The sequence below is a fragment of the Camellia sinensis genome, chromosome 9, assembly GCF_055761805.1.
Source record: "Camellia sinensis isolate YWXY chromosome 9, ASM5576180v1, whole genome shotgun sequence".
Lineage (NCBI taxonomy): Eukaryota > Viridiplantae > Streptophyta > Magnoliopsida > Ericales > Theaceae > Camellia > Camellia sinensis.
In genome coordinates, this window is record NC_138969.1 from 164,899,349 (window position 1) to 164,971,437 (window position 72,089).

The following is a 72,089-nucleotide window of genomic DNA, read 5'->3' on the forward strand; positions in this document are numbered from 1 at the left end:
AATTTATTATTTTGTTTTAATTTGGTCCAATTGATTATAACTCTTAGCATTTTTTATGAAAAATATGCATATAATTGACATGTGTCATTTAGACAAAAATTATAAATTTAGAAACCTTAGTGAGTTAACCTCAACGAATTTAGTGATTAACAATTGGGCTAAATTGACACAAAATTTAAAATTAAGGATCAAAATTGTGCCAATTAAAAGTGTAGGAACCAAAATAATATAAAGGGTAAAATGCGGAGATCACTAATGTAATTTACCCTAGTTTTTTTTAAGGTAATTAGCTCATTTTAATACTTGAAGAGCGTGGAAATAATATTTTATGAGGTTGGCAAAAGAATGATCTAACTTGGGATATAGAACTACCTGCCCTAGCTGCACATTTGAAAAAATGAAGTTGACTTTGTCACATTGAATCAACCAAATTACATTTCTTCCATTAACATGTCAAAATTAATTTCGGCATGCCATTTTAATAATTAAGCTAGCTTTGGAGATGCTACTATAGGAAGTATTATATGTAACTGGTATACCATGTTGTTGAGTTAACGTAATATACTTTTTATTTATTATTTGCTATATAATAAAAAGAAAGGCTATATAATTTGATGTGACTAAACACTCTCTATCTTAGACCGAGTACAAATGACTTCTTAAATCTCACTTTTATCACATAATAAACAATAAATGAAAGAGTACCGCACGTCAAATCTTCTATGTGGTGTACTCATTATCCATTTCATGACTATGCTTCCTCAATTAATTTAGGATAAATTACATTGACACCTCTAGAGGTTTGGTCTAATTACTACCCATCCCTTGACATTTTGGAAATGACATTTACACCCTTGTGGTTAATAGTTTTATTTCACAAACTCCTCTGCTTATATAAAATGTAACAACTCTTAGTAGAAAAATAGAAGAAATTACATTAAAAAATAAATAAAGGAAAGGGGAAAAAAAAAGAGAAAGTAAAGCAAAGCAAAGCAAAACAAAACAAAAAAATAGAAAGTGCATGAGTTCAATGTCTTCATCCCGTCTAAATAATAACAATGATAGGGGGTTAGTGCAATTTTCTAAACGTCAGGGGGGTGATATGTATTAAACCCAAACCTCAGAGGGTGTAAGTGTAATTTACCCATTAATTTAATGGCGTAAGCCTTATTTCAATAATTCCAAGAGGTAGACTAAGCGATAAAAATTTGAGAATAATGATTTCAGTACCTGCGAGATTATTAACAGTTGTTTTTTTAGAGAATGTTAATAAATTACAAAATCCATTTTGTCGTCCAGTAGCGACATGCATGATCTCCAGTTTGAATCTCCCAAAGAATCAATAGGGATTTGGTTGGTTGTTAACTTCAAGCCTCTAGGGATTAGTTCTTGATCCTCTAGATACAAGATAGTTGGGATTCAAATGAGCTAGGCAAAATGAGAGATATCTTGAATTAAAAATAAAATAAAATAAAACTTATTTTCAATTTGGTCAAGTGATTCGTACCCATTTAAAAATGTAATTCAAATATATATTTATCTCCATTAATCTTAATTTTTTGTATGAATATTTTACTCAATGAGTCATAAAAAATGAACGATCAGGATCATCATCTCCCAAATCATAAATCCATTGATTATGTGGACGGGTGGAAATTGATAGATTATAGTTGGAGAAACTACATCCCAATGGGGTAGGAAAAAAAATAGACAGATTGCACTAGTAGTCCCTATACTTTGGTCATTGTATCATTTTGGTCTTTATAATTTTAATTGGCTTGATTTTGATCATGAATTTATGATTTTGTTTGAGTTTGGTCCAATTGATAACATCTCTTAATAATTTTTAATTTTTTTTATCAAAAATATGCATATAAATGACATGTGTCATATTTTTTAGAATAAAACTACAAATTTTCTAAACTTGGTGAGTTTAATATCAACCAATTCAGTAATTGTTTGCAATCAAAAACACTAACGACATTATCAATTGAACCAAATTGACACAAGACTTAAAATTAAGGGTAAAAATTGAGCCAATTGAAAGTAGAGGGACCAAAATGACACAAGAGACAAAATGTAAAGATCACCGGTATAATTTGCCCTAAAAAAATTTACAAAAACATAGAGGGGTTGCACCCCCACAGTTTTCCCTTTGTACCCCATTAAATGACATGCTCCCCATATGTTTTTGTAATTTTTTTCTTTGTCCCATTGCACTGTAATTCTCCCATTATAATTTCAGCTTGACTATGAGGACTTATTCAAAGAGGAAGCTCACTTTCCATTTAACATCAACACTTATGCTAATCAAGTGGACTAGTCCCCCTTCAAGTACCCTCAAGTTGAACACTGATGGCTGCTACAGAATGGCTAGACCTGAAGGATTCAGAGGCTTGATCAGAGGTGAAACAGGAGAATGGATTTGTGGCTTCTATGGCAAACTTGCGACTTGTACCAGCCTCAAGGCAGAGTTATGGGCTGTATACAAAGGCCTCACCATCATCATCCAATAAGGTTTCAACAAAGTGATAATTAAAACAGATGCGGCTGAAGTAGTGAAGCTACTTCAAGAAGGTCCTGGCGACAAACACCTCGTCTGAGGCCTAGTGGAAGACGCAAGGATAATCTTCAATGGTTGTCAATGCACTATACAACACATTTACAGAGAAGGAAATCTACGTGGAGATAAAATGGCTAAACTTGGAGTTGACCAACCTGAGGACATCCTTGTTGTAAATGACCCACCTACTGAAATTAGAGAGCTCTTGGTCTCTGATATGGTTAGGTTAGCTAGGGAAAGGGCTTAGTCCCTGTTTGTATGTTTTTCATTCTGATGTTGTTGGTTGTATAATTTGTAAATGCCAATCACAATTTAACACGTGGCACGAAGAGGGAAATTTGGGGAATTAATACAAGTTATCAACCAAAATCAGACATGTGGCAGTGCGTATTGTAATAATGGATCTGCGTAGTACTGGAATAATCGAGAGATACAAGATGATGTGGACTAACGGTTATTCATGAAATTTAAATTCAAAATCAGGAGAGAAGCCTAACTGCAAGAGTGGCGTAATGGGATTAACTATGAAAGAGCATGTTCAGCAATCATGGAAGGACATTTTGACAGTTAGAAGCCCACTTCGACGGTTATCATTGAAGAGTATAAATATCAAAGAAAGCCCCAGAATGGGACCCAGACTCAAATAAAAAAAAACCAGTTTATTTACTTTATTTTTCCTTCCAGTTTTTCCAGTTCTTTGCATTTCTGCATTTCCTCAATTCCTATACTGTACTTCATTTCCTAGGAGTAGTTTCAAATAGTTTGTTACTATAAACCCCTACGAGGATGGGTCAGATCATTCTAAGTTTTCATTTACTTAATGAAATTCAGATTCTAAAATTGTTCTTCACTTGTTGTTATTTACTAAATTCTCCTAAACAAGCCACCAGTAAAAGTCCTCTTCATTGAGGCTGAGAGAACTAAAACACAATCGTCTGATAATTGGTTGGCGATTAATATTCTGTAAGGACTAATTGATCCTTGCTGTCACGCTTAAAATTACATTATTAACCTTCAAAAGCCAAAAAGCCAACATATATTTTTGGCACGCCTAGTGGGACCCTAAAATGGCTAGACGTAGGAGACATGGAGAAAATGAAAGCCTGAAAGAATGTGTGGAGGGAGAGGTAGAAGTAACTGATCCAGAGGATAATGTGATAACACATCCTGTGGAAGCACCTATCTCATCAGAACCTATGGTCGAACAGACCAGCACCTCAGAACATGCACCACATGTTCAAAATATTAGACGAGGCCATGGAATTGGACTATCCACTATTCCGTCTACCCAGCTAATGAATTCGTGGAGGGATTTGGTATGGGACAGCAATTAATGTATACAATGGAAAGATGGGCAACATCCTTTATGGATCGAATGAATTCCCATCAACCAACTAGCATATGGAGGAAAATTCAAATGTTCCTCAGCAAAGATTGGCTAGAGATAAATAACCTACACTACAACAAAAAAGGATTTTTACGACGTGCAATGCACGCTGTAAAAAGCCTTCTACGACGTGCAGCGCGCGTCATATTATGACTGTAGACTTCCCCGAATGTCCCGAGAAAATCCTGTTTTGTTCATTGGGCTCACTACAGTTCGGACTCAATGTCACGGTTCTAAATCTAATCTCGCAAAGTGCAATACAAGATCGATAAATCCCCAAAGAGTCCAAATTTGGCAAATCGTTTTGAAAAACTAATTTTTAGAAAGAAGTGCCAAACATGGACTGCTTTGCCAGATACAAAGTCGCCACATAAATATTTTATTTTGGGAGAATTTAGGAAACCCTGACTCGTGCCTAAGGCCACGTGTCCGTCATCACCAAAGTTGCCTCGGCTCGGGAACTTGGGTACGATTTGGGAAGGTCATTTCATGAGCACCCCCGCTTGCCCGATCAAAGATCGGCCACTACTAAGCATAATATCTTATTTTTGAAAACACATGTGCTTTTATTCCGGTTATTAACCTAGGATTACTATGTGATGCCCACAGCATACAAGTATAGACTAGATTGCCTAAATTGGAACAAAGCATCGCATATCCGTTTGTTTTGAAAATGGATTGAAATTTGCTACTCACAAGTAGGCTAAAATACGGGTTTCGACGAATTATTCCAATTCAAGCAACCCAACCTTCACCCACAGGCATTCAGGTGATTATATCACATAAGCACATAGCCTCATGGTAAGCACGCTATCATGGCAGTCACTCACACGCATGCAAAGATATTAAAGCATAAACACTTATTGAGTACTCCGAGCCAAAGAAAGAAGCTAATTAGAAAACATGCATGAATCCTAACTATGCTGAGGTGCCTAATGCAACACATGCAAGAATGCAACTAAGATAGGCTCGGCTATTCTAAGATGGCATATGAGATGCTACAGGTAACATGTATTCAACTTGAAATTAAAATACAATGCAGTTAGTATGATGCGCTGAGCCTGGTGCATGCAAAACAGATGAATGGATGCAAACATACGAGCATAAGGATGTTAATTGAAACATGCCCTAAAACTAACCATCATAAGCTGGTAAATAAAAGGAAGAAAGACGTGGGGTTGGAAGACATGCATCACACACACGCACACTTATTACAAAATTGCCCTCTCTTGGAGGGTCCAAATAAATAATACAGAATCGAATTAACTAATTATTACACAACACTAGCTAATTAACAAATTAACTAAACTAGCAAATAAATTAGCATGCAAGCTACATGAAATGGACTGCCTCAGCTCTACCTTGAATGATAAAGGATGCATGCATGCTCGAGTCGCCTTGTCGGGAAATCCATCGCGATGCCTCGACTCGCCTTTGTTTGCAATTAATTTCAGAAAGTTGCACGAGGCTCCAGAGAGATGAAACTCCACACAGGAAAGCTGTGGAAAGGATGCCGACCAACTATGGGCAAAGGGAGACCACCTACCGACCACCCTTGGTGGTGAAGACCAGAAAAGGTGGTCGGCCTGCCAGAAAACCTGGTCGGCCTGCCAGAAAACCTGGTCGGCCGACCATTTCATTCTTCTGGTTTCTGCTTTTTCTGCAACAAAGGCAAGAGAGAGAGAAGGCAAGGTATTTTCAACATATGTGTGCCCAACCATTCTCCCCATCATTGCATAAGCTCTAGGGAGTGTAGTTCTCGATCCTCGGGCCACCAATCACGCATCCCGATGCATGATGGCCGAGGAGTCGAATTGCACGACTCAATAGGACATGAATGCACATATAAACACCTAAAGCCAACAACTCTATCATGGAAAGTCAAGAGTGTCGACGACCGAGAATTGAGGCACGTTTCGTCACTTTGAGTACGAAACGTCCCTCGTTTCCCTTGTTTGGACTAACTCCTATTCCAAACAGAATGCAACAAGTAAAGTGGCATGGCATGTATAAATGCAACTCTAGTATGCAACCCTAAATGTTATGCGACTAAGTGATGCAAACATGTAAAAGAAGGCATGCAAGCATGCGACTAGCATACACAATGCTATGGACTAATCAAGGGCATGCTCAATGCACGTGGATTATATGGCATGCACACACAATGCACTAACATACGCAATGTTATGAACGAGGCATGTGCAATGCAATGATCAAACATGAGATAACATGGACTATAGGGCATACACAATGCAAGATGGACTTAAACCAAGATGGATGGACTTCAGCCGCACCCAAATCAGTGGCCAAACATGATGAAAACAAGACAATGACACACACACAAGCATGCACAATGCAAGGGATCAAAGCCTAAGGTACGAGATACAACTCTACAAAAGCATTGAAAGGATGAAATATGGCATACAATGGCACAAGTTCCGGCTCTGAAATAACATGCAACATGGTCCCGAATCACGCAAACAACTCACACAATGCATGTTGAAAGGCTCAAATAACAAAACTAGTGAAGCGCATTACACTAGAGGTATGCAAAGCAATACTCAAATGACCAAACCAACCCCAAACAGTCCCTATGCAAGCCCAAAACAGTAGCAAAATAGACTAAGATGATGGTTTGAAAGGTACAAAAATGAACCTCAAGCAATGGTCCATAAATGAGGCATACAAGCACAAATCTCAAACGCTTTTAAAGAGTGATAAACATAGGAATATGGCAACCTTATACGCTCTGAAATAACATGCTCAATGATGCCGAAACATAGAAACACCTCAAGTTAAGCATGCAAGGGAGTTCAAAACTCAAGGCTAGACGAGGGTATTATACTACAACCATGCATAGAAAGCATCATTCGACCATGGGACCTCAAAACAGAGCTAAGGCAGCCCAAATCATGAATAAAATCAGTTTAGAACATGGCCAAAATATACTAGAATTAAGGGTCAAAACAACATGCAATGTGAACTAGTGAACATAGATTACACTACAAGCATATGAAGCGTTCAAGAGGCCACTAAACCAGAAAAAGTCAGAGACATGACATGCCAAATAAAGCCCAAAAATCCACTGAAACATGATCAATGCATGTAAGAATGTCATGCTCCTTTGATAGGCTATAAGAGGGGTTATTCTACACATGCAAAAGACACACCCAAGGAGACAAAACCAACTCTGGAAAGAGCCTAGGCAGGCCCTAAAAGGCACTGAAAAGGGGCAGAAACAAGGCTTGGAGGTGTGCAAATAAAGGCTCCTTTGTAAGGCCAAAAATGCTAGTGAACAAGACAAGGAGGGAGAGGGTCACCCCTCTCTGATTTTGGCTCTCAAAAACACATTTTAACCACTGAAAATCCGCTGGATTTCAATGGTTAAAAGGCCAAGCAAAGGTCAACACAAAGGCCTTAGAGCATGGCTCAAAACAAAGCAAAATGAAACATGCAAGGGGTAGATGACCCCCAACAATAAAATGACCTTAAACAAACATCAAAAGGACCTCAAAACAAGACTTTCTTCAGTTGACAACAAAGCTCATATATGCATGCAAATAAGGCTAACAGGTGGATCAAAATAAAGCTTAAAAGAAGGAAAAGTGATTACCCTTGAAGCTCAACAAAAACCAATAACTTCTGAACCAAAAAACTCAACCTTTGAAACCTCTCAAGACCCTCCAAGAACTTAGTAACAATGGTAGAGGTGTTAGGCTATTAGATTGTGGTACAATAGGCCAAGAACCATGCACACTTGGAGCCAAAATAGAGAGATATAGAGGGAGATATATGTTTTGCCTTCCAAGAAGTTCTGAACCTTCACAAAGAAGGGGGAGGCTCTCCTTTATAGCCAAAAGGGACCAAAGCTTCTCAAAGAAGTTAAAAACCAAGGTTGAAGATCCTCCATACACGTGTATGGAGGATCCAGTCTGTGCTTTCCAGCTGACAACAACTCACAGAGACAAGACTGGGGAAGGCAGGCCGACTAGTTCTGGTGGTCGGCCAACCACTTCCCCTAATCGGCCGACCAGTTCAAAAGGTTCAACCCAATAAAAGGTGGTCGGCAGCCCCATTTGGTGGTCTCCACATTGAATGCAAGCTAGTGGTATGGTGGGAGACCAGTAAATGTGGCTCAAAAACCAAGGAAACCAGCTTCCTGATAAGAAAACCAGCTGGCGGGAGAAAAGTAGTCTCCAAGGAGAAAATGTAGTCTCCCACCCTTGTACCACCTCCCAAACAATGAAAACAAGGTTCAAGTCAAAAATGAACCAAGACGGATGCAAAACGAGGGTTCGGGGGTCGAAACGCGCAGCCGGGTGCCTTGAAAATAGGCTGTTAAGCAACGAAAGTGGCGTGCGACCACAAAGGTGGTCTCCCGGGCCACAGTGTCCCTCTAGAGAGAGGAAGCAAGGTGTGTGCCAAAAACCGTGCCAAACAAAGAAAGTTAAGCGGTCCCAAACTGAGGCGCACGACCGACGGCTCCGAAAACTGAAAACTGGTCTCCAAACAGGAAAAGTGGCCTACGACCACGAAAAGTAGTCTACAGCCACTGAGAGATGGTCTACGAGACCTCTCCCTCCCTTCGGGAAGAGAAAACAAGACCTGGTTCGCAAACCGAGGCAAAGCACAAAAAGGTCCCGAGAACCGGGGATAAGGCTCTCAGCCGAAACTCCAAAACCTCAGAACGAGCACAACATACACAATCACCGAACGCTCAATCGATGACGTCTGAGTCTTAAGGTCGGTCAAAAATAAAGTGTCTGTAATGACCAATCATGGAAAGTCGTTCACTTTCAATGACATGCTTCGTACGCCATTAAAAACTATTTAACGACAAATTTTGTGTGTCGTCGTTACTTTTTCTACGACATACTAGAATATGCCGTTAAAAACTATTTAACGACAGATTTTGTGAGTCATCGTTATTTTTTCTACGACTATTTTTACACGCCATTAATTGATGAGACAAATAACGACGCTAATTGTGCGCCGTAAAATATGTAATACGACGACTTATTATACCTGCCGTAGAATATGCAATTTTTTTTTTATATATTTACTTTTAAATTCAACAGGTTTTATTTGACCAATTTTGTACAATCTAACAATATTACAAACAAGTATCACAAAACATTAATCAACCACCAAAATATTGTTTGAAACATCGAAAAGAAACTATATCCATAAATTATAAGCATTCAACAATTGTCTATATATTCCAAACATTCGAAAACGATCTCCTTAAGTTCTAAACTGTACAAAAAGTTTAAACCATCCAAAACTATGCATATCTAACTTTCTAAACATATCGACAACTATTAAGAGATTATCTAAAACTATCGACAACAGTTCCTATAGTAGTTGCAGCTGCAGCTATAGCAAATCCACTTGCTCCTATCACAGGAACGAGAGTGCCCGATGTATGTGTTAAGACACCTAAACCCGTTGCAATAGCTGGAGCAACTAACCCTGTTGCATTTCTTGTCTGCATGACAAAAGAAACTTCACATAAATACAAAAACCAACGACTTAGGAACAAAAATATTTCTTGAGGTATTAAGAAATGATCAAAAAATTTTAAAACATCAACAAAACATTTCCAAAATTAATAAAATAATTCAATGGCCCCCATAAAAGCAATGTCATAATGAAAAATTAGCAAAAACTCAAAATCTCAATAGTTTGCTACTAAATCCAGACCATAAGAAGCTCAAGAGAAAAATCAAATTTAAAAAGCGGAAGAGGTGAAATTAATCTACTTCAATGAAAACAAAAAAAAAAAACTGAAAATTTGTGATTATTAGTAATATTCGGGCATGCCTAATATTTTAGCAACATCCCATGAAAGGATTTTCCAAAATGTCTGACATTACATTTATTCAGGTTATGATCAACCAAGTTCAAATGGGTCATGTCATTGTGCTAATGACCTTTTGTGGAATTTGGAAAGGTCCAAATGTTTACTATTAAGCACAAACTAAATACCACATGTTTACAACAAGAAATATCCTAAAATAAATAATGTTTACTATATGAATTTTTCCATCTAAAATATCAAAGAAATAACTTAATTCAGTAATTTGAAACTTTATTCGTCTAGTCTAATCAAAATAGTTCCATCGACTTCTCATATCAACAGCTACTACATTTTTACAATCCGAACGCAATTTTAAAAAGCAAATACACAAAACAACATTAAAAGCAGGTCATTTCAAGAACTGATATAGCAAGATTCTCGTCAAATCTGACACACTAAAGAGGATGCCTAAAATGCAAGTTTCTTTAGACACCGTTTTCCATCTTATGATAATCATAGACATGTTCTTTATTTTTCGAGTATCAATCACAGATGAAACCTTATACCTTTTTTGGGTCACATCAGAGAGGCAAGATATGGTAATAACTTACAAGACAGATGCAACAGGTTTTTTCTTCATGGTTTCGATCTGAATAGATCTTTGTTTTTGTCAAACACTTTGAAATCATATCTTCAGACAAGACAGTGTTGACATTCCCTATCCTTTCTTCTAGAGCAAGAAGTTCCTGTCCAATGCCAACTTCACATTAGTAATAGTTGGGGAAGACTACAAAAATGAATTTTTTAACAACTAAATTTAACCACCTCATAACTCATGTCGTCGATGTCTAGCCTCATGTCTCCATATTGATCCGAAAAATTCCTGGAACTGGCGTACAATAACGAGGGATCCATCATTATGAAATCCTGCAAAGATAAAAATGAATTCAAGTCACTAGCTGATCACAACTTAGTAACTGTTGCCCATATCAAAGGACGTTCCAAGAATTCATTCCTGTACATGTACCTACCTACATCCTTGTCCAAGAATCCAAAAATTTACTTATTTTATTTTTAATTATAGCTTAATTACTATCTTATCAATATTTAATTTCTTATTTTTAGGGAGCAGTTTCCTATTTTGTATTAGGAATTTATTTGGTAGATTTGAATATACTCCATATACTCTGTTATTTGTCCTCTTATCTCTCAAAATTCAACATAAAAGTACCAAGGCTTCATGTTTCAATCAATAACAAGTTGGTTATCTCTCAAAACTCAACATAAAAATACCAAGGCTTCATGTTTCAAGCAATAACAAGTTGGGATTACCACATGACCTTGCCCAGAAATACTAGTTAAATACGTAGTCAAAATTAAAAGTCAACTTCTAATGGAACTTGTCCTTGTACACAATAATGTACTCAATGGGGGAGCGAGTACAAATCTTTGTACAAACTATCAGTCTATTTTGACTAAAAATATGGAAGTGTAGTTCTTTATGTCCAAAAAAAAAAAAAAGCATGGTGTGGTCATATGGATTAGAATTCAATTGATGAGAGACAAAAGTACACTACAACTTCATCATAACATTATCTCAGCACCTCACAAACGTATGAAAAGAATATGGATTTCTGCTGACAACACAAATTAAAACTATCAAAACTGGTACAAGTCTACTTAATATGAAAGGAAAAGAACATATAATGATGTACCTGAATTTAATTTGACTTTGCCGAAAAGAATTGCTTTGATTTACTATTTGCACTTTATGCTTTATACAATAGAATAGTGTGGTGCAAATGTTGTAGTCATTACCTCTCTCAAAACACAAAACCCACCTAGGATTAACAGAGAATTATGCAATTAAGGCAATTAACAAAAAAAAATAAAAATAAAAATAAGGCCTTACTTCATCCCCTCCGATTCTGCCATGTCACTTAGTTACAAAAGGCGCAATCATAGAAAGACAAAATGTGGGTTGTTACTCACTGTCACATTCTCATAAAGCATGTTTTACACTAAAAATATGAATGGTAGAGACCTCTAACAATTTTTCTTCCTCGTCTTCTTCTTCTTCTTCTTTTAATGTTGAAACCTAACAATTATCAGGTGGGAATTCAATTCAAATCACCAACAGTTAAGAGGATACATTTTCTTTAAGTAACTAGTTATCTACACAACTAAACACCCCCTAACTCTGCCCAAAAACCACTTCCAGATGAATTTTGAGTGGTTTTGTTGTTCTCTTATTTGGATAGAAAACTTCCCTTTCTTTCCTCTTCGTTAGTTCATCCCTTCGATGATTTTGGCTTTGTAAACAATGCCCCACCTAGCTGAATAAGCGTAAGAAAGTTACCTGGAAAAAAAGAGAAAAAGGCAAGGTGCACATTCAAGTGAAATCAACGATCACAAACAAAGATATCAACTTATGATCAAGGAAAATAAATAATAACAATATTCCAAAACACTAATAATGTAGAAAAAATAGCATCCTAAGAGAATATTTGAGTAGAGTTGAGTTGACAAAATAAAGAACAATTCATGCATCAAGGCCGCTGTTGAAAATTCACATCACAATGTTATAGTCAAACAAGACAATCACTTGAAAGAAAAAATCTCCACAGATGAAAATTTGTAAATCAATATGTTTCTAAGCAAAATGAAGCTATAATATTACAAGGATGTCTTCCAACAATGGCCTACACAGGGGAATAAGACATCTTTTTTGAAGGAGTTCAGCATAGAGAGCAATGGAAAATTCAAAAAAGAGGCAGAGCAATGATGGGGAGGCAAAGAATGATATGCTCAGTAAGTGTGGGCCAATCAGAATAAAGAACCATAAATGGAGTTCAATCTCAAATTTTAAAATGGGTAGCTTGGATGTAATACCTTGGACTAATCCTCCAAGCGACAAGACAGACAACTATGAAAAGGTGATCAGTCGGCACGCGGTAACAAGAAACTGAATCCTGAATTTTCACGAATAAGCGGTGGTGGTTCTACGTCCGAAATGTCAATCTGCTCCATTGATTTTGAGATGTCATCAACTGAAAATGGAATGTTGTACCATGAATGATGGGCAAAATATCAGTGGCCAACAACACAAAAATATGGCCTTCAGTGAAGTGATGAAAATGCTACAAATTTTAAAGATAACAAAAAGAAAAGTGCACACACACACACTCATATGATTTAGTCTGTCTTTAACCTTGAATCGTCATCCAGCAAAAAAGAACTGCTGACAGCATTGTTTGAATCTTCAGTCATCAGCACCCTCATGTTGGATATTACCTGTCAATCAAAATATCACATAGCAGAAGTCACCCTAGTCAGTAACACTTTTAAGGATCTTTTTGATCCATCAACAACATTTAAAATGAAAGAAGTCTATGCCAAATTATAGTGGTAGAAATGTTGACCCTTTTTATCCAAGCAAATCACCAACATATAAAATGAAATGAATATGCTTTGTTGGAAATAAAAGGCTATAACAAACACCTTAAAACAACTTGGAAGAAAATTGGGTAAGAACTTTCACTCATATTTCTCTCATTACATTCTCATTCCACCAATAGATAGATTACATGGTTGTATATAATATCCTAAAACTAACTCTTGACAATCTACCATTAAGACAATACTAAGACCTACTTACTCCAATAATTTGTAACAACCACATCACTGATGCCCATTAACGTATCACTAATGTCTTAACACATTGACTCTAGTGGGAGCCACATTGACTCTTTGACCTATAGCCCCATTCCCATTATTTCTGATAGTTGAAATAATTATCACGTCCTTCTCACCACCTTGAAACCCATCAACTGAGCGAACACTCACAAAGAAGTCACTCTCTGCATCTGTACTGTATGTTGTTCCAAGTTTCTCTTGAATTGCAATAACCTGGGCATTGTATGGTGATATCACACCAATGCTAACCCTCTGTTTTAAGGCAATGGATTTTATAATGGGATAAATAAATAGTCAGTTCTGCAATTCAATGGTCAAAAAGCAGAACAGTTAGGAAAAATGTCTTTGTTTTCTATTTCTTTGATTTTTCCCCAAAATCAAACTAAACTAACGCAACCCAAAAAACAAAAGGCAGACTCGTTTTAATTGAACCCATATAATGAAACACCAATACTCAAAATTTCTATAGTTTGATTAATTTTTCTTGCATTTTCTTGGCACCCAAACAGAAATAACAATCAATATAAAATGAGGAAATCTTCTTACCTTCATCTTGGCAACTTTGAGTCGAAAAATCTCAATGACCATAAGCATCAACAATCGATGATTTAACAAAAAAGCATATGAATGTGGATATATATAAATATATATATATATATATATATATATACGGTACCTTTTCGATGAGAGTAACAATGATGGTTCAGGTAATGGCCTTTTCGGTGTTATCAGAGTAACCTTGAGCACAAGCCTCTCGTCTGGTGAGATCTTCACCGATGGTTAGTTTCTGTGGAGCCTGGATCTGAAGCCGCCATGGTTGAGATCGCTTCGTGTTGCAGATATCTGCGTGACAGTGGCCTTCGCACCCTGGATGAGATGAAGAGGAAGACGAAACGCGATAGAGGTGGCGGGGGAGGGAGATTGAGGACGACGGTGGTGACGATGGAGGGTGCACAACGCACAACTATCGTCCATTCTCTCTCTCTATCTCTCTCTCTTTGTGTGTCTGTTCTCTGTCTAATCTGAAAGATTAAAACACTAATCGAATCAAAATCAAACCTAAGGTTGAATTGAAGAAGACGGAGACATGACCTAGGGCTTTTACACAGCTATACAAATACACGATTATTATAAATAAATAAATAAATAAAGAGGAGGTGAGAGAAGAGGTAAGGTGGTCGGTAGTTCGTCGAGAGAGAATGACGGCGAGAGGAGAGATGGTCGGTGGTCGGCGGCGTCCCGATGGCGGTGGTTGCAAGAGGAGAGAGACGAAAGAGAAGGGGTAGATGAAAGGCAGAGGACACTGAGAGAGAGTAGCGTGTATATACTTATTTTTTTGGCGAAATGGCGCCACAAAATTTTATTTTGGCGTCTTTATTTTTTTAACATACAATTCACGACATGGATTGTGTGTCATAAAAAGATAATATTTTTAACGACCAGTGATATGTAAGTCGTAAAAAGTATAATATTTTTAATGACAGGCATTATGTGTGTTGTGAAAAATATTTACTTTTCACGGCTGGCGTATGTGCATTGTGTATAATTGATGTATTAACGGCGTGCATTACAAGCTGTAAAAAAATTATCGGTATTATCATTCACGGCCTACGCAATAGACACGTCGTAATTGGAAAAGTATTTACGACGTGCAAAAAGAGCAAGTCGTAAAAGTGAGAAACTACGGCGTGCATTTATTGTATGTCGTTGATGTGGTGTCGTAAAAAAATCAGTTTTGTTGTAATGCTATGCAAAGTAGTGGACATACTAATGGTCAGACTAGTAGTCACAATTATGAAAGACCATCACCTATACCTCAGTCATGGTATGAGCCTTTTTTTAGGCCTGTGGTAAATCAAAATATCTCATTACCTAACAAGGAAGCCATACAAATTGGTGGATCTAGACCAACATAAGAAAATGGCATGAGAATGTTTTCAAATCCCATGTTTGAAACTATGCCTAGCACGAGGGGGTTCACTAACCCTCTGTTTGAATTCACACCCGGGGGGTTGGAAGGATTTTCTATGGCTGGGAGAGAAACAACATTTGTTTCTCCTTTTGCAGCACCTTTCACAGGTCCATTCGCAGGACAGGTTCAAAGAGGTCAACCATACCCTCAACAGCAACCAATACCACAGGGACAACCAGTCCCAACTATACCCCCTATGGACCAAAAGGACCTCAAGCACATGGGATTCCACCAAACCTTGTGTTTGCTCCTTCAGTAGTAGTCCAACAGGTACAAAATATAGTTCCTATGGACCAAATTGTTGATATTGTCAGAGAGATGTGTGGAACTATGGTTCGGGGGGTTCAGACTCCTGTAAATGAAAAGCCATACCTAGAATGGGTAAATAGGGTGCATTGTAAAACCCAAGTTTTGAATATTATTATTTTTGGATAGATTGGTAATTACATTAATTTATATGGGTCACTTAGTAATATCAAGAATTAGTTATGAGATGGCATGATAATTTCTATTACTGAGATGGGTAATTTTGTAATTTTAAGAAATTAGGTTAATAACCCTAAAATATATATATATATATATATATATATAAATAAAAAGAGGGAAAAATGGGGTTTCATATTTCTTTTTATCACGACTGCGCAGTGCATCCTTAGGAGGAACGACAGTTGGAAATTGAAGCCACTGAATGTTCTTGATTGCCCATTGACTGAGATATTTTTGCCCCATTGTTTACGTTATGTAAAGGGATCAATTGTTTATTATATTATGTACATGGGTCAATAGGTAGTCAGATGGTTTTGGGAAGGAAATTTGTGTGGATACCTAAATATTGAGAGTTTGGATGCATGGAGCAACGTGTATGTGCAATCGTATGGGTTATTGGAAACAGTGCAAATTATTATGTAGGTGTAGTTTTGCAATAGAATTTGGTATATTAGATAAGTTGTGTTTAACTATTAAATTAAGGGAATTGATTTGATATTTCTTGTATATTAAAGCATCTCATATATGCAGTGGGTTCTTGTGGATATGTGAAAGACACAAAAATATTAATTTGTTTGAGGTTATATTTATTAGGTTCGTGCGATTGAAGTGGTGGAGTTGAGTATTTGAGATTAGTTTGGGAAATATTAATTTAGCTGTTTGAGGTAAGTAACCCTCTATCACTGTTGGTACATTTTTTATTCCTATTGAATCGTTTAAAATTATAAGTATTTATTCATAGCCTCTATGTTCTCTTAAAATAAAATATGAGTCAAGTATAAAATAGCATCGAATATTATTATGAAAATTATTTGAATATTTGGTGAAACTATTCTGAAAATTGTACTAAACGTTTATTTTAAAAATATCGAATATTTTATTTAAAGGTTGTGTATTGTTTGAATTTTGAACATCACTCTAGTCTGACTGTGATTTGGACCCTAGCCAATAGGGGTTATTTATTGGCACAGAAACTAATTTCTTTTGGGGTTTTACCACCGACCTATGTGTGGTTCTGGGCCTTGTCACGGGCTAAGTGACCGTAGTCATTCAGATTTGGGTTTTGTGAATCAAATCATTGAACTATCTGAATATTGAACCATCGATTTGAACAATGAATTACTTTGAATTATCTTGTTAGCTTTTCATTTAAAATGTATTGTACATTGTTTATTTTTAGCTATGAAACCATCTTACAAATAATTGTTCATTTATTGAACTGTAGAAAAATTTATATTTATTGGTTATCGATTTATTTATTAAATTTTTTTATACTTGATCCAGCTGGCAGTGATGGTTGGTTATTTACTGGGCTTTCTAGCTTACCCTTTTTTTTTTCTTCAGATTCTGAAGAGTAGAGCTGCGCGGGATTTTTACATGTGGGAGTGCTGAGAGTAGGACTTTGAATTAAGTACTTGGATTATTGTTTTGTTAATGGATTTTATTAGTGGACTTGGTGGATAATTTCATATGATAAGAATAATCAATTTTTATGGATTTTAGCATTATGATAATTAAGGATTTAATTGGACTATTTTACATTGTTGGTTATGTGTTGGACTCTTAGCCTTGCATGCTCACTTAAATGAGTGTGCGGCGTTGTCACGGAACTTGGGGCTTGACAATTTTGTGGTATCAGAACCAGGTTGTAATTTTAAAGGCTGGTATAGAATAGTGGTGAGATTGGGTAGATGTAGGATTGGGAACGCTTATAATTTGATATAATGTTAATTTTATTTATTTTTTATTTTTTTTATGTTATAGGAGCTTGAGAATAGAATAAGATGAGGTTTTATTATTGATGCATTTAGGTTGCGATGGAACATGAGGAGACATTGGCAAATATGGCTAGGAATACACGTCAGGGTTAAATGAATCAACGAACTGGTAGTAACAATCGGCGAGGGAACGTAACTAATAATGGTAGTGGTTCTCAAGCAGTTGGAGGAAATCAGGGGCAAGAGTTGGGACAACAAGAACAAGCTGCAATCCCCAATCCAATTGAAATGGTTCAAGTGCTTCAGACGTTGGCCGGGGTGGTGCAACAACAAACCACCATAGGGAATAACTTGACTAAACTTATGAAGCAACAACAGTGGATGCATCCAGGTGTTGGGCCACAACCAAGGCCACGTTGTAACATTACTGAGTTTAAGAAGATAGCCTTGGCATTTGACGGAGCCACAGACCCTTTGGAGGCTGAAAAATGGTTGACAGAAATGGAAAAGTTATTTCCCGTTTTTGAGTGTACGGATGATCAGAAGGTGACCTATGCTACGTTTATGCTACAAGGGATAGCTAATGATTGGTGGCAGATGGAGAAGCGCATACACGAGCATGATGCCAACCCCTATACATGGGAAAGGTTTAAGAATGCATTTAATGAGAAATACTTCCCTAGAAGTGTTCATCTACAAAAACAGAGGGAATTTTTGAAGTTAAAGCAAGGGAATAAGACGGTTGCAGAATATGAAGCTGAGTTTACAAAGTTGCAAATTTTCTGTCACTAACCTATTCCCAAAGAAAGTTATGGGGATTGACACTAACCTATTCCTAGAGATTAGGGAAGTTTCAGCAAATGTTGGTGCGCCAGATTTTCGAAACCTATCCTTGATTGAATTGGAGGAGGTTAATGTGCAGATGCACGCTGCCAAGTAGATTGCTTTCAAGAAAGATACCAGAAGTTCACCAGTAAATGAACAGAGCTTTGTGGACCAAAAAGATGACTCTAGTGAGGAGACACTGGATGATGACTCTCTAGAGGCAATTGTCATGCAAAGGATGTGTCCCAAATGCAGGTTAAGTTACAAAAGGGCTCCCAATTGATGGGAAATAGTATTACAAAGATGTATAGAGACGCCTTAAGCCAACCAATAGCTACAACAAGAGGCCATACCCAACTGGTCCCAGACAGCAGCCATTTTTGGCTGGACCACAAGCCACTAGAATGCATTCCAAGGGTAAAAGATCTCTGCATGAGTTCGGACCACCTAATTATTATGGGATAGAAGGAAATTATCCTGAGAGAATGCCTGAATTGGGCCCAAGTCAAGGAATCAGAGCCAGTAATTGGCCTCCAAGGTCAACTTCGAATAAGATGCAAGGTAATTACCCTAAAACAAGGCCTGAATTGGGCTCAAGACAGGGTGCCAGAGCCAATGAATGGCCTCAAAAGTTAGCTTGAAGGTGGTTTCAAAGACTAGGAAAGCAAGTTCAGCAACTGAACCAATGAGTTCATGGGTATCCGGGGTGCTAAACTGGTTTGTCATGCATAACAAGCCTAAGAAGATACCTGCACAAAAGAGTATCCTTGGAGACAAGGACAAAATGTATGAGAGCCGAATAATTGGCAGAGTCAGAAGCGTACGCTTCGAAGGATGGACATTTGTTCGGCTCTAACCTGCACGATTAGGAGGCCGACTACAATTAACAGGCCGAGTAACTATGGGGCCGAATAAATGAGCAGTTTGAGAGCGGAAAGTGAACCAGGCCCCGAGGCCCTGGAAACGAGTATAAATAGAGGAATAACAGCCAAAGAAAGGTATGTGAGAATTATTTTGCTTAACTTAGAATACAAGTAACCCTGAGTGCAGAAACTAACTTGCCCGTCGGAGTGCTAATTCCGGCATCCCCAACCGGAGTGTTTATTCCTTTTCAGGTGACTATAAGAGAATCACTAACGTCCTCCAGGGTCAGAAGGGTATTTCCAAACCACTTCTCCACAATTGGCGCCGTCTGTGGGAATACTCAAACACATCTATGGCGGGCGTAACGGAAGACCCTCCGATAATCACTGATGAAAACACGCAAAGAGACGACCTCACTCCAACAAACATGCTTGGACCGGAGACTATCCCTGCAAGACGCGCTTTGAACTTCACCTCACCCTCGACTCTAGAGCATGAGGCAATACAGGCGATCATAGAACAAGCAAAGCAAAACGAACAGAGGTTGGAGAACATGATCGCAGAGAACGAACGTCTCCGTCAGGATTTGTCCTTAGAAGTGGCAAAGTCCAAACAAGCTGTACACCAAGATCCGGAACGACCGGTGAGGGCAGGTGGTTGATGATCTCGAGCCCGACAATAAGACATTGATAGCGACTCCGACTCATTATCCCCGGAGCCCAAGAAGAAGGGACGATCTGAAACTTTCAGTTCTTCTGAAGAGAGTCCCCGTATAAGGCATAAGCGAAGAAGAAACAGTTCGGATGAAGATCAACACGATCCTTTTGTCCGACAGATTGCATAGGCAGTGCTACCCAAGAAATTCAAAGCGCCGTCATTCACCCTGTACAACGGTAAATCAAACCCCACCGATCACATCCGTCATTACAAGCAAGCCATGACACTGCATGCAGATGACGAGGCTTTGATGTGCAGAATATTTCCGAGTAGTTTGGGACCACTAGCTGTCAGGTGGTATTACAAACTGGAGCTGGCTTCGATTAAAAGCTTCCATCAACTTCAAAAATCCTTCAGGGCAAAGTTTATCACTAATGAGGTCCAGCCAAAGCAAGCCGATTCCTTCTGGGCAATGCAGATTCAACCGGGGGAAATCCTTCGTGCCTACTCGACGCGATATTGGGAATGTTTCAATCTGGTAAACAATGCTTGCAATGACTCCATGGCCATCACCGCCTTCAAGATGGGGCTGCATCCTGACAGTGCCCTCCGCAGCTCTTTGACCAGACGGCCCCCTAAAACAGTTTGGTCGTTGATAAAAAAAAGTCGAAGAATACTATAAAGTGGAAGATGATGCCTTGAGGGTTAAAGCCGGCAATGTGACCAACAAGACAGCTCCTACTGAAATTGCTTAGCCGTTAAACTCTGTAGCACCTCAAAGCCCTGAACCACGGCATCGGGCAAAACGAGATAAGAGACGGGATTCCCGCCGATCAAGCGACCACTGCTCCCACCGAGAAAGTGAACAATTGCAAGTTGATAGTAGGCGCACGAGGCGCGTCGACAAGAAATATACGGAGTTGACAGAGCCGATCAGTGTGGTTATGTCCAAAACCTAACACCTTCCATTCTTCAAGTGGCCGTCGAAAAAGGTTGGACCTCCTGACACGAGAAGACAGGATAGACGGTGTGAGTATCACAAGGACCATGGCCATGATACTAAAGGATCACCTGGAGGAATTGGTACAAGATGGCCGCCTACAACAGTGCGTCCGAAAAAGTAACCCAACCCAAGCAATAGCCTTAAGACAGGATTCACCTCTGCTCGGCGTGATCCACATCATATACAGCCTGCCAATGTCATCGGCGGTGCATACGATTCAGTCGAAGCTCGACCCTTAAAGTCAACTCACTTCGGCTAAACGGCCCCATGAAGCTGCAAGCATTTCTTTTGATGATTCAGATCTGGCCAGAGTGACACTTCCTCACATCGATCCCTTGGTAATTGAGTTACGTGTAAACCGATTCACCGTTGAACGCATACTCATTGATCCGGGGAGCACATCAGAGGTTATGTATTACAAGACATTCACCAAACTCGGCTTCTCAGAATCAGATCTCTCTCCGGCTCCTTATCCATTATTCGGCTTCAATGCCAATCCAGAATACCCATTGGGGAAAATCACATTACCAGAGCCGGTTCCCGAACAGTAGACGTAGAATTCTTGGTCGTCAAGCTGTCATTGCCATACAATCTCATTATGGGGTGAACTTGGTTGCACACCATGCAAGCCTTGTCGAATACATATCATCGGCTGCTACGCTTCCCGACGGAGCGGGGCATTGAGCAAATCTGTGGCTTCCAGAAATCGGCACAAGCATGTTATCTCCTTGTTGAAAAAACACCAAAGGAGCTGCAGGTGAATTCTATTGAGGTGCTAGATCAAGAGAGCATCGACGATGTTGGGTGGCTCCCAAATGAAAAGGCCACGGAAGGCTTAGACCGAGTTGAAATCGATGGCAGCCCAGACAAATTCTTCATGGTCAGCGCATCCCTGAATCAGGCCGACAGACAGCAGCTAATCTCTTTCCTGCTCAGCAACATCGATATCTTTGCGTGGACTCCATATGAGATGCCGGGTATAGATCCGTCCATTTCACAGTACCATTTGAATGTTGATCCTAAGTGCAAGCCGACCATTCAGAAAAGCCGACGGTCAACCGCAGAGCACACTGCCGCCGTTGTTGAGGAAGTTGACAGGCTGCTTGAAGCGGGGGCAATCAGGGAAGTGACCTACCCTACATGGCTCTCTAATACAGTGGTGGCGAAGAAGAAAAATGGGACTTGGCGAGTGTGCGTCGATTTCACAGACCTGAGCAAAGCCTGCCCCAAGGATTGTTTTCCCCTACCCAGAATTGACCAACTTGTAGATGCGACGACACGCCATCAGCGTACGAGCTTCCTTGATGCTTACAGAGGCTACCATCAGATCGCCATGCATCTTGAGGACCAAGAAAAACTACATTCCTCACCCCAAGAGGAACCTACCGCTATAAGGTTATGCCTTTTGGGCTGAAGAATGCAGGGCCAACTTACCAAAGGCTGGTCACGGCTATGTTCAAGGAGCAACTCGGCTGCACTATGGAAGTGTACATTGATGACATGGTGGTCAAGTCCAGAGAAGAGCAAACCCATCTAGCCGATCTAGAAGAGACGTTCGGCATCTTACGTAAATAAAAAATGAAGCTGAATGCTTCCAAATGTGCGTTTGGGATCGGCTATGGCAAATTCTTGGGGTACATTGTCAACCACCGAGGAATCGAAGCCAACCCAAGGCAAATCACAACAATCTTAGAACTCGGCTCTCCTCGATCGGTCAAGGAAGTTCAGAAGTTAATGGGGATGGCTGCCGCACTCAACAGGTTCATCAGTCGGTCCACAGATCGCTACCGACAATTCTTTCATACACTACGGCAGGGTAAGGCTTTTGAATGGACCGTCAAATACGAAGCCGCTTTCAACGGCCTCAAGACCTACCTCCGCTCAGTACCACTCTTGACAACACCTACTACTGGTAACCCGCTCATTTTGTATCTGGCAGTTTTCGACAGGGTCGTCAGCGCAGTACTGATAAAGGAAGAGCTGAGGGAGCAGCGACCAGTGTATTATGTGAGCAAGGCAATAGTGGACGCCGAAACACGCTACCTTTCGCTGGAAAAACTCATCCTAGCCCTAGTCATGGCGGCAAGAAAACTGATGCATTACTTCCAGGGATATAGCATTGGGGTGCTAACAGATTATCCTCTTCGATCAGTACTTTGAAGTGCAGAAACATCAGGACATGTTTCAAAATGGGCACTTGAACTCGGCCAATACAACATTCAATTTCTACCTAGAACCTCAATCAAGGGACAGGTGCTTGTCGACTTCGTTGCCGAATTCACTGGGGGTCTTGCCGATTTCAAGTTCGATGAGATTCGACCGAAGCCGAATTAGAGAATTTATGTTGGGGACATTTGGCAGTTGTACTGTGATGGATCATCCAATCAGCGGGGCAGTGGAGCCGAAGTTGTAATCATGGCTCCCGACGGCGTAATAATTGAGCAGGCCGTCAAGCTCGGCTTCGAAGCATCAAATAATGAGGCCGAATACGAAGCCCTTCTAGCCGTTTTGCGGAATGCACATCTTCTGGGTGCTCGGTGTTTGCTTGTATTTTGCGATTCAAAACTGGTGATCAATTAGCTCAAAGGGGAGTACGTGGCAATAAACGACCATATGGCGCTTACATGAAAACGGCCAACTCCTTGCTGGAAAAATTTGACCATAATGAATTGAACCAGATAACGCGTGATCAGAACACATATGCAGATGCCCTTGCTTGCCTAGCCTCCGCCATTAATTCAGAGATTAAACGGTCCATCGAAGTAGGTTTCATCCTGGAACCGAGCATCGGCCCTTTGGAGGAAGTTCAGGTCAATGTTATAGAATCTGAACCGAGTTGGATGGATCCCATTGCTGCATTTCTGACTTCCGAACAGCTCCCAGAGGACAAGAAAGAAGCGCATAAGCTGTGAAACAAAGCCCTGCAATACTACTTGGATCCGCAAGGAAGGCTTTATAAAAAATCCCTCTCTGGTCCATATTTGGAATGTGTGCACCCTGACAAAATCGAAGAGCCTCTTGTTGAAATACATGAGGGTAGTTGTGGTGCCCATTCTGGCGGGCGCTCTTTGGCCCATAGAGCTATAACACGGGTATTATTGGCCGACAATGAGATCTGATGCCGAATGCTATGTGAAAAAATGTGAACAGTGCCAGAAGTTCTCCCCGTTAACCCATCTTCCTGCTGAAGAGTTGAGCTCTATCACCAGTCCCTGGCCGTTTGCCTAGTGGGGGCTTGATGTCATAGGACCGTTGCTGAGGGCCCTAGGGAACAAGCGATATTTGATCGCCGCCACAAACTACTTCACAAAATGGGTCGAAGCGAAGGCATCAACGCACATTCGAGATTCTGATGTCAAGCGCTTTGTGTGGAGAAATATCATAACACGATTCGGCATTCCAAGAGCCCTTATCTCAGACAACGGCACCCAGCTTGATTGTGGCGTCTACCGAGAGCTGTGCAGCAAATATGGTATCCGGCCTTACTTTTCTACGCCGGCTTACCCATAAAGCAATGGTCAAGCCAAAGCCTCTAATAAATCCATCTTGGACGGCATCAAGAAGAGGCTGGAGAAAGCTAAACGCAAATGGGTCGAAGAATTGTCGAGTGTATTGTGGGCTCATCGAACTACGCCGAGGCGATCTACTAGAGAAACGCCGTTCGCTTTGTGCTTTGAAACCCAGGCGATCATACTCTTAGAGATCGACCACCCAATCCTAAAATCTCAAGTTTTTGATATGGGCCGAAACGACATGATGCTGGCACTGGATTTGATTCTAATCGAAGAACGAAGAGACCGTGCCCTTGCGTTGATGGCGCGGTACCAGCAGCAGCTTGCCAAGTCATATAATCAACGTGTTCAATTGTGCCGCTACACACCAGGAGAGTTGGTCCTGAAGAAGGTACTTCCAGTTGCCAAGAAACCGACTGATGGAAAATTGGGTCCTAACTGGGACGGCCCCTATCAGATTGATTCGATTGCAGGAGTAGGGGCATATCGGCTCAAAGACATGTCAGGGAGGAGTCTGCCACGGCCTTGGAATTCCACATTTACGCAAATTTTATCATTGACCGTACTTTGTGGGCCATGACACTTGTTCTGAACGGTTTGCCATGTACATCTCATTTTCTGTAATACAAAGATTGCTACTTACTCACTTCAAAATCAAGTTCAAGGGTGTTCTAATAAAAGCCTCCGAATTTGGAGCGCCCTTCGTGGATATCACAATTGGCCAAAATAAGTCTCCGGATTCGGAGCCCATCAGCGCACGACGTCTTTGGGCCGATAAAAGCCTCCGGATTCGGAGCACCCTTCGTGGATATCATGATTGGCCAAAAGTCTCCGGATTCGGAGCCCCATCGGCGCACGACGTCTTTGGGCTGATAAAAGCCTCCGGATTCGGAGCGTCTGTTGACGTTCCTAGAGAACTCTCGAGAAAATTTCGTTTTGTTCTCTAGCTACTACAGTTCGGACTCAATGTCACGGTTCTCAATCTGATCTCATAATGTGCGATGTGAGACTGATAAATCACCAAAGAGTCGAAATCCGGCAAATCGTTTTGGAAAACTAATTTTTAAGAAAGAAGTGCCAAACATGGACTGCTTTGCCAGATACAGAGTCGCCACCTAAATATTTTATCTTAGGAAATCTAGGAAACCCTGACTTGTGCCTAAGGTCACGTGTCCGTCATCACCAAAGTTGCCTCGGCTAGGGAACTTGGGTACGAGAGGGGAATGTCATGTAATGAGCACCCCCACTCGCCCGATCAAAGATCGGCCTATACTAAGCATGATATCTTGTTTTTGAAAACACATGCGTTCTAATTCCGGTTAATTAGCTAGAATTACTATGTGATGCGTACAACACACAAGTATAGACTAGATCGCCTAATTTGGAACAAAGCATCGCATATCCGTTTGTTTGGAAATGGTTTGAAGTTTGCTACTTGCAAGTAGGCTAAAACACGGATTTCAATGAATTGTTCCAATTCAAGCAATCCAACCTTCACCCACAGGCATTCAGGCAGTTATATCACATAAGCAGTTAGCCTCATGACAAGCATGCTGTCATGTTAACACTCACACACATGCAAGATGCTAAAGCATAAACACTTACGGTGTACTTCGAGCCAAAATAAAGAACTAGTTAGTAATCAATGTATGATCCTAGCCCATGTTAAGACGGCTAATGCAACACATGCAAAATGTAACTAGAATAGGCTCGGCTATCCTAAGAATGGCATATGAGATGCAGCTTGATACATGTATTCAACTTGGAATTGAAATACGATGCAATTAGTATGATGCGCCGAGCCCGGTGCATGCAATACAGATGAATGAGTGCAAACATGCATAGCATAAGGTATGCTAATTGAAATATGCCCTAAGACTAACCATCGTAAGCGGTTAAGTAAAAGAGAGAAAGAAATGGGGTTGGAAGACATGTGTCACACACACGCACGCTTATTACAACAATTGGCTCTCTCGGGAGAGAGACCGAAAGAATAATACAAACTATCTAATTAACTAACTAACAAGCTAATTAATTATTACACAATCAAATGAATAATTAGCTACAACTAATTATTAACAACACTTAAATAATTAGAGCTTTATCTTTATAGCATTAATGGCTTGTAACTGTTGGAGAGAGGAGATTTGAATCTCCTACCCGTTGGAGCAAATCAAGGAGGAAATCTTCCAACTGTGTTTGATCAGAGTATCGAGAAAGCAGACTGTATACAGGTCTTGGAAAGAAAAGGATCATTTAATGATCTCCTTCATAGGTCAACTTCTTGGACAAGATATGGTGCTAGAAGATCTGCTCATGGATCAGAAAAGATGACATACTCTGCACACAAATCTGAAAAAGTGACTAAGAAAGGGGCTGTGTCAGTACAGATCTGATTTGGTAGCTGTATTTTTGAAACCCAGATTTTACGGGTGTCGGCCCCTGCAACTTGGGTGTCGACCCTTTTCTTTTCTTTTCTTCTTTAAGTTTTTTTCAGGTGTTCCTGGTGTCGAGCCTTGTGATTCTTGGTGACGACCCTCGCTGCTGGATTGCATTCTAAAATTTAGGCCAAGTTTGGGAAGACTAAAAAAGTGCACTTTTTGTCTTTTTGGACTAAAAAATTGAGGTTGAAAATATGGATGTTTGGGTTAACTTTTTGACTTTTTATTGAAAAATGTGTAATAAAAAATTGTAAAAATTGATTTGTAGGGAAAAATTTGAATTGGGAGTTGTGCAGCCGTAATTGTTGACTTTTGATGAATAGTGTTAACTTTTTAACTTTTTGAGTAACTTTTTGACTTTTTGGTTTTTTTGGAAGTACCCAAACTTGGCCTTAGTATTGACCCTTGCTGTTCTTGGTGTCGACCCTTGCCTCTAGAATGCATTCTGAAATTTTGTGTCGACCCTTGCTTCTGGAATGCATTCTGAAATTTGGTGTCGACCCTTGCTGTCAATCCTTGCTTATGGAACACTTAGGCATTTTGAGCTACACTCTGGTATAGACCCTTGCTATTTTGGTGTCGTCCCTTAAACTTGTTTTAAGCATAAATAAAATTTTGCAAACAAGTGCTAATCTCATTTTTTGAGGGGTTAAAAACTATTGAAAAATAGCACTCTAGAATCATAAATCTTCTAGAAACATTAAAGCACAATTTGTATATTATTATTTTGAAAATGTGAATAATAAAATGAATTTTAAATATTTGTTAATAATCAAAATCAATAAGAATTTAAAGTTAAATAATCTTGGGGCTAACAAAACTGCTAGGAGGTGTTGAAGTGTACACTAAGGCCCCGTTTGGGAACATGCTAATTTAGTAACTTTTTGGCTATTTGGCTAAAATATGAGCTAAAAAAAACTAGTATGTTTGGGATGACTTTGACGAAAAGATGTACAAAAAGTAAAGAGAAAAGAGAATCTTTGACTTTTTGATATAAATTATTGACTTTTTGACTAATTTTAATAACTTTTTAAATTTTTGGTTAAAATGATAAATTTCCAAACAAGGCCTAAGATGGTCAGCTATTAGTGTAGACTATAACTACAGTGGTGATAGATCCCACTAAAAATGAACCACTAAACCAGATCTAATGAGCTGGCAGTCCAGAAAAAAAAAAAAAAAGAACAAAACATCAAATCAATTAAGAGTACAGTATTTTTAGAGCTATTAGAGCTCATTATTTTAATAGTCTCAAACAATTTTCCTATAACTATGGCTGGCTAGATAAAAAGTAAGTCTTATTGTACTTTATTTATTTATATATATTTTAATACATTATTTGTATTTAACACGTTTTAACATACAGCTTAACATTTTTATTGCAACACCAGACACGTTCACTAAACTAACAAACTTTAACATACAAATGAATTCTACTTTTGTTATTTTTTATTATATAACATAATATAACATACATATTTAGCTATTCCAGGGTAGATGTTTTAAGGGTCAAAATATCAAAATTATTAATATAATTTATCTAAAATAATTCGAACACGTGTGATTTTTAAAATAGATTTTATTTTTTAAAGATAAATATAATAAAATCTTATTACTATAATCATCAAGTCAATACCATACACAAAGACCTGCAATATATAATTTTACGGTAAACCAATATAAAATTGCCACGTAATCAAATAATTGATTTCCTATCCCTTCCCCTCATGTTCGGCAGCAAGGATCTCCTCCATGAATTTCTTACTTGACTTTTTATTTGATGGATCATTTGGTTTATTTTTAGGCTTAATTTTAATAATTCAAACTATTTAGTTTTCAGAATTTTTTATATATATAAAAGATTAAATTGATCGGATATTAAAAATTACGTGAACTAAAAATTTTATTAAATAATAAAATTATTTATTAAATTTTTTTTAATAGATGGGTTTTACTTCTTCTAATATTCGATCAATTTGATTTTTTATAGATATGATATACATTACAAATTTTAAATTATGAATAATTTAAATCATCAAAATTAGACTAAAAAATAAACCCAACAACCCATCAAGTAAGGAGTTAAGTGGAGAATTCAAGGAGGGAATCGTTGCTCCATGTTCGGTACCGCAAAACTCAAAACCAGTCAAATTCTTCTTCCACCATTCACCACGACCACAAGGCAACATTGCAATTTCGTCTCTTTCGACTGTGTAAAAATCAAAACAGCCTCTCAAACCCTAAATTTAATCTTGGTAGCAGGATGAGGGAGATGGGTTTTACAGAGGAAAGGGTTGGAGAAGGGGAGGGGAGCTGTTAGAAGAGGTGGTGGGTTCCACAGTTGAGATGAGGAGGAAGAGAAGGTAACTGCGAGGAATGGGGCAAAGAGAGAACAAAGGAATTTTCTAGGTAGTCACTGAATGAATTAGCTCACGTGTCACTGTTTTATTTGCTGATCGTAAACGAGAGATCTACGGCACTGCCGTAAATAACTAAAACTCTATGAACAAAGTCTCTCTTTTGAATGTTGATGAAGTCATCCACACACCTTCTACCTAGAATTTTTTCTCTTGCTGAACAGTATGAAGAATGAAAAGAGATTGAAATGCGAAGAGTCCACACATTGTATCCAATCTCATACCCAACCCCCCAAGAAGAACTTGAACAAGTTATGAGACTCATCATCTGCAAAGATGCAATTCAATATCTTGAGCTTCTCTTTCTCTTCTTTTCTTGTATTTGTTTCAAGTTTAGCATTTCCATAGACACCATTACTGTCACCCAACCCATCAATGACCCGGAAAGTATAATCTCAAGCAACAAAGTTTTTCAATTGGGATTTTTCAGCCCTGTCAATACTACCAATCGCTATGTTGGTATCTGGTACAACAACATCCCTGTGAGGACTGTGGTATGGGTAGCTAATAGAGAAAGGCCTTTAATAGATTCTTCCGGGAATTTGATGATATCCGAAGATGGCAATCTAGTGGTTTTGAATGGGCAAAAAGAGGATATTTGGTCATCTAATGTTTCAAATTCTGTGGCAAATTCAAGTGCCCGCCTGTTAGACTCTGGGAACTTTGTTTTGGTAGATAACTCAACTGGAAGGACAATATGGGAGAGTTTTCGAAACCCTTCAGACTCATTCTTGGAGAAGATGATGCTTACTAGTGATGGAAGTACAGGTGAAAAGATACTGTTGAAATCATGGGAAAGTCTTTCTGATCCATCCGTTGGAAGCTTCTCTGCCGGTATTAATCTTTTAACCATTCCAGAATTTTTTGTATGGAATGGAAGCCATCCTTATTGGCGCACTGGTCCTTGGAATGGTCAGATCTTTATTGGAGTACAATACATGACTTCACTGTATGGTGATGGTTTTAATGTGGTAGATAACAAAGAAGGAACTGTATCTGTGTCTTTCGCTTCTGCAAATGAGTCTATGTTAACATACATTTTCTTGAATCACGTTGGAGCTCTAATGCAGATGGGTTGGACTCAAGGGAAGGAAGAACCAGAGGTTGACTGGTTAGCTCCAGAAAACGACTGTGCTGTTTATGGCAAGTGTGGGCCATTTGGAAGCTGCAATTCAAAGGATTCACCATTTTGTTCTTGTTTGAGAGGGTTTGAGCCAAAGCACGTAGATGAATGGAATGGAGGAAATTTTATTAGTGGGTGTGTGAGGAGAAGTTATTTGCAGTGTGAGAGAAACAGTAGCAATAGTAGCCAAGAAAGCAAGAAAGATGGGTTTTTGAAGCTGACAACAATGAAAGTACCTGTGTTTGCAGTGTGGTCACCAGCTCTATCAAATGAGTGCGAAAACCAGTGTTTGAAGAATTGTTCATGCACGGCTTATGCATATTATGATGGCATTGGTTGCATGTTATGGAGTGGAAGCTTAATTGACATACAGAAATTCTCCAGTGATGGGGCAGATCTTTACATTCGCGTGGCATATTCAGAGCTCGGTAATATATTGCCTGTCCATATCCTTGTGCAACTTAAAACTCAACCCTTTGTAGTCAGATCTCAAGAAACTTTAGTACTTATTTAGCAAACTTGGAGATCTAATAAAGAAAAAAAGAAAGATCAATAATTGTGTGGTCCATTTTACTTGAACTATTTTGATATTTGTTCTGTTTTACAGATAAAAAGAGGGACTTCAAACTAGTCATTGCAATTTCAGTGATTGTAGGGTCAATAATCATATCCGTCTGCTCATACTTCATATGGATGGTGATGGTTAAACAAAGAGGTACAACAAATTTAATCAATCTGACTCAGAAATTAAGAAAACATTTTCTTCTATCATGTAGTACCTAACCTAGAACTAGTTTTTTAATCAGGATTCAAAAAGAAGAGCAATGACATGCTACCATTTAAGAAACGGTCTCCAGAATACTCAACTGAAGTGCCGTTTGAAGATAATTTAAACCAAGTTAAACTTGAAGAACTACCACTCTTCAAGTTTGAGAAACTTGCAATTGCAACAGACGAATTTAACTGGACCAACAAGCTTGGACAAGGTGGTTTTGGCCCGGTGTACAAGGTAATAATGATTGTTCACGCTGATCTTGAATTTGTTTTGTCAACAAGTGAAATAATTTGGTGTTTGTTTTAGGGGAAATTTCCGGATGGAGAAGAAATAGCGGTGAAAAGGCTTTCAAGGTCCTCTAAACAAGGGCTCGAGGAGTTCATGAATGAAGTTGTGATGATTTCTAAACTCCAGCACCGTAATCTAGTTAGACTCCTTGGCTGCTGTGTCGACGCAAAAGAAAAGATGCTGGTCTATGAATACATGCCAAATAAAAGCTTGGATGCATTTCTCTTTGGTTAGTACAAGTAAAAGCTCTTAACAAGTTGTTGCTTTCGTTGGATAACTCGTTATCTTTACTCTTTGGACTCACCATTTTACCAAAATTAGAACTTTTGTCTTGAAATCAATTTCTTTTGCCTTTTTCTCCCACTTATACTTTCTTTTGAATGACATTCTTTTAGGTCCACAAAAACAAAAGCTCCTAGATTGGAGTAAACGCTTCGACATCATTGAAGGGATAGGCAAAGGCCTCCTCTACCTTCATAGGGATTCTAGATTAAGGATCATTCATCGAGATTTAAAGGCAAGTAATATTTTGTTGGATGAAGCGCTAAACCCTAAAATTTCAGATTTTGGAATGGCAAGGATTTTTTGTGGCGATGAACACCAAGCCAATACGAGAAGGGTTGTTGGAACATAGTAAGTACCTGTCTCTTTCTCCCAAATCTTCATTCTTTCAATGTGGAACCTCCTAATTTAATGCAATATAATGAATTTTGACTTGATGTAGCGGCTATATGGCTCCGGAATATGCAATGCAAGGAAGCTTTTCGGAGAAATCAGATGTATTCAGTTTTGGTGTTTTGTTAATAGAGATTATAAGTGGAAGACGGAACACAAGTTTTTATAATGATGAGCAATCTTTGAGCCTTTTAGGATATGTAAGTCCACTCGATTCATTTGCATTTCCTAGTTCAATACTCAGAGGTTTATTCACTGTCAAAACCTAACTTTTACATGCCATATTGTTGTTAAAATTTCAGGCTTGGAAATTGTGGAATGAAGATAACATTGCGTTGCTGATAGATCCAATGATATCTTATCAAGACTTCAGATCAGAGATTTTAAGATGTGTATATGTTGGACTGCTCTGTGTACAAGAATTTGCAATAGATAGGCCTACCATATCCATGGTTCTTTCTATGTTAAATAGTGAAATTTCATATCTTCCAACGCCAAAGCAACCTGCATTTACTCAAACACCAAAGAATCTGTCTTCACAACAAAGCCAGAGTAAATGTTCTAGGAATGAACTTACTGTTACAATTGTTGATGGCCGGTAACATCTCAGATGTCGAGATGATTATTTTTATTTTTTTCCAATTTCATGTATATAAGGACATGCCATTGTAAACAACTTGCATCAAGTGGATAGACCTATCCACAACTATTTTTGGTGTTCTGTTAGCGCTTATCGGACAAACAATTACAAATCAAATCTTTGTGTGAACACTTAAATTTTAAGATTTGTTTTTTCTTAATCTGGAATTTACTTGGTGTTGAACGAGGCCGGTTCCTAAACATGTTGGAAAAAAATCATTAATCTTATTAGTTGAATGATTTCAGCACCAACACACCCTTCCAACTCAGGTTCATATAGTATTTATTTAATTAACATGAGGTATACACACAGACAAAAGAATTAGTGCAAACATTAATTATATATTTAGTTGTGTTCACTTAATAATTTTTCATTTTTCATTTTTAAAGCCAACCAGAAATTAGGTAATTGATTTGATGCAGAAGTTGGGTTAATTAAAAAAAAACAATGTGAACTGTCGTCTGCATTGACATTGCCTTGTGCTGCAACTAATCCACATTCCAAACACAGATCTAGACTGTCAAAAATTAAAAAACTACGATGGATTTAAAATACAAGTGCATGAGAAATTTGTTTTTTATGGTCAATTGTTCATGTTCATAACTAATGACAGCTAACTTCAGTATGAATTCAACTCATGCCTTCGGTGACAACTGATAAAATTGTGAAGAAGCAGAGAACTTGAGTCTAAACTAACATAGTTTTTTAAGTTTATGAATTAGATTGCAAGATAACAGTAAAATGACATCTCATTTTAAGACCTTAATTTAAACAGAAAATGTATATAATCACATGTTGAATTATCTGTATTGATGTCTCAGATATCAGTTGACTTACTATTATTATTATTTTTAGGTAATCACCTCACCTATTATTATTATTATTTTTTTTTAGGTAATCAGCTCATTTTAATACTCCCCCCCAAAAAAAAAAACTATACCCTACTGATTAATTTCACTCCCCAACTTTGGGAACTATATATAGGGATGTAATTGGTTCGGTATGGTCAGTATTTAGGTAAAAAATTACGTCGAACTGTTAGCGCTTATTGGACAAACACATTACAATTCAAATCTTTGTGTGAACACTTCTATTTTAAGATTTGTTTTTTTCTTAATCTGGAATTTACTTGGTGTTGGATGAGGCCGGTTCGTAAACACGTGGGAAAAAATCATTTATCTTATTAGTTGAAATGACTTTCAGCACCACCACACCCCCCCAACTCAGGTTCATATAGTATTTATCCAATTAACATGAGGTATACACAAGACAAAAGAATTATTGCAAACATTAATTATATATTTAGTTGTGTTCATTTAATAAATTTTCATTTTTAAATTTTGAAGTCAACAACAAATTAGGTAATTGAGTTGATACAAAAGTGATATATTTTTATAGTTAAGGGGGTCAAAATATTTGGATTCACAAATGAAGGGTTAAAATGATATTCGTTAATAGTTGAAAGGATCTTGGTGTAAATTTACATGCATCTAATCTAATCTAGATACACCTAAAAGTAAAACATTTATGAAAAAAAACCTTAAAAGAATTCACTAGGAACCAAAAAAAAAAAAGTCATTTTTTTTTTTTTTCCAGATTTCTTCACAAATGTTTTATTTTTTAAGTATCAGAAAAAAAAAAAAAACAGTAATATGAAAAAGGTTTGATATTAGTGCAAGTTTGGAAATTTGGCAATTGCCATAACTAGTGTCAAATTTGACACAAAGTTTGCATTTGAGATGCTCTTAAAACAAATCTCTCTCATTTTACAGCCCAACAGGGTAATCTAGCCCAAACCAGACACATGTTTCCACAGGCTGCTCATGACACCTTGTTGGGGGTCTATTTGGTAAAAATATGGAAAACAAATAGTCCATTATTGTTATAGACATTCGGCTAAACATCTGGACCGTAAGCAGGGGCGGAGCCATGTAGGGGCAAGGGGAGTGCCCCCCTGACTTTTCATTTTTTTTTTTTTTTTTTTTTTTTTGGGTCTGTGGTGTGTGGAGTATGTTAAAGATTTGGAAAATTTGCTATTCGGTGACTTGTGTGGAGTGTGTGTTAAAAGATTCGGAAAATTTGCTACTTGGTGACGCAATCACCAATGTCTCTGCCATTTTGTTTTTAATGGATATATATATAGAGAGAGAAATTAGTATTTAATAGGATTCTCCTCTTTGTAGGCTAATTACAACACAAATAGGTTAAAAATTAAATTTTAAATTTTTTACAAAAAAATAGAGAAATAATATGATTAAAAAAAATAAAAAAATAAAAAAAATTAACTTTTAATTAATTTTCTAAAATAAACCTATATAGTGGTATATGTACCCTCGATGGATCTGTTGTTAAATTTTATTCCTTTTCATTTTAAAATATTAATTTCTTATTTTATTTTTTATTATCTTAAAATATTAATTATTTTAAAAAAAATTAAAAATTAAAATAACATGAATTTTTTTATTTTGCTCTTATTTTAAATTTATTAATATTAATATACATAAAAGCATGAAATTGATGTTCTCCAAATGAATGATATGTTTATAGCTCGAGGGAAAAAAAAGGCACAATGCTCAACAAATTACAAACCCACATCACTATCGAGCTGAATTATTCTACACTATTTTGGATATGCAAATTTAAGAACTAAATGCTCATTTCACTTAATCAAACACTGAGTTGTTATTGATTGGGAAAGAACTCTGTTTGGTTGTGTTTTGGAAACGTGATTCCACACTTACATGTGAATATGATGTTTGGTAGGAGTTTTGGAATCACATTCCAAAACTCTACAGAGAGCTCTGTCTCAGGTGGCTTTTCAGAATTTTTTTTTTTTGCAAATTTTGCCTAATGGGTCGTCCGGCCAGTTGACCGGAATAGTAGTTTTTTTTTTTTTTTCAATTGATATGTTAATTTTTTTATATAATTGAAAAAAACATTTTCTGAAATTTTTAAATTTTTTTATGTACTTTAAAATAATTTTGAGTTGTATGTTTAGTTATGAGTTATAAATTTTTGTATCAAATATCAAATGTCACATCAATAATTCTCCACTCAAATCAAAAACTCTTTTCAAAACTCTTTACCAAACAAATTTTTCACACTCAAATCATAATTCCAAACCTCACCAACTCAAAATACAACTTATATTCTAAAATCATAATTACAAAATTCTACCAAACGCAACTAAAAATTTTGAGATTATAATTACTAGGTGCCCTCCTATATCAAATTTCTGGCTCCGCCATTCACCGTCAGCTCACCAAAAATCATCTTCTAATATACTTTCATAATTGAAGTTCTGCATATATATATATATATACATATATATTAAATTATCTCAAAGTATCCAAAAATGAAATGTGTAGAGTAGATTTATACATATTGTAGTGTGGGTCTCACACACACAATAAATGTAATCAAAACATTTTAATACTGATATATTATTTTGAAATTTCTTTTTCCGCTCATGAGCACAATATGTCACAAACTAATAATAAAATGTCATCCCATATTACTTGCAATCACTAATACAAACTGATGAACCCCATAATATTCACTAATGGCAACCATCTTGTGGCTTCACCTGACTATGACCCATAAACACTGAATAATTTATCTTTTTTTTTTTTTTTTTTTTTAATGTAACTTTTAGATATGTAGTATTATGAAAAAAAAAAAAATGAAAATGTGCTAAGTGATTTTATATGGATTTTTACAATTATTTAAGCTTATGTTCAACGTTCTTCTTTTGCATATAGATGCTAGCAAATGTCCCATGATCAAAGTTTTGAATTAACTGAGTTCACTAGCAGTGGCTGCTTCAAGAAATTTTATAGATGCGGTCACTCAAAAATTTTAAATTTCACAAATTTTATTAAAAAAATTTAAATTAATTAGCATTTGAAGTTCTCCACCTTTAAGTAAAATACATTTTTAATAAAATACAATCATTTTTACCAATATATATATATATAAACTTTTATAATCATATTCGATGAGCTACATTTTTAAAAATATTACACGATAACTTCATTGTCAATAGGGTCAAATGTAATATTTTTTTTAGTGAATTGTAGTCCTTTCCATTGTATATTTATAATGGATATATTCCATTATATTATCCAATGAGTGTAATATACTTTTTTAATTTTAAATAATTATAAATTTATATTTTTATATTTTTATTTAATAGTTATTGGATATGTCCTTTTTTTTTATATGTGATCAAGCAACTATTCAAGTATTGATCTCACATTTAGTTTGAGTGCTGACAAGAGAAATGTAATAAAGAATGACTAGGTTCCTTATGGATTTTGATTTTTAATAGATGGGGTCCTTTGTTTTTTTATTCATTTTATTTTTTAATAGGATTAATTAGTTATCGAATAAAATTTTTACCATTAAAAAAAATAATTCAAGGGTTTTCGGTAGGGTGATGGGTGGATGGGACCTCATCACTCCTTTGGTAGAGTCATCCTTATTGACTAGAAATCTGAAATTCGTTACACGTCCTCTTTTCTAAGTTACACCCTCCAATGTAAATATATATATATATATATATATATATGAAACTTGAGATTCAAAGCTAAAACGTTGAAAGAGAATGCATCTACATAACAAAACTAGTATGCATTGAAGAATCATCATTTCATAGACAACTAGAAAAACATATACAAAATAGTTGAGAAACAAAAAAAGGTCAGAAACAAAAAAAGGTGGCCTAAGAAGTACAGAGAGACAGGGAGTCCTATAACTAATTCAACACAACTTTTTGTTGGGATTTAGGATCCCACCTACGACTTTTCAGAAATTATACTAAGCTGAAAAACAACTACACACATAAACAGACACACAATATTTAACATTGTTCGGTCTCAATGCCTACGTCCACGAGAGAGTAACCATTTTTAACATAAAATGAAGATTACAAAGAGATTTCAATGAAGAAGAAGACCGCACTCACTTAACATCTACTGAACTCCCCCTCTTACATAGAGGGAGCTCCCCTCTCTCACACAAAGGGACTCTCTGTCTCATTCTCACATCTTCCTTCGTCACTCATATCTTAGCTCACTCCTGAGCCTCTCTATTTATACTCCACTACGGAAGGAGGTTGGCAGACACTCTTCCACAAATCACTCTAGTACGAAATCCAGTGCCTCTGACAGCTACCTGCATGCGCCACACTCTGCCGAATTTGGTGCCGTCTTCCTTGACTTCTTCACCCAAGCTGTAGCTTAGTTTCATACAAGCATTATAGAAAAAAGATCACCCCTCACATGGGGTGATATCCGATACTTCCTCAATTCACCTTCTTGAACCTTTCATCAATTAGGGCTAAGCAAGGTTTTAAATAACGGTGGTGGTTATCGTGACGGTAGAGGTAACACTGACACAAATGCGGGGTGTAACGGTCGTAGCGTAATGGTGGCAGCAATCAGAGCTGTGAATTCTCTAATTCTTTGCACAACTTTAAGAAAACATATTGATACACGTTTTTATTTCAAATTCACATTCAGTGATGTTCAAAATGATTTTTAGTATTTTAGTGTAGTTTTAAAATAAGATCCAATATATATACTAATTTTTATATCAATTTTAAGTTGCTATGGAGAATTTTTCTATTGTTTCAATTTGAAATAGTGAATACCAATCCCAATCAAATAATCAATAACAAATCGACACAACCATTTAACGTGAAAAAAATTACAATTGGAGCGCCTCCAATTGTGATAAAAAACCACGGGCTAAAGCCATAAAACCATATAGTAAGAAGACAAAAAAGAATTACACAAGTGTACTCTCAATTACCTAGCGAATCCACGCCCAAATTGAATCGATCCCGACGTGCCTCTTCCACTACCGTCTTCACCTCAGAATTGTTTTGCCCAGCATTGAATCTACAACGCTGACATCGAATCCACGATAATGAGCCACTCCAGAATCCACAAAGCTTCAGGCCTAAGTTGTGAGCACTCGAATATAAAAATAGAGTAAATAATTAAATAATAATAATTTTACAATCTTAAATATTTTGATGGGGAATCCTAAAGTGCAAATTAAAATTTTTGAGGGTCTTTTAATTAACTTTAAACCTACAATAAATTTAAAGTGAAAGTCTTTAATTTAGAGGTAAGATTTATTATTAAAAAAAAAAATAGAGAAGAGAGTGTGACTTGAACTCTAGACCACAAAATTATTAAATAAGGCTCTTATCATTTGATTTGCATATAACTCATATATATATATATATATTGTATATTTATCTATTTATTTGACCTGCACACGCATTATGTGTGTCCACCACTAGTATGTCCTATTCATAGTAGTTGTGACCCTTAAGAGTGAGGCAGGAGGGGAGAGACGGAGAGAGAGAAGGAGCAGCCGCTTAACTTAGTCGAAGTGGACTAGTAGGTACTCCACCTTTGTTCATTTTACTTCCAGTATCATGCTGAAACTTTATCTGCGTGGTTTAATTTGAAGATTTCATGATTAGTGTGGTGGGTTTTGGGTTTGGCTGTGAGGTATTATGACGATGAATAAGTGGGTTTGGTTTTGATTAAGGATTTGTTTATATATTATAAGAGCAGGTTCACATAAGTCTATAATATTGAGTTAGCACTGTTTCAATTATTGATATTTTAAAGTTATGATTAATATTTTATTTGAAGTTGATGAGGAATGAACATTTAATTGATTTAATTAGTTACTCATATAATACCATTACTATTATTATAATATATACAGTTTGTAGTGCGTGCGCGAGAGATTGTGTAGCAGTGGTGTGAATAAGGAAAATGTATATATATATATATTTGATGCCCTGGTCTTAGTAATGGGTTGCTAGAGTCAACTAATTGAAGGGTTGCAGGAAAGTAATAGGCTTGTGCGGGTTGTGATCATGTGAGGTTGGGTTCTAAGATTTTAGTACACGTTAGTGATTTATGGATTTAATGGATGAGTTTTTAATTTCGAGAAATACATACCTAAGATTTTTTGAGGTGTAGATTTCATTTTTGGGGTTATTTATTTGTTTATTTATTTAGATTCTGATTCTATAATATAATTTAAGTATAGGTCGTTCTTAATACTATTATTATTATTATTATTTTATTCAGGATAGAAGTGATTACTTCTTCACATTATGTCTAAAGGTTACACATTTTGGAATTTAGGTGAGTAGTTGCATGTCACATATTTTTCTAAATGTTTTTCTACCTTGAACTGTTGGAAAATTAAATTGTTGTTTCAGAACTAAACTGTTTTGATAAATTATTATATTATCAATGGAATTAAATTATTTTGAAAACATGTGTAAAATTAGCATATTATAAACTATTTGTTATGGTCTCATGTTTATAATGGTGAACTACCATGTTTTGCGAAACTGAATTGTATTGATGATCGGGACCATCTGTGTATTTTAGCCTAGGGAAATTATTCCATTGTGTGTGGTGACTCTGGCCACTGGGGAGCAGATCCGGGTTGGGTCGTGATGACTCTAGTGCTCAACGATTGTAAAAAAAGACCTAGGCTAGGCTAGGCTAGGTGACATTCAATCAGATCGTCTTAAAGAAAAGGCCCGGGTTGACACTTCAAGGATGGCTCTTGGTTCGATATTGGATCCAATGGGCTTATTGCCTTGAGAACTGTGTGGCATGTTACTTGTTATTCTTGGTACCCAGAAAATTATTGGTGTTCATGTTGTAATCTGTTTTATGTGGAAAATGTCATTTATCATGTTCTTGATAGACATGAGTATTTTAACTGTTGAATTGTGAAACCTTCTTTTTGAAACTGATTATCTTTATCGAAAGTGTATGCCAATCTAGTTTCTGTGATATATATCTTATTTTGGAATTGAACCCTGTTTTCAAACCTGTATTTACTATCCATGTTGCTATTCACTGAGCTATCAGCTGACTTGTTTGTTTATCGCTTCCAGGTGTTAGAAAGACTTAGAGTGAACTCAAGACGTAGCGTGGACTCAACTGCATGGACCTCTAGGACATTAATTTATTTTGTTTTAGATTGTTACGTCAAGTTTGTGCATATTTATTTTTATTTTTATTGAGGTTCATTTAGGATTATTTTGATATGTGGGCTGTTTATATCCCATAAGTTTGGATGGTATTGATTACGGATGGTTTTACCGTTTATACTTGTGGCATTTCATTGGATTGAGTTTGGTTATTTATTACTGGACTATTGTATAGTTGTTCATTGTGATTATGGATTCGTGTTTAGGCTTACATGTGCCTTGGGCTAAGGCCTTGTGGGCCACGGCCGGTCATACCCGAGTTTGAGGTGTGACAATTGTGGTATCAGAGCTATGGTTTATGAAGTTACATATCTTGTATTTCATCATTTAGACGAGGTCCGAGTCCTTATAATCCTTAGTAGTGTATGGTTAAGTTAGTTTTCTTTAAGCTTGTGTTGAGCTTTTCTTGATTTCATATTGAAGGTTAAGAGATGGCACCTAGGAGAAGAAGTGTGAATGCTCTTGAAACTGGTCAGCCAGCCGCTAATCGTAGAGTTCTCCTTGTTCCTATTTCTCCTTCAGTAGCGCCAACTACTGCTCCAGTTGTGGGCATTATTCCCTCTATTGCACCATTTGTGACTCCAGTGGTCCCTGAAGCACCAGAAGTTGTTCCTGCTGCACCAGCCACATAGGTTTTACAGTCATTGCTGAGATTATTGAACAATCATGTAGCCCCATAACTAGCAGTTCCACTAACTTTAAGTTTGGATAGAGGTTCCTTATTTAAGAGGTTTACGAAGGCAAAACCTTAAGAATTTCACTAAACAGTGGACCCTATGGATGCAGAGGCATGGGTACTAGAGATGGAGAAAATATTTGATGTTCTAGGTTGTTCAATAGACCAGAAGGTGGCCTTTGTAGTTTTTAGGTTCAAGGGTCAAGCAGAGCATTGGTGGCGCATGGTGAAGCATCAATATGAGGGTAGAGAAACAAAGCTAATGTGGAGCAAGTTTCCAGAACTGTTTAATGAGAAATACTTCCCTGAAGCAGTGCGAAGGCAGAAACAAGTGGATTTTCTCAATCTGAAGCAAAATGACATGATAGTGGCTCAGTATGAAGCCAAGTTTGCGGAGTTGTCGAGTTATGCCCCGCATCAGGTGGCCATAGAGGAAGATAGAGTGATGTTGTTTGAGAATGGCTAATGGTTAGAGATCTATGCAAAAGTAGTTATTTTGGAGATGAAGACATATTCTGCATTGGTAGGCAAGGCATTACTAGTCGAAAAGGGAGCTGAAGAGGAAAAGAAAGCTGATGAACAAAAGCCAAGGAACCACAAAACAAGAGGCTTAGGAAGGAGAGACAAGTAGTGTAGCGTGGTGGTGGTAGCAATCCTAGCAAGAAGCCTTACACCTAAGGTTAGGCTAGCAATGGCATGAGGCAGTATAATCGGAGGATTTGTGATAGATGTGGTAGGTCATATTCTGTTGGGTATAATTGTGATAGCACAGCTCGAATGTGCTTCAAGTGTGGCAAGCCTGGGCATCTCTCTGCACAATGTAGGTCAAAGGGGCTAGGAGGTCAGTCAGCAGCATAGTCATTTCAGGGGCTAGGGCAGAGACGACCTTTTTATAATGGTGGGTTTAACCAGAAGCAAAATAATGGCAAAAATGGGACTACCCAAGGTCAGACATTTGGGAATGGGACTCAGGAGAAGAAGTCAGCAGCTACCCAAGGACGAGTTTATGCTCTCACTAGAGAGCAGGTTGAGGTTGCCCCATCTGTGGTACAAGGTACACTTCTTATATCATCTGTAGTTGCCAAAGCTTTATTGGATTCCGGATCTATACATTCTTTTGCTGCACCTAAGTTTCTACATTGTTTGTCTATTCCTTGTGAGCCTTTGGATGCATGTATTGCTCTGTCTACTCCATTAGGAGAAACATTAATGTTGGGGGATGTTTGTAGATCTTGTGAGATAGAGATTGATGGAAGGATTTTTCTAGTGGATTTGATTTCTTTAGAAATGAAGGATTTTGACGCGATTTTAGGGATGGATTGGTTGACGAAGCATCATGCTTCTGTGGATTGTTTTAGGAAGAGGGTAGTTTTTGCTATGTCGGGACAACATGAGTTTTTCTTTCAGGGAGATAGAAAAAGGGTCTTCGATTTGTTTTATTTCTTCCCTTCAGGTTAATCGAATGTTGAGAAAAGGGTGTCATGGTTATTTAGCTTGTGTGGTGAGTACCGAACAACCAGAGCAGAAGTTCGAGGAGTTGCTTGTAGTGAGGGAATTTGTTAATGTTTTGCCAGAGGATCTACCTAGTCTTCCTCTAGACCGTGAAGTAGAATTTTCCATTGACTTGGTCCCCAATACAACACCTATCTCTAAAGCGCCCTATAGAATGGCACCGTTAGGAATGGCAACGAGGCGGGGCGGGGCCGGGGATCGCACTCCCCGTCCTCGATCCCCGATTATAAACATTTCCCTGTCCCCGACCCCGTTCCCGCCCCCTAACGGGGATTGGATTTCCCCGACCCCGAAAATTCCCCGTACCAAAAAAAAAAAAAAACAGCAACATCATTCAACATCTTCAATATCATCAATAACAAACATCATCAACATTCGATCAAAAAAAAAAAAAAAACATCATCGACCAACATCATCATCACAGAGAGGGAGAGAAATCTGAGTAGAGAGAGAGATCAATCTGCTCAGATTTGAGAGAGAGAGAGAGAGCTCTACTCAGATCAACTCTAGCATCGCAGCACAGAGAGAGAGATCAGATTCGATGCTCTAGCATCGTGGCAGCACGGCGACTCTGATTCTGTGCTCTCTTTCTCTCTTTGAGTGTGTGTGTGTGTGTGTGAGAGAGAGGGAGAGAGAGAGAGAGAGAGAGAGAGAGAGAGAGAGAGAGATGAGAGACGGACCAGACGGTGAGGAAGAGAATGAGAGATCAAAGGTTGGGTGAGAAAGATGTGAGAAAGAGAGAAGATAATGAATGAATCAGAAAAACTAGTCAAAAAGCAGATGAAATGAATGAGAGAGAAAAACTTGAAATGAATATATATAATATATAATATTATAATGAGATCAAAAAGTATGTATATAATATATATATATATATGTACTTCGGGAAACTAATCAAAAACCATGTATATAATATATATATTTGTACCACTTCGGGACAACGGCACCGGGGTCGGGCCGGGGGTCGGGGCCGGTGTACTTATCACCGTCCTCGGCTCGAAATTAATCGGGGAATGATTTTTTAATACCATCCCCGTCCCGTCGGGGATATTTTTCGAGAAAAACCGTTTAAATCGGGATCGAGGGATCGGGTCCCCGTCGGGTCGGTTTCAAATTGCCATCCCTAGGCACCATTGGAGTTGAGGGAGTTGCAAACTCAGTTACATGAGTAGCTAGACAAAGGTTTTATTAGGCCTAGCGTCTCACCTTGGGGAGCACCTGTGTTGTTTGTGAAGAAGAATGATGGGTCTATGAGATTGTGTATTGATTATAGGAAACTGAACAAAGTCACAGTGAAGAATATTTATCCTTTGCCACGCATTGAAGACCTATTTGACCAGTTGTAGGGAGCTTGAGTATTCTCTAAGATTGATTTGAGGTCAGGCTATCACCAGTTGAAGGTAAGGGATGAAGATGTTCCTATGACCGCTTTTAGAACCCGTTATGGGCATTATGAGTTCTTGGTGATGCCTTTTGGTCTCACAAATGCACCAGTTGCATTTATGGACTTGATGAACAAAGTATTTAAACCCCAACTGGATAAATTTGTGGTAGTGTTTATTGATGACATCCTAATTTATTCGAGGAGTAAGGAGGAGTATGAGTAGCATTTGAGGGTAGTACTGCAGACCCTTAGGGAAAAGAGATTGTATGCAAAATTTAAGAAGTGTAAATTCTAGTTGAGCAGTGTATCCTTTTTGGGTCACATGGTGAGTAAAGATAGGGTATCTGTGGATAGCACGAAGGTGGCAGCAATTGTTGATTGGCCACGACCTACTTCTATAACAAAGGTACGTAGCTTGCTAGGGCTTGGTGGATATTACAGACGGTTTGTGGAAGGATTCTCCCATATTGTTTTGCCACTTACCAATCTCACCAGGAAAGGGGTAAAGTTTGAGTGGAATGATAATTGTGAGCGTAGCTTCCAAGAGTTTAAACAGAGATTGACATTAGCTTCAATCCTTGCCTTGCCTACAGATGACGGTGGTTTTGTGATTTATAGTGATGCTTTACGACAAGGTTTAGGATGTGTGCTCATGCAGCATCGGAAGGTGGTTGCTTATGCGTCACGTCAATTGAAAGTACATGAGAGAAATTATCCTATGCACGACTTAGACTTAGCAGCAGTGATTTTCTCTCTTAAGATCTGGCGACATTATTTGTATGGAGAGTAACATGAGATTTACATTGATCATAAGAGTTTGAAGTATATCTTCACACAGAATGAGCTAAATTTGAGGCAAAGAAGATGGCTTGTGTTGCTAAAAGATTACGATATGAATATTTTATATTATCTTGGGAAGACAAATGTGGTAGCAGATGCCTTGAGTAGAAAGGTCATAGTTGGAGATGTAGCAGCTTTGTCTATTGAGAGTTGTTAGTGGAAGACATGAGATGTTTGAGGCTTGAGGTTGTTACGCCTGGTGATAGGGCTTATTTTAGTCAATTTATAGTTCAGTCGAATTTGAGAGAACGGATTCGTTTAGCTTAGGAGATTGAACCCCAGTGTGAGCGTATTAAAGAAGAGATGGCAGAGGGTAAGCATGTAGACTTTGTGGTTAGTGATAACGGGTTGCTTAGATTTCGTAACTAAGTTTGTGTTCTAGCTGGTGGTGATTTGAGGAAGAAGATTATGATGGAGGCACATAGTTCTAGTTACAGCATTTATCCTGGAAACACTAAGATGTATCGAGATCTTTATAAACATTTTTGGTGGAATGGTATGAAGGGTGATATTGCAAAATTTTTGACTCAGTGTTTGGTGTGTCAACAGGTTAAAGTACAACATCAGAAACCTGCAGGGAAACAACCCTTACCTATACTAGAGTGGAAGTGGGATCATGTTACCATGAACTTCATGTGCGGATTACCTCGTACTAGTAGTAATCACGATGTAGTTTGGGTAGTTGTTGATAGATTAACCAAGTCAGTACATTTTATTACAGTTCCAATGAACTATTCTCTAGCTCGATTTGCACAGTTGTATGTGAAAGAAATTGTTAGATTGCATGGTGCACCTGTGTCAATAGTGTTAGATCGGGACCCTCGTTTTGTGTCTAAGTTTTGGGGTGCGTTATAGTCAGCTATGGGTACTCAGTTAAATTTTAGTTCAGTTTATCACCCTCAGACATATGGGCAATCAGAGAGGACTATTCAAACCCTTGAGGATATGTTGAGGGCTTGCGCTTATGGAGTGGAGGGGTAATTGGGATGTTATTTGCCGCTCATGGAGTTTGCGTATAATAGAAGTTATCATTCTAGTTTGGGAGTAGCTCCTTATGAGGCTTTGTATGGGAAGAAGTGTAGGTCTCCTTTGTGTTGGTATGAGGTTGGTGAGAGGCAAATGTTGGGACCTACTTTGATAGAGGATGCTACACAGAAAATTATTACCATCAGAGAGAGATTATTGATTGCTTAAAGTAGACGAAAAAGTTATATTGATCATCGTATGAGAGATTTAGAGTTGCATGTAGGGTAAATGGTATTCTTGAAAGTATCACCATGGAAAGGAGTCATCAGGTTTTGAAAGAAAGGAAAGTTGAGTCCTAGGTACATTGGACCATTTGAGGTATTGGAGAAGGTTGGTGAGGTTGTGTACTGTGCTGCTTTACCCCCTAGGTTGGCAGGAGTGCATAATGTGTTTCATGTGTCTATGTTGAGGAAATATGTGCACCGTTTGTCGCATGTGATAGATTATGAGCCGCTTCAGATTAGAGAGGATTTTTCGTATGAGGAGATGCCTGTTCAGATTTTGGATTCGAAAGAGAAAATGTTGCGTACAAAGGGCATTAAATTGGTTAAGGTATTGTGGCGTAGTTATGTAGTTCAAGAGACGATTTGGGAACGCGAGGACGAGATGCGCGAGAAGTATCCACATCTATTCTCATGATTTACTCAGGTTAGTTTTGAGGACGAGACTTTTCTTTTAGGGGAGGGGGAGGGGAATGTGAGAACTCGAATATAAAAATAAAGTAAAAAATTAAATAATAATAATTTTACAATCTCAAATATTTTGATGGTGAATCCTAAAGTGCAAATTAAATTTTTGGAGGGTCTTTTAATTAACTTTAAACCTACAATAAATTTATGGTGAAAGTCATTAATTTAGAGGCAAGATTTATTCTTAAAAAAAAAAAAAAAATAGAGAAGAGGGTGTGACTTGAACTCTAGACCACAAAACTATTAAATAAGGCTCTTACCATTTGAGTTGTATATAACTCATATATGTATTTTGTATATTTATCTATTTATTTGACCTGCACAAGCATTATGTGTGTCCACCACTAGTATAAAATAAAATAAACACAAACCCTACTCTCTTTTTGGTTCAAAACAATAGTAGCAACCTTGAGTTCCTATTCATAGTAGTTGTGACCCTTAAGAGTGGGACAGGAGGGGAGAGACGGAGAGAGAGAAGGAGCAGCCGCTTAACTTAGTCTAAGTGGACTAACAGGTACTCAATCTTTGTTCATCTTACTTCCAGTATCATGCTGAAACCTTATCTGTGTGGTTTAATTTGGAGATTTCATCGTTAATGTGGTGGGTTTTTGGGTTTGGCTGTGAGGTATTGTGACGATGAATAAGTGGGTTTGGTTTTGATTAAGGATTTGTTTATATATTATAAGAGCAGATTCACATAAGTCTATAATATTGAGTTAGCACTGTTTCAATTATTGATATTTTAAAGTTATGATTAATATTTTTTTTGAAGTTGATGAGGAATGAACATTTAATTGATTCAATCAGATACTCATTTATTATTATTATTATAATATATATAGTTTGTAGTGTGTGTGCGAGAGATTGTGTAGCAGTGGTGTGAGTAAGGAAATATATATATATATATATATATATTTGATGCCCTGGTCTTAGTAATGGGTTGCTAGAGTCAACTAATTGAAGGGTTGCCGGAAAGTTATAGGCTTGTGTGGGTTGTGATCATGTGAGGTTGGGTTCTAAGATTTTGGTACACCTTAGTGATTTATGGATTTAATGGATGAGTTTTTAATTTCGAGAAATACATACCTAAGGTTTTTCGAGGTGTAGATTTCATTTTTGGGGTTATTTTCTTTTTAGATTTTGATTCTATAATAGAGTTTAAGTATAGGTCTTTTCTAATACTATTATTATTATTTTATTCAGGATAGGAGTGATTACTTCTTCGCATTATGTTTAAAGGCTACACATTTTGGAGTTCAAGTGAGTAGTTGCATGTTACATATTTTTATAAATCTTCTCCTACCCTGTATTGTTGGAAAATTAAATTGTTGTTTTAGGACTAAACTGTTTTGATAAATTATTATATTATCAATGGAATTAAATTATTTCTGAAACATGTGTAAAATTGGCATACTATAAACTATTTGTTGTGGTCTCATGTTTATAATGGTGAACTACCATGTTCTGCAAAACTGAATTGTATTGATTATCAGGACCATCTGTATATTTTAATTCAGGGAAATTATTCCACTGTGTGTGGTGACTTTGGCCACAAAGGAATAGATCTGGGTTGAGCCGTGATGACTCCAGTGCTCAACGATTGTAAGGAAATGACCTAAGCTAGGCTAGGTGATCTTCAATCGGATCATCTTAGAGAAAAGGCCCGGGTTACCACCCTAGGGATGACTCTTGGTTCGATATTGGATCCAATGGGTTTATTACCTTGAGAATTGTGTGGTATGTTACTTGTTATTCTTGGTACCCAAAAAATTATTGGTGTTCATGTTGTAATCTGTTTTAAGTGGAAAATGTCATTTATTATGTTCTTGAGAGATATGAGTATTTTAACTGTTGAACTGTGGAATCTTCTTTTTGAAACAGATTATCTTTATCAAAAGTGTATGCCAACTTAGTTTCCGTGATCCATATCTTATTTTGGAATTGAACCCTGTTTTCAAAACTTTATTTACTATGCATGTTGCTACTCACTGAGCTATCAGCTGACTTGGTTGTTTATCACTTCCAGGTGTTGGAAGGACTTAGAGTGGACTCATGGCATAGCGGAGACTCAATTGTGTGGACCTATAGGACATTTATTTATTTTGTTTTAGATTGTTATGTCAAGTTTGTGCATATTTCTTTTTGTTTTATTGAGATTCATTTAGGATTATTTTGATATGTGGGTTGTTTATATCCCATAAGTTTGGATGGTATTGATTATGGATGGTTTTGCTGTTTATACTTGTGGCATGTCACTGGATTGAGTTTGGTTATTTATTATTGCACTATTGTATAGTTGTTCAGTGTGATTGCGGATTCGTGTTTAGGCTTACGCGTGCCTTGGGCTAAGGCCCTGTGGGCCACAGTCGGTCAAACCTGGGCTTGAGGTGTGACATAAGTACCCTGGAATCCCCCGAAGTACAACTCTATCTTTTGTGAATGAAACAATAAGAACAACTCTTGATGTTTGACAATCTGTAGTTTGTTGATCAATGGATCACCTTGTATATACCATGGAAACTCATATAAAACACCCTCCAATAGAAAACACTGTTTTTTTCTTCCTCTTTGAAAATTTGGACCGTTTAGACCCTAAAACGAGAAAACATCGCACTTTATTGTAAACTGAATCGTGAAGACCGGTCGAGCGCACATTTCACAGCTCGAACGATGTGACTAAAGGCAGTGCAAAACATATAGGCTAACTGCTTAAACGTAACTTTAACTGCTCAAGCGATAAAACATTCTTCCCAGAAGTTCAGGCACTCCGTAAAAGTATTAGATGATCATTTTCTTTGTTCGGGAGCACAAATGACTGCTCAAGCTGTCAAACAACTTCAACATAGTCAGCGAAGTGGCAAACATGAAAGCCTCAAGATTAACAACTCCTTTGCATAGGCACAATTTGGGCTGGATTCGCATCTAAACACTCATAGCCTCACTGAAACAAAAGAGCGAATAAAATTACGACTGAAAGGAGTTTTGTCAAACAGGATTGCCAATTTCAAAAACCTAATAGAAAGAATGAAAGTAGAACCATCAAGAATTGAGAAAGATATGAAGTTCGAAAGATGGCTCGAAGAAAAGTCAAAAACGGGAAGAAAAGCCTTATTTACTTTTTTTATTATCAACTTTTAGAGCTCCGACATTATGCAAAAAGAGGAAGAATGAGACGTGTGAGAGGTGATACGAAAACTAGATCATGAGGTGAATCCAACGACATAAAAATGAGATGAAACAGAGTTATGACGAAGGAGATAGAAGGGCTTGAAGTGGTGGTGTGGAAAGAGGGTGAGTTTGGGTTGGAAATGATGAGTTTGCATCTTTCTTTCGAAAATTGGGGTCAAAATGTAATTTTTTTAAACGTTTTCCATTTCAAATGTGACTGTAGGGGTAAAAATGACAAGATTTCGAACACTTTCGGGGCAAACTGAAATTATTCGAAGTCTAGCGGTGTAATTGAAAATCGAGGCAAAGTATAAGGATAAAAATGAAAATTTCTCAATTATAATTATGGATAACTTTTCCGATTTGTTAAGAAAAAAAATGAAGTACATTTAATATTAAAAATAATAGTCTCCATAAACAGAAGTTCAAAATACAAACTGTCAACATAATAATGTAAAAGTACATAACATGAAATCTAAATTTTGTTGAATAAATTTAACATAAGAGAAATAGTTATAAGTTCATATTCAAATATAATTAAGTAAAAAAGTAATGAAATCTTGTAGAACTTGAAGATTGGACATTCAAAACATGTATAGATAAGATTTTTACTTAAGTTCTACATAATTAGAAAATAAAAATAGAAAATAGCAATATATACAAAATTTATAATAATAATAATAAAAAGAAGTGTAATGGTCGTTACGGTGCTGTAGCGGCAATATAACGGCTACTACGGCCTTTATGTAATGGTGGCGGCCGCATAGTTCTAAATCGCGGTATCGGGTAACGTAACGGTATTGATCGCGGAGTATCGGTATCAGTAGTATCGACCGGTACGTATCGGGTATCGGGCGTCGCGGCTGTGAAATTTCAAAAATTATTAGCAATCCATCTAAAACTCAATTTTATGCATTTTTGACTCTTTTAGCCTTAATTTATCACATTTTAATCAAAATTTTGATATGTAGACTCTAATTTAGTTAGTAATAATAATGATATGTAGACTCTAATTTAGTTAGTAATAACAGTTTTCGATTAACAAGTATTGTAATTCTAATTTAGTTAGTAATAATAATGCATATAAAATAAAAATAAAAAATCTAAAATATTAAATATCTTTACTTAACAATTAAACCTCTTTAAAAAAATCTGACAGATTAAACCTCTATAAAAAAAAATCTGATATAAAAATAATCTGAAATAAAAAGATTTGACAGATTAAAAAATTTAAAATAATAAAAAAAATCTGAAATAAAAACTCTGACAGATTAAATTTCTTTAAATAATATATATATAAAATATATATTGAACATATGTGCATTTAAAATATATATAAAAAATTATATATTCTATGCCGATAATATATATAAAATTATGAGAGAATAACTTAAAACAAACCAGAGCATCACATATTATAAACAAAACAAAACAAACCGCTGACTTAAAACAAAACAGAGCATAATATATATATGCTGATTATATATATATATATATATATATATATGTAAAAACAAAACAAAAATCATGACTTCAAACAAATTATAAACAAACCGCTGGCTTCTCCAACCAAAAGAAAAAGAAAAATAGAGCATCAAACAAAACTATGACTTCTTCAGCCAAAAAAGAAAAACAGAGCATCAAACTATGGCTTTTCCAGGTGCTTTGTTTTGCTTTTCCAGGTGCTTTGTTTTGCTTTTCTCAATTATTTTTGCAGGTGAATTTCAGCTGTATCGGACTGTATCGGAAACAAATCGGTTACGTATCAGATTCAGGACGATTCGTGTCAGGAATCGACCGATACGGACGTGAAATCCATTCTCGCCGGTATACCGGTGAGTATCCGACTCGGCCCTCCCATTTTCCGGTACGAACCGGCCGGTACGTAAAGATTGCAGCCATTTTTTAAATCCTTGGGGCTAAGTCTAAACATAAGAACACAAAACTCCATCTGATTCAAACTTCCATCACCATCCAAATCGCCTTCTCTCAGCATACATATAAGCTCATCGTCACTCATGCCCTGCAACCCTAGCACTGCTAAGTTCTTCTTCAAGTTCTCGAACATGATGACTCCCTTGTCACCATTCATCAACATGTGAAAGGGAAAGAAAAAAGGTAAGTGAAGATTTTTCCCTTTTCCTTTCCAAATCTCTTTCCAAATTCATGAAGCAAACACAACCTTAAGGGAACATGCTACTTTTTGATGCAAAAAAAGAAAAAAAAGCATGCTATTTTAGTGATCTTTTAGTTTTTATTTATTTATTAAAATATGAGATGAAAAATATTATTTTGGAATGACTCTTTTATTTTTTATAAAAAAAAAAAATGTAAAAAGTAAAACGAATGAATTTTTTTTTTTTTTTTTTTAAATGTTTAAACTATTTTATGTAATTCCCAAACGAGCCCTAAAATTGCCTCCATTCCCATTCGCAGGAATTTTCCTACCAATTTTGTAACATCATATATATCATCGCCATCATAGCAGGTATGCACTATACAGTCAAATATAAACAAATATAAAAATCCTTAAGATGTTCTATAAATTTATAATAGACCTAGGGGGGAAGGGATATGTTCTTTGTTACCGTCGATAATTGAAATATATATGTAAGATTATGTACAGAGAAAAATGTAAACGTAATTACATTTTTATTAAGAGAGATGAAATAGATAATAATAATTATCTGGAGTACATGTATGTATATCCTTTTGAGTTACTTTGAATATCCAAGCAACTATTGATTTATTGAAAGCAATATAATACTCCTCTAATTGCCTGGATAACGTTGTAGAATAACCATTACCTTAAATTTTATTGTAATCAACCACCAAAATTCATAGATTTTGGAGTTATGAAGCATACAATAAGATAAGAAATGTTCCAAGGGAAGACACAGAATAACATCAGAGGGACACACTCATTTGAATTATAAAAAATTGAACCCTTGATTTACAAATTTCTTAATTAAGACAGATTTCTCTTAATTGTCCAGGAAAACAGTTGCAAGAAGCAAAGAAAAAAGCTAAAATATTAAATTATATTGTCCATGTAATGTTTAGCGAGGATGAGAATATCATGTTTAGTTTTGAGACCTCCAAAATGGGATCCTCTGATGCTGTGTTTGGTTGGGGGATTTGAGGAGGGATTTGGAAAAGGAAAGGGAAAAGGTGTGTGAAACTAGGTGAAATATAGGCATGTTTTATTCACATTTCACCTACCTTTTTCATTTCCCTTTCCAAATCCCTCTCCAAATCTCCCAACAAAAAGAATTTAAGTTCAAATGTGTCCCTGCCTTGTCCACTCCCAATACAACTGTCTTTCCCCAACCCTGAATTTACATTAAGAAAGAAATTAATTTGGAAAAATTTCGTGTAGTGCACCAAAAATGTTGTAAGATTTTAGTTTGTTCTAATATCATAGATTGTTAACCACCAACTCGTCTAGAAGTTTAATCTTTGTAAAGAGAGTGTAATTTAATTGTTTAGAACTTAGTAGACACATATAGCTTACATAGTATTATTTTCTTTTTCTTCTTCTTCAATATTTATTTATTTATTTTTCAAGGACAAAAGATACATGATACACAAAAAATGTCTAACCAATAACTATATGTTAGGTATTGCATCTAAAAGAGTGTGGTTAAACATGTGTACATGTGCAACCACAACCATTTCAAGGCATATAATTCATCCCAACATAAAGGGACAATAAAATGTAGTCAGCTTTAGTGAAGCGTAATTTGATCATAAAGTTATTTTTGAAGTATTAGAGGGGGAAGAAGAGTACCTCAGCAGAGGCTGAAGATGAAGCCACAGCTACTTGTATTGATGAGCTACCGCTGTTAAGGGAACCAGAATTAAGATTCGAAGAAGTTACAAATTACTTCATCCGTTGGAGGGGGGAAAAAAGTGTTTGGATTGAAAAGCATATCTAAAAGTTACGTGAAATCTTTCTTGCAGTTTGCAAAGTCACTCTGACTTTCACATTTTCTTCAGATAGTAAAACTATCACATACCCATCAATGTCAAATACAAACATTTGGTAGGACCCTAGTGTGTAGTTAGAAGTCTATGTGACAAATGCACTTATCCTGGCTTCACTCAGGGGAAAACACTTTCAAAGAAGGAAGTGGTCCAGGGAAAGAGTTTCACATAGAAATCCAGTCATTGTTGTTTTTTTTTTTTAAAAAAAATAATAATTTAAAAAAATCCATATGTAGAGGTCACCAATCTATTTTGCCTGTGGACCAAGACAACAATAAATGGAGAGGCTGGTGAATTTAAAACAATGTAATTTTTAATTTTGCAAAAGCATAAAACATCCAATAATTTGCATTTGCATTTTTTTTTCTTTTTTTTATTGCACTTCAGAAAGTATGTATGATGTGAGGGACAAATTCAATCCAACAAGGAGAGAAAAAAAAAAAAAAAAAAAGACTCGATCCTGCTAATTGGACACTGACAACATGAAAAGGAGACTCTTGAAGCAGATATACTAAGAATTGCTGTAGTACTTGATAACTAACCTTTGGGAGCCTGCAAGTTTGTACTTAGGAACAGGAACAGGAACATGAACAGGAAGAACATTTATCTCTTGCTCACTCATTGAAGAAACTGTGGGAATAGTATCAGAATCCAGTGCTTTTACAGTTTCATAATCTGCATTTAACAAACAAATAACTTTTAAAAACCTGATTCAGTTTACCTAAATGAAATTTTTATGCTTCCAGGAAAAAGGAAAAAAAAGAAATAGAACAAAAATTGTGTACATCACCTCCTTTGTATCATTTTCCAGTTCATTTGTTGTTGAATCTTCGAGCCAAACCATACTAAACTTCAGAAAATCAAAATAGTTAAAATTTAGATTTGGATCTGGGGTGCCTGCTGTGCTGGGGGCACAGCAGGCACTGCTATGTTGTCCTATGGGCTCATTTTGGGATCCGTTTTGATGATCCGAACCATGGGTTTTAAGTTGAAAAGAAAACTGAAAGTAAATCAGCAGAATCTATAGATCCCCATATGGGAAATTCAAGTATCCAATGATGAAGGTATGGCTCAAGTAATTCCTCATGGCAAAGACCCACAAATAAAGCAGAGAAAACTCAAAATAGTTCTCAATCACAATTGAATTTACCTAATTGGACAATGGTGTTAGGGAAAATAGATGATTTCCCACAAGTAAATCAATTGAAGGAAACAAAAATAATGAGGAAAAAACCAAGAGTTTAGAAACGATTACAAATGAGACACGAATGATCTCCCAAACCACTTTAGATGAATTTCAAATAATCACAAAATAAATGGAGGAAAGATCTCACCAAAATAGATGAACAAATTGTCACCGAAACAGATTGTAGAAGACCCAAAATAATAAACCAAATCAGCACCCTCAAAGCAAACAGCAGTAACACCAAACACCTTCGAAGTTGCACTGAAATTGAGCACTAAACAAAATAAGATTGAACCAAGTTCTTTGCTCCCAGCCAAAATACACTTACAATACTTGACAAATTGAACCACCGAATTGGTCCTTCACAGCAAGCTTATCTCACAAGCACAAACCCACCGAAATTGAATCATCAATGTTAGCAGCAGCAACATACAACATAAACAACGCCAGAATAAGATGTTGTTGACTCTTGTTCTTTTTTTCTTCTCAAAACCGTAGCTATCACTAAACAGATTTTAAATACTCACTGGGCCTCCAAAAGGTGAGATATAATATATAAAAAATATATTATAACTAATACCAAACCAAATTAAATATTTTTTAAATAAATTATTAGGTCCCATACTCCACTAAGGAGGTATAGCCAACAATTCTGCCCCTACCAACTTAGGTGGAGACATCGACCATACTCGCCAAAGTTTGATACATCAAATGTTTGTCCCTCGACAAAGTCTTAGTCAACATATCTGAAATATTATCATCCGTGTGAACCTTTTCAAGTTGTAACAATTTCGAATCTAACACATCACGAATCCAATAGTATCTCATATCAATGTGTTTTGATCTCGAATGAAAAGTAGAATTTTTACTCAAATGAATAACACTTTGACTATCACAATAAAGTACATACCTCTCTTGTTTCAAACCCGACTCTTGTAGAAATTCCTTTAACCATAACTCTTCTTTGCAATCTTCCGCAATGGCGATAAATTCAGTTTTGGTAGTTGAGAGAGAAATACACTTTTGCAATTTAAATTGTCATGCCACAACTCCCCCTCACCCCAAAATAGATTTCCTAGAATCAACATCATCGGCCATGTCGTTATCCGTGAGTCCATCAAGCATCGACTTACCATTCCTAAAATACAAACAGACATTCAAAGTCCCTCGAAGGTACCTTAGAATCCATTTCGCCGCTGCCAAATATTCTTTACCCGGATTAGAGAGAAAACGACTCACCACACCAACGACATGAGTAATATCTGGCCTTGTACAAACCATGGCATACATCAAAGAACCAATTGCTGAAGTGGTAAAGAATTTTCAGCATCTCTTCCTTGTCTTTCTTACTTATAGGACATTGATTCAAACTAAGCTTGAAGTGACCCGTAAGTAGACAACCAACCGGCTTTGCTTTATCCATGTTGAACCTCTTAAAAACCTTCTCAATGTAGCTTTCTTGAGACGACCAAATCAGTCCCCTCTTTCAATCACGAACAATTTTCATACCAAGAATTTGCTTTGCCGGTCCTAAATCGTTTATGGCAAATGACTTGCTCAACTCCAATTTCAACTTGTTAATCATGGCAGCATCTTGACCCACAATTAACATGTCATCAACATAAAGCAAAAGAATAATAAATTTTCCATATAGGAAATTTTTCACAAACACACAATGATCTAAAGTGATTTTAGAAAACCTATTATCCATCATAAAAGAGTCAAATTTTTTATGCCATTGCTATGGTGTTTGCTTGAAGCCATACAAACTTTTTTTCAATTTGCAAACCAAATGTTCTTTCTCCTTTTTCAGAAAACCATTTGATTTCTCCAAGTAAATTTCTTCTTCAAGGTCGCTACGAAGAAATGCAGTCTTCACATCAAGTTGCTCAATTTCAAGGTTCATACTTGTGGCCATGCTAAGTACAACTCAAATAGAAGATATCTTTATAACTGTCGAGAAAATCTTATCAAAGTCAACACCTCTCTTTTGCCCAAAGCCTTTAATAATAAGGTGCCTTGTACCTTAGATTCTTGCCATCATTCTTCAATTTGAAGACCCTCTTATGTTTTAGAATTTTCCTTCCCTTAGGAAACTTCACCAAAGCATAAGCTTGGTTTTCAAGCAAGGAATTCATTTTCTCTTCCATGCCCTTTTTCCAATCATTTTTCTTTGCATGCTCAATTACTTATTGGTAGCTCTCGGGCTCCCCTTGATCAGATATTAATACAAATTCATTGGGAGGATATTTTTTCGAAGGTTGCCGGTCCCTTGTAAATTTCCTTAACTCAAGTTGTAGTGGCGGCTCTTGAATTGGATGCACTTCCTCAATTTTTGGGCTCAACTTTATTTGGAGTAGCATCATCATCTACATCTTCAAGAGGTGGCTGCACATCGCCCCCATTTTCGTAATCCATAGAAGATAAAGGAGATGGATCCATGTCAATGAGTTCACTAGTTTTTGTCTCTGGTTGATCAACTTTGCTAAAGTTTTCAATTGTTTGGTCTGCACGAAACAGAACATCACGGCTTCGAATAAAAATTGCATTGTCTTGACTTGCTATCAAGCTTGGACCTTTCATCCTTTAGAATGTGAACAAATGCACTGCAACCAAACACTCACAAGTGCTCATAAGACACATCTTTGTTGGTCCCAACACTTTCGGGAATATCACCATTCAAAGGATAGGAAAGAGATAAATTAATCAAATCAACCGCTACCCTCATTGCCTCACCCCAAAGGATCTTGGCAATTTAGCATGTGAAAGCAAACACCTTGTTCTCTTCACAATGGTGGAGTTCATCCTCTTGGCAACGCCATTTTGTTGGAAGTTTTCTTAACTGCCTTTTGATGCCGAATACCTTGGCTACGACAATACTCATCAAATGTCCTAATGTATTCACCACCATTGTCCATCCGGATACACTTCAATTTTTGCCCTGTTTCTTTTTCAATTATGGTCTAAAAATGCTTAAACACATCTAGAACTTGGTCTTTAGTTTTTAGTGCAAAAGTCCAAACTTTCCTTGAATAATCATCAATGAAAGTAACAAAATAAAGTGCACCACTACGTGTACTAATTTTCAAAGGACCACAAACATCCGAATGAATCAACGCCAAAGCATTTTCTTTTCTAGAAGCATCATTTTAATGAAAAGAAACTCTATGTTGTTTGCCCGCCAAGCAATGAACACAAGTTTTAAGATGTGTACGTTTCAAACCGAGTAGAAGCTCTTTCTTGAAGAAAACTTGCAGCCCTCTTTCACTCATGTGCCCAAGCCGCTTGTTCATAATTTGGTAGAAGCATCATCCTCAAGTGCACTGACAACACCTTTGCAAATTTTTCCTTGCATTGAATAAAGTGTGTAAGTCTTCTTGCACTTGACCACCACCAAAGAACCCTTTGTGAGCTTCTATTTTCCATCACTAAATTTGTTGTTGTAGCCTTCATTATCTGGCTTCCCGGTAGAGATCAAATTGAGGCGAATCTCGGGAACATGACTCACATCCTTAAACAACAACTTGAAACCTAAATTTGTTTCTAAGCAAACATCACCCATGCCAACAATCTTGACAAGTCTTCATTTCCCATTCGAACGCGACCGTAATCTCCTTTGGTGTAGTAAGTGAAGAAATTAACTCGAGAAATCACATGAAAGGAAGTACTGGAATCAATCCCCAAATTGCTCTCTTGGCCTACAAAATTTACACAATCATCTTTACAAACAACCATGAGATTACCATTTGTAGTAACTACTGTTGTTTCTTCTTACTTCTTATCCGCACTTTTGTCATGCATTTTCTCCTTATTCTTGAGCTTTTGGTATTCCTGCTTCATGTGCCCTTTCTTATGGCAATAATGGCACTCAATGTCTTTCTTTGAAAAAGAACCTTCTCTTGATTTGTTACGATTTTGATCATGAGCATGAGGGGTCTTACTCCTCCCCCTTATTTTGCTTCGGTCTCTCACAATAAATGCCTTTGAATGAGAAGAACCCATTGATTTTCTTCTAGTTTCTTCATTCAACAAGCTACTAGTGACTTAGCTCATTGTGACAACTCCATCGGGCATCGAATTACTAACCGTTACAACCAAAGTCTCGCAACTTTCAGGCAAAGAATTAAGGAGCATCAAAGCCTGCAACTCATCATCAAAAATAATTTTCATAAAGGCAAGTTGGTTATCAATACTCTTCATTTCATTCAGATGTTCCGGAATGGGGTTACCCTCTTTATATTTTAAACTAACCAATATTCGAAATTGAAAAGCTTTATTTGTGGCTGATTTTCTATCATAAAGACCTATTTTTTTTCATAAATCATGTGTTGAAATTTTAATAGCAACATGATGAAACACACTGTCATCAATCCATTGACAGATAACACCAATGGCTTTTCGATTAAGCCTCTTCCATTCATCATCTTTCATACCCTCAGGTTTGCCACTATCACTCTCAATAGGCCCATACAAATCTTTACAAAATAATAGGTCCTCCATTTTAGTTTTCCAAGTTACCTAATTGCTTCCATTGAAGCTTCATATGACCCACATTCCTCTCTATTGATTTACACAAATAAACGAACGCAAATAAATCATATGCTCTGACACCAATTATTAGGGAAAATAGATGATTTCCTACAAGTAAATCAATTGAAGGAAACAAAAATAATGCGGAAAAATTAAATCAATGACACAAGAATTTTTACGTGGTTCCCTCAATGTGAGGTACGTCCACTGGACTATTGTCCAATTCCACTATCAACCAATAGTTTAGAAACGATTGCAAACGAGACACGAATGATCTCACAAACCACCCCTAATTCCAAATAATCACAAAATAAATAGAGGAAAGGCCTCACCAAAATAGATGAACAAATTGTCTTCGAAACATATTGTAGAAGACCCAAAATAATAAACCAAACCGGCACCCTCAAGCACACAACAATAACAACAAACACCTTCGAAGTTGCACTGAAATTGAGCACTAAACAAAATAAGATTGAACCAAGTTCTTTGCTTCCAACTAAAATACACTCACAATGCTTGACAAATTGAACCACTGAATTTGTTCTTCCTAGCAAGCTTATCTCATAAGCACACACCCACCAAAATTGAATCATCAATGTTAGCAGCCATAGCATACAAAATAAACGATGCCAAAAAAAGATGTTATTGACTCTTGGGCTTTTTTCTCAAAACCCTAGCTATCACCAAACATATTTTAAAATATCCATTGGGCTTCCAAAAGGTCAGATATAATATAAAAAAATATTATAATCAACACTAAACTAAATTAAATATTCTTTAAATAAATAATTGGATCCCATACTCCACTAAGGAGGTATACCCAATAAATGGTACAGGACAAAGACAAAGTAAGTTGATTCAAGAGTTACAATTTTTCTTTCAAAGAGCTAAATAGTGGGTTTCCTTCTTTTCAATCCCTAATTCACATAAAATCTAAACATATATGCAAAAAAGACTATTGAAATCAACTATAAGAAACATAATAACAAACACAATGTAAGCAAGACCCAAGTCAGAAATCACCCAATCAAGAACAGATTAAAATCAATCTCATCTCAGAAGAACAACCACCAATCAGATCTCACTTCAATTGCAGCCACTTTTTCACAAATCTAGCAAAACCCAGATGAAGTCTAGCAAGAACCAATGCAAAACTAAAAAAAAAGAAACCCACATAAATCTTGTTCTTCCATAATTAACTGTTTGGGATCAAACCCATGAAAGATCAGAGGCTTGTTTGAAGATAAATTGATTAGAAGATGTAAGACATATTTTCACAAATCGTGTGTACTTTTTTGTATATAGAAAAGGCTCAAGTAGGCAAGCTTAACCAAAATATGGTGTCAGGAGAGTGTTGTTAAAAATCTAAAATCTCCGAGATATTAATTTGTGATTATGTTTCAATTTTAAACAATGAATAACAATCCCAATTAAACAATCAAAGACAAATCGACAAAATGATTAACACGAAAAAAATCACGATTGGAGCGCTTCCAATTGTGATGAAAAACCACGGGCCAAAGCCACAAAAAAATCCACCAAAAAGACAAAAAGGAATTACACATGTGCACCCTCAATTACCTAGTGAATCCACGCCTGAATTGAACCGACCCCGATGTGCCTCTTCCACCACTGTCTGCACCTCAAAATTATCTTGACCAGCGTTGAATCCATAACGCCGATATTGAATCCAAGACGCTGAGCCACTTCGAAATCCATCAAAGCTTTAGGCCGAAGTTCCCTAGAATCTACCAAAGAACAACTCTCTCTTTTGTGAACGAAATAATAAGTACAACCCTTGATGCTTGACAATCTATCGTTTGTTCATCAATTGATCATCTTTTATGCACCAAGGAAACTCACATAAAATAGCCTTCAATAGAAAACATTTTGTGTTTTATTTTTCTCTAAAATTCTAGGCGACTCTGACCCTAAAAACAGCGAACGACGCACTTTATAGAAAATAGGATTGCGAAGTCTGCTCGAGCGCACACTTCACCACTCAAGCAGTGTGAGTAAATGTAGTGCAAAACATATAGACTGACCAGTTAAGCTCAACTTTCACCGCTTGAGTGGTAAAACTTTCTTCCCAGAAGTTCAGGTGCTCTGCAAAAGAAACTCATAGCTCGAGTGCACAAATGACTGTTTGAGCGCCACATTCACAGCTCGAGTGGTAAAACTTGCTCGATCCCCGTACATACTCAAAGAAGTGGCGAAGAAAAAATTCTTAAGAGCACAAGCTCCTTTGCATAGGCACAATTCGGGTTGGATTTATATCTAAACACTCACATCCTCACTAAAACAAAATAGCGAATAAAATTATAATTGAAAGGAGTTTTGTCGAACGGAATTTCCAATTACAAAAACCTAATAGTTATGTTTTACTGTATTGATCAAATGGTCATGAAGTGAGACTGTTTTGTGACCTGAGATTTCTCACCTCAAACATGGTTACGCTTTGTCAAATTATTTTCTTCAATAAGTTTTTTTTTGGTTTATGGTTGTAGGGAATTCTGGCTTATCTAATTCTAAACCAATTTTGGTGGATTTCAATGTGGTCCTATAGTGAAGAGGATCAATCAAAATTTGAAATTTCAATTTCAACAGAACTTGAAAGAAACAAACTTCCTATATATATATTATTAATCAACCATCATTTTCATACTAACACAAGTAAAAACAAATGCAAAAAGGTATTTGGAGCAAATCATAGCTTACATATTCTTTGGTCTCATTTGAAGCATACCTGCTCTATTTCTTTGATAAAACTGATACTAATTGGCAGGAATGAAATTGAACAAGTTACACCTCTTTATAGCTTAGGACTTGAGGAAGGTAACAATGACTTACTGGAGAAGAACTGCACAGAGGTCAACCTTTGTCATTCCTAGCTAGCCAAGCAATCTCCACGGAGGGTGAATTCGCCATTTCCAGCTTGTCAGATGCACTTGAGTTATGCCACAAGGTGTGTATCCTAGCAAATTATGACATTTTTGGTATTGATTACCAGAAATGCTATAACTAAGGGTTGGTTTGGAAATTCATTTTTTTAGTTTCTTTTTTATCTTTTATGGAAAAAAATGTGTAAAAAAATAGAGAGAAAGATTTGGCAACTTGTAGTAAATTTTTGGCTTTTTTTTGTTGCTAAAATCCTTATTTCCCAAACAAGGTCTAATTCCTTGGGATAGTGTCAGAGGTTTAGGATTTGAGTCGATGGTGTGATTATGGTTACTAATTCCTTAACATCTTATTATGACCATAAAAAAGGCCTAACTCCTTTTCAGTCATAACTAAAAAATAAAATAAAACAAAATAAAAGGTAATAAATTGAAAATTCTTGAAGACCCTCGAGAGAGTGATTTGTGATTATCTATGAAGCATGGACACCTTCCCAGGGCCTGCGTATCAGTGTTGGACACAGACACGCGTCAGATACACTATGGACACGTGTCCGACACTTTCCCTAAGGTGTCTCCTTTTTTTTTTTTGAATTTTTTGCAATCGGACACGTTTTTGACATGTTTCGGACATTACAGGGTACAAAATGTAACTTTTGAAACTTCCAAATGGGACCAAATTGTAAGAAGCAAAAACTAAAAAAAGAAGAGAGAAGAGAAGAGAAGAGAAGAGAAAAGAATTGAAGAAGGACAAGAGAAGAATAGAGAAGAGAAAAGAGAAAGAGGATGAAGAACCTGAACCTGTTAAAACTCAAGACGGTGAAGAGCCAGTTGAAGCCTAGATCGATGTATGTCCTTCGTTCTTTGTTCTTTGCTTTGTTTTTTCTTCTTCTTTCTTCAGTTCGCAGGTTGTCTCTCTATCTATGTGTCTTTTGGCTCTTTCTCTTTCTCTCGCACTTCGTCTCCTCTCTCTCTCTCTCTCACTTTTTCACAGTTTGTCTCTCTATCTCTCTTTGTTTTTGTTTCTCTAGCCCTCTGTTTTTTATGGTCTTTGTTTTGTGTTTATATATATATATATATATATTTTATTATCTCTTATGAGAGATTAAAAATACCTTTTTTAATTTTTTATTTCTTTTTCTTTTCTCTCTGATGAGAGGTTAAAAATATCTTTTTTTTATAACAAAAATCTTATTTTTTTAAAAAAATTTATATCTGAGTCCCTGTTTTTTTTTTTGCCCCCTTTTTTCATTTTTTCTATTTTTTTGGGTATTCTTGTTTGCTTAACCTTGAACGTATATATAGAACTAATTATTTTTATTTGTTAGAAAAAATCAATTTGTTGAATGTATTTATTAATTTTATTGTTTTATTGAATGTATTTATTAATTATATTTTTATTGTAATTTCATAGGAATTTTTATTCTTAAATATGGCATTTGATGTTAAAGTAGCGAAATATATGTTTCTTCTAATTTTCTTTAATTATTATTTTGTATTTTTAATTACTTTCCAATGAACTCTTTTTCCCTCTTTTCAATTTTAGACATATAATAAATAAATAAATAAAATTATATATATTGAACGTGTTCCCAGCGTGTTGTCTCTCCCGTGTTTTGAAAATTTGTGTGTCCACGTGTTCGTGTCATATCCCGTGTTTGTGTCGGTGCCTCATAGGTGATTATGATTCAATTTAAAACAATAAATAGCAATCCCAATCAAACAATCAATGACAAATCGGCACAATGATTTAACGTAAAAAAACCACATGCCAAAACCACAAAACAATCTGCTAAGAAGACAAAAAGGAATTACACACGAGAACCCTTAATTACCTAGCAAATCCACGCCCGAATTGAACCAAACTCGATATGCTTGTTCCACTACTATATTCACCTCGTAATTGCTTTGCCCAATATTGAATCCACAATGCTGATGTCAAATCCACGATAATGAGCCACTCCGGAATCCACCAAAGCTCCGAGCTCAAGTTTCCCGAAATCTACCTATGAACACCTCTCTCTTTTTGTGAATAAAAGAATAAAATAACCCTTGATGATAGTGAATATGAAACTCATTGATCAATCGATCATGCTTAAATCCTCGAGGAAAACATTATATAAACACCCTCCAATATAAAACACTTTGTATTTTGCTCCTCTATGAGAATCTAGACAGGTTTAACCCTAAAATTTAACACCCCCAATTTATAACAATAGATAAAACCCAAAACCCATCACCAGATATATGGATCCTCATCAGATTCAATCCTTCATTAAGATAATATTACCAAAACATTCTCTCTTTTATTAATTCCTTTAATGCATTACAAATGTGACATCACATGTATTAATACATTATTAACCTTAAGCTATGAATCTATAGCATGTGACAAAAATACATAGAACAAAAGAAGAAAAGAGAAGTCGTTGCCTTAAGGTCTTACATATTTCCCAGACGATGCTTGGTTTCAACAAAAGTAGGTAAAGCCCAATACAAATAAAAGCCCGGGCTTGTACAATAGATATTTACAATAAAAAAATAAGTGAGCCTTCAACTCTAAGATCCTCCTAAGCTAAATCCTTGGTGAAGACATACTATCAGCACCTAAAAGTTGGTTTCCACAAAGGGTGAACTAATGCCCACTAGTGATTAATTTAACATACAATATAATGCTTAACAATATCATATGGTGAATGCACATGAATGTCATTTACCAAAATGTTACATTTTCCTCTTTCAAACCAATGCAATGCCATGTTTATAAATCAATTCATAAACCAATACTTTTAATTTAGAATACAGGGCAGTGGATACACAATACTGGGAATCTCTAGGTATGTGTTTGCTGGTAGGCTATACAAGCACTACCAAAGCCATTTTACCGGTATTAACCAGAAGGATCGATACCTAATCGCGCAGGTTTCTGGACTTTCACTAAGGACACATAGGCTAACATAGATAATACCACAACCACATCTCCTAACTAGATTCACCAAGGTATTCACCCATTTTTTCTCAAAACAATACATTTTCAATGTATAAATACGAAACGATGCTCAATGCAAGATGTATGAGTAATTGGTTTCAATTAACCTAATCCTCATGTAATTTCTACAATAATCAAACCTATCATCCACCGATAGCCCAAAATAGATATCTCTATACAAAAGGTGAATTTCCAAGCAACAAATATAATTTCATACTCTCAATATAGGAGTGACAATGCATATTTAACTCCACTCTCACCACCAACAGATATATCCATACTATCATTTCAAAAGCTCAACATCTTTCTATTTTTCCTTAGTTCAAAACCAATGATTTTCGAAATTTCCAAAAAAGCATTTATTCCTTTTAAAAATACATTTAAAGGAGCGATTTTTAAGATTTCAACTCAACTTCTCAATATAACCATCTCCACAACATTTCCCATGAATTCATTTGAAAACCTTCATTTTATACTCCCAAAACCAATCGAAATCAAACCTTAAATCAAACCCACAACTCCCAAAACACCACTCATTCAAGGAACACATAAAAAGGCCAAAAATCATACTAGGAGGTTAAAGAAAATCCCTACCTCAGAGAAGAAAGAGAGAGGAATGACAACCCAAAAACCAATGGAGTCGGTTCATGAACTTTTTTCAACCAAAATGACCCCCTCTTCGCACTCTACCTTTTCTCTCAAAGCACTAAGGTCATGAGATTCAAAGGATTTGGGTGTATGAGAAGGTTTGTGTGAGATTTTAGAGAGAGAGAGAAAGAAATTTCGGGTGGAGAGCTTTTAGAGAGAGAGATAAATCAAAAAGTAAAAGAAAAGCCCTTTTTCCAGTATTGGTATATGCACAAACCGCTCGAATGACCAAAACACCGCTCGAGCATCAGACACAGAACATCGCTCTGTAGCTTGGTTTTTGTGCTCCTTTTGGATACGACTAGCTCTATAGTTAGGACTCCCGTGGTTCTGAATCTAATTTCACAAGTGGAATATGAAATAGATAAACACAAAAGAGTCCAAATTCAATAAATCTTTTGGAAAATTGATTTTGAATTAAAATACCAAAAATGGACTACTTTGCCCGATACAGAGTTGCCACCTAAATATTTTTTGAGAAATATAGAAAACCCATGACTCGTGCCAAAGGCCACGTGTCCGTCATCACTGAGATTGTCTCAGCTTGGGAACTTAGGTACGAGAGGGGAAGGTCATGATTTGAGCACCCTACTTGCCTGATCAAAGATCGGCCTCTACTAATCATGATGTGATTCTTATTTACATTATATGTTCTTATTCTAATTTATTAGCTACTTTTACTAAGTGATGCACACAAGTATAGACTAATTTGCAAGAATTGGAACTCTTCGATTTTATGTTTATTTGAAATTTTTTTGAATACGCGTCACTTAAAAAAGTGAGTTTGTATGTACACTAATCAATTTATTCCAATTCAAACAATTAGCCTTCATCCACCGGCATTCAAACAAATATATCACTTAAGCAATTAGCCTCATGGAATTTATGCTTTGATGACATGGCGACAATCAATCCATACGATATGCTAAAGCAATTAAATGCTCACATAGTACTCCGAGGCAAGCTAAAAAAAGATAAAAGAGTTAGAAAAAATGCGTGATTCTAACTAATGCAATATGACTAATGCAACACATACAATTTATGCAATTAATGGGCTCGGTTACTAAAATGATATTTGAATCAATTTGATAGCATGCGGTCTAAGCACGTATTCAAAGGATATAAAAAAAAACAAAACAATGCTTTGTTAGAACGGTGAACCGAGCTTTGATACGTGCAAGACAAATGGATGCAAATCATGGAAAATGCTAAGGAAATATGATATTCTATACTACCATCATAAGCGGAGAAACAAAAGGGAGAAAAAAAATGGGGGTTGGAAGACATACACACTTATTACATTGTTTGCCCTCGTACAAGAGGGTCCGAATGAGTGTCCGAATGTCCGAATTAAACTAACTATTACAAAACCAAATGAAAGAATAAATAACTAACTAGCTAAGCTAATGAACTAACTAGCTAAATTATTACAACAAAGGCTAATAAGGAGTGACAAATTAACTACCTAGTGAACCATTACAACCATAGCACTAATTACAATAATTAATTACAACAATGATAATTATAACAACAATGAGAGCAATAATTTATAACATTGACAAACCCAAGAAGCACTAGGATGGCATGCAAGTGACGGTTTTCAGAAGCAACTTTGTCTGCCTTCATTAGAATTCGCCCTGTTTCACCTTCAGTCACTGCCCTCTGTTTCTGCAAAACACTCTATTCACTAAACATTGGAGGGTGGCCGGCACCCAATGAGGCCCGACCGGGCCCAAATAAGGCCGGCCGTGCCATAATTTCATGCAAAACCCTATTTTTGTGCTTTGCGATGAAAACAGTGCAGACAGAGTTTTTCTGAGCTCTGTTTGTCCTTTCTACACTTTTCTGTGATGGAAAGCCTCAAGAGAAGGACGAAATCGTTTCTAAAACCATCAATGAGCAAGTTGATTGCTTGATGATTTCAGGCACGAGTTGGACAAAAATTGATGAATGCAATGAACAACACCTACCCCTCCTTCTTATAATTGAATGAGCTCAAAGAGAGAAGTAGAGACGTTTCAAGGGTCATCAAAACACCATGAATTGATGTGCGATGACTCTTGACACAATAGACTCGACATAACGTCACACCACATTTTTGACCGACCTTAAGACTCAGACTTCATCGATTGAGCGCTCGGTGATTGTGCATATTTGTGCTCGTTTCGGGTTTTCAGAGTTTTCGGCTGAGTGCCTTGCCTCTGGGCCTCTGAACTCTTTGTGTTTTGCCTTGGTTTGTAGGCCATGCCTTGTTTTCCTTGCCTGGAGGGAGAGAGAGGTCTGTAGACCACTTTTTCCTCTTGTAGACTAGTTTCCAGTTTCCGGAGCCTTCGGCCACGCGCCTTGTCTTGGGATCGCTTAACATTCTCCTCTTGGCTTGGTTATTGAACCATGCCTTGTTGCCTCTACCTAGAGGGACACAGTGGTCTTGTAGACCACTTTTTGTAGTCGTAGACTACTTTTTCCTCGCAGACCACTTTTTGTGCTCGTAGAATAGTTTTCAAGGCTTTCGGCTGCGCGCCTTGACCTGCGGACTCTTGTCATGCATCCTTTTTGGTTTGTTCTTGGCACAAACCTTGTTTTCCTTGCTTGGAGGGTGGAATAGGGGTTGTAGACCAATTTCTCTCCCTGAAAACCACTTTTCCTGCCTGCCAGCCAGTTTTCTGGTTGGCCAACTGGTCTTGGTGATCTTTGGTCCACTAAAAGTGGTCGGTAGCCATGCCACCACCTTGCTTTCTTGGTGCAGACCACCTCTCCCCCCTTGTTGACCACTTGGTCTTCTTGCAGACCACTTTTGGTAGTCGGTTGACCAGTGCAAGTAGCTGGTCGACCACATCAGCTGGTCGACAGTTTTCCTGCAGTTTCTTACAGATATTTTCTTGCCAGCTGTGCCAGCTGTTGGGCACAGAAGGCATCCTCGATACGTGTATGGAGGGATTGCTTGGAGCCTAAAGCTTGTTTGACAAGCTTGTTGCATGTTTTTCTATAAAAGGGAGCCTTCTCCCTCTTGCCTTAGGTTCAAAAAAATTGCATTGAGCTATACATATATCCTCTATCTCTATATTTCTCATTCTCTTCATTTTTGTGCTTGAAAGTGCCTTTTCTTCACACTTTTGCACACAAACACCTACTCAAACACCATACTCTTGGAGCTGAGGCACCTTGAAGCTAGTTTTGGAGTTTTTGGAATGTTTTTGATCAAAAAAGGTTGCTGGAGTTGTTGCTTTGAAGTTATTCTTCAAGGTTGAGTTTCTAACCCCTTAAACCTTTGTTTTTGATTAAGCTTTTGGCCCTATTTACATGATTTTTTAGGCTTAAATTTCAACTAAAAAAGTTCTGATTTCAAGTGTTTGAAATATTTATTTAAGGCCTTGTTGGTGTTGGGGGTGGTCTACCCCCTCTTGTGCCTTGTTTGGCTTTGTTTTGTGCTATCCTTTTAAGCTATTGGGACCACCTCTTTTTGGCCTTCTCACCACTGAAACTCGGATGAATTTCAGTGGTGGAAAGGTAGGTTTGAGGTCCCAAATAGGAGAGGGGATGACCCAAATAGGAGGGGGTCATCCCCTCTCCTTGTATCTTGGTTGCTTGCCTTATTGGCCTCATGTTTGAGCATGGTTTTCTAGCATGTGTTGGCTTATTCTCAACTTATTTTTGGTGTTATTTTGACATGGCATACCTCTGTTTTAGCTTGGTTGAGTCACCCCTTGCATGCATTATACACTTGTAGTGTCAATTTTGCATATTACCCTTGTATGCTTAAGGTTTTAGCATGTCTTCTAGCATGTTTTGGCCATATCTCAGCATGTTTTTGGTGTTTTTTTTGCCATGCCTTAGCTCTGTTTTGGTTTGGTTTGATAGCCTCTTGCATGCTCCTTGCACTTGTAGTGCATTTCCACTCACTAGCCTAACATGCATCATGCTTTTAACCATTATTCTAGCACGTTTTTGGCTCAACTCCAACAAGATTTTGGCCATGTTTTAGTGTGCTCTAGGTTTGATTTATGTTGTTTTGGTCATGCATGCCTTGCTTTGTATAGCCATAGTGCATTCTAGCTCACAAGCTTTGAGTTTCCAAGTCACTAGCTTGCATTACTTGGGCTATTCACATGATTTGGCATCATTTGGTATGTGATTTCAGTGCATGTAGTGTGGTCATGTCCTCACATCTTTCACTCTTTCAATGCATTGGAGGGTTCATGCTTTATGCCTTAAATATGAGCCTATATGCATGCCATCTTGCCTAGACTTTTGGGCTGCCATATCAGTGTATTTTTAGTCTTGTTTTGCCATGATACAACTTTAATTTTTGTTGGTGAAGTCACATCATGCTTGGTTTTGGTAGGTGTAGTGTAATCCTCCTTATTGGCCTTGCATAATCCATGCTTCATGCCCTTTATGCTGGCTTGTTTTGGCTCTAGTCCGCACATGTTTTAGCTTTATTTTGACATGCTCTAGGACTGTTTTGGGTTTCCTTGGCCATATGGTTCATGTTTTGTATAGCTATAGTGCAAGTGCCTATGCTAGTTTCAAGCTTTGAGCCTCCTAGCATGCTTCATTTGTAACACGTGCATGATTTGGCATCATTTTACATGTTATTTCAGAGCATATAGCATTGCCATGTTCCCACTTCTTTCACTCTTTGAGTGTCTTTAAGGGTCCTGCATTATTGCCTTGTTTGTGGACCAATGCGTATGCATGCATGCCTAGACTTTTGAACTCCCATCTCAGCATGTTTTGGTCTTAGTTTTGACCTATTTGAGCTCTGTCCATCGTTGGTTCAATCATTTGTGCCATGTATTGCATGCCTCTTGTGTAGTTCCTTGAGTAGCCTTGTGCTTTAGGCCCTCCTAGCATGCTATGCTTATGTTGTTTGAATGATTTGGCATCATTTCGTACCTAATTTCAGAGCATATAGTGTTGTCACACTTCCATCTTTATCACTTCTTAACCATGTTTGAGAGTTGTCCTCTTATGCTTAGTTGGTGAGCCAATGCATGAGCATGCATTTTCTAGCTTTTCATGCCATCTTTTAAAAGTGTTTTGGCCATTGTCTTGGCATGCATGAAGTCTATTTGGGATTGGTTTAGTCCATTGTGCATTGCATTGTATAGCCTTAGTGTTGTGTGCCTCAATGCTTAAGGACTTTGTTTTGACATGCTCATGTTGTTTGCATTGTGTTTGGCATGCTTGAGTTACATTGCATATGTTTGGATTGGACGTCAATCCAAACATGAGAAACGAGGGATGTTTCATACTTGAAGTGATAAAACGTGCCTCATTTTTCGGTCGCTGACGCTCTTGATCATGCATGATAGAGTTTAAGGCCATTATGTGTTATTTGTGCATTCGTTTACATTGAATAGTGCAATCTTGGCTTCTCGGCCATCGTGCATTGCGATGCTCGGTTGATGGCCCGACAGTCGAGTACTACACTCCCTTGAGCTTAAGAAATGATAGGGAGGGTGGTTGTGCACACATACCTTGCGAACACACTGCTATGCCCCTTCTTGTACTCTGTTGCAGCAAACTGGAGTTGTGCAGAAGTTTCTGGTTGGCAAACCAGTAAAAGTGGCTGGCCGACCACTTTTTCTGGTCTGCAGCAAATGAAAGTGGTCGGCAGGTGGTCTACAACACCAATAAGTGGTCAGCAACCTTCCTGGAGGTCTCTATG

The 72,089-nt window shown here is 37.1% G+C and overlaps 4 protein-coding genes across 10 annotated transcripts in view; 3 read left to right on the forward strand and 1 right to left on the reverse strand.

The window, feature by feature from the left end:
• LOC114299262 (G-type lectin S-receptor-like serine/threonine-protein kinase At1g11300) overlaps positions 1 to 3,014 on the forward strand; it is an 11,307-nt gene extending 8,293 nt beyond the window's left edge. For both annotated transcript variants that reach the window (XM_028243966.2, XM_028243965.2), the window contains one exon: positions 2,246 to 3,014. In XM_028243966.2, the coding sequence (XP_028099767.2) occupies positions 2,246 to 2,516 (271 nt within the window). In that variant the 3' untranslated portion in view covers positions 2,517 to 3,014. The remainder of the gene's footprint in view (positions 1 to 2,245) is intronic.
• A 6,091-nt stretch (positions 3,015 to 9,105) lies between these two features.
• Positions 9,106 to 14,844, reverse strand: LOC114299265 (E3 ubiquitin-protein ligase MBR2). 6 transcript variants are annotated; one of them, XM_082887937.1, is made up of 8 exons: positions 14,123 to 14,834; positions 12,962 to 13,044; positions 12,643 to 12,800; positions 11,795 to 12,109; positions 11,466 to 11,591; positions 10,576 to 10,677; positions 10,362 to 10,496; positions 9,106 to 9,438 (listed from the first exon to the last, which is right to left on the reverse strand). In XM_082887937.1, the coding sequence occupies exons 6-8, from the start codon at positions 10,666 to 10,668 to the stop codon at positions 9,280 to 9,282; spliced, it is 387 nt and encodes a 128-aa protein (XP_082744063.1). In that variant the 5' UTR covers positions 10,669 to 10,677; positions 11,466 to 11,591; positions 11,795 to 12,109; positions 12,643 to 12,800; positions 12,962 to 13,044; positions 14,123 to 14,834; the 3' UTR covers positions 9,106 to 9,279. The 6 variants fall into 6 exon arrangements, with proteins under 6 accessions (XP_082744063.1, XP_082744062.1, XP_082744066.1 ...); XM_082887936.1 differs by having other exon boundaries at positions 11,663 to 12,109; XM_082887940.1 differs by having other exon boundaries at positions 11,466 to 12,109; positions 14,123 to 14,844.
• A 14,566-nt stretch (positions 14,845 to 29,410) lies between these two features.
• LOC114299263 (G-type lectin S-receptor-like serine/threonine-protein kinase At1g11300) lies at positions 29,411 to 32,959 on the forward strand. Its single transcript, XM_028243967.2, has 7 exons — positions 29,411 to 30,892; positions 31,072 to 31,179; positions 31,271 to 31,473; positions 31,546 to 31,756; positions 31,923 to 32,160; positions 32,252 to 32,402; positions 32,505 to 32,959. The coding sequence occupies exons 1-7, from the start codon at positions 29,530 to 29,532 to the stop codon at positions 32,802 to 32,804; spliced, it is 2,574 nt and encodes an 857-aa protein (XP_028099768.2). The 5' UTR covers positions 29,411 to 29,529; the 3' UTR covers positions 32,805 to 32,959.
• Positions 32,960 to 41,662: 8,703 nt separating this feature from the next.
• LOC145799877 (uncharacterized) lies at positions 41,663 to 53,323 on the forward strand. The gene is made up of 10 exons (XM_082889516.1): positions 41,663 to 42,004; positions 42,475 to 42,927; positions 43,016 to 43,189; positions 44,754 to 45,155; positions 45,297 to 45,450; positions 45,681 to 45,967; positions 47,558 to 47,638; positions 48,217 to 48,273; positions 51,899 to 52,016; positions 53,178 to 53,323. Exons 1-10 carry the CDS (start codon positions 41,663 to 41,665, stop codon positions 53,321 to 53,323), a joined length of 2,214 nt encoding a protein of 737 aa, XP_082745642.1.
• Positions 53,324 to 72,089: the final 18,766 nt, after the last annotated feature.

Excerpts from the sequence above, each read along its gene's own strand:
- LOC114299265 (XM_082887940.1), bottom strand. The coding sequence starts at position 10,668 with ATGATGGATCCCTCGTTATTGTACGCCAGTTCCAGGAATTTTTCGGAT. Across the intron at positions 10,497-10,575 it reads TCGACGACATGAGTTATGAG|GAACTTCTTGCTCTAGAAGA; the intron begins GTGGTTAAATTT and ends GGCATTGGACAG. Across the intron at positions 9,439-10,361 it reads AAACCTGTTGCATCTGTCTT|ACAAGAAATGCAACAGGGTT; the intron begins GTAAGTTATTAC and ends TTTGTCATGCAG.
- LOC114299263 (XM_028243967.2), top strand. The coding sequence starts at position 29,530 with ATGCGAAGAGTCCACACATTGTATCCAATCTCATACCCAACCCCCCAA. Across the intron at positions 30,893-31,071 it reads CGTGGCATATTCAGAGCTCG|ATAAAAAGAGGGACTTCAAA; the intron begins GTAATATATTGC and ends TCTGTTTTACAG. Across the intron at positions 31,180-31,270 it reads GGTGATGGTTAAACAAAGAG|GATTCAAAAAGAAGAGCAAT; the intron begins GTACAACAAATT and ends TTTTTTAATCAG.
- LOC145799877 (XM_082889516.1), top strand. The coding sequence starts at position 41,663 with ATGGATGCAGAGGCATGGGTACTAGAGATGGAGAAAATATTTGATGTT. Across the intron at positions 45,451-45,680 it reads AGCTTTGTCTATTGAGAGTT|CTGGTGGTGATTTGAGGAAG; the intron begins GTTAGTGGAAGA and ends TTTGTGTTCTAG. Across the intron at positions 47,639-48,216 it reads TTTTTGGGTTTGGCTGTGAG|GATAGGAGTGATTACTTCTT; the intron begins GTATTGTGACGA and ends TATTTTATTCAG.